The sequence below is a fragment of the Plecotus auritus genome (assembly GCF_963455305.1).
Source record: "Plecotus auritus genome assembly, chromosome: 4".
Lineage (NCBI taxonomy): Eukaryota > Metazoa > Chordata > Mammalia > Chiroptera > Vespertilionidae > Plecotus > Plecotus auritus.
Window position 1 is genome coordinate 171,139,496 of NC_137775.1, and position 72,089 is coordinate 171,211,584.

A 72,089-nucleotide genomic window follows, 5' to 3' on the forward strand; every position below is an offset into this window, starting at 1 on the left:
AATTCCAGATTTTTTAAAGTGGCAGATGAAATAGAGATAAACATTATTATACATCTTGCACTTTTTTTTTTACTGTGGTCACATAATATCTATTAAAAACTACTAAGGAAATAAGTGAATTATACATTGTTAGTGACTTTCAGAGACTTGCAATTTGGGAAATAATGACAGGAAATGTACATGCATAAAAATCATCTTACTCTTTACATGGTGAGCGATTTGCTTTTTTAATAACAGTAAGTAAACTCTTTTGCCATTTCAGCTTCAGTTAAATGATTGCAAAATACATAGTAAACTTCCATCTATATTTTACAGTGCTTTGCCTGTACTGGAGAAGCAAAAACGGTAGGGGAAAAAAGAGAACATTTTTGAAGCCAGATAACAGATAACTGGCAAGTCAGGCCAAGCACAATGTCACAGCCACACACAGCTCGCCTGAGAGCACCCCAGGAGCACAGTACCTCTTATTTTCAGCAACTGTCTTGACCAAAGGAGGCAGAGAGCTTAACCGCAGCTCCTGAACGCCACCCCCCCCCCCCGGGGGATTACAGAGCTCTGTCCCTCGGGTGTCAAGACGCCCAGCCTTCCAGGCTTTCATCCTGCCCAATCCTGGCATGCTGGTTTTCAAGGCATATTCCAACTGGAAAGATCAGGACAGAGCAACTTAAGCCATCAAGAATGGAGCCAGTGACCAAGGAAACCAGGGCGTCGATTAGAATGATTGTTACCTGGACAGCCACTTTTTTCAAAACGATGTGCCATCTAGTTTTTATTGTTAATCTCCTCCATCTGTTGCCTGGCTCAGAGGAGGCATTTCTATAACTTCCCTTTGGATTTCAAAATTTCTGAGACTCCCCTTTCCCTCCTGCCCCGGGAAGGGCCTTGGAGTTCTGGTGAAGGCCCTGCGCTCCTTCTGGGAAGAGATCCTCTCCTTTGGAGCAACTGCCGCCTGGACACTTAGCCCCTCCCGTTTCGGGCCCCGCCTCTCCGCAGGGCGAACCCTATAAAGTCGTGGTGAACTGGGTCCCTCCAGCCGCTCTCGGTTCAGTCCAACTTCAAGGTCAACAGGTGCCCCGGGGTGGGCCCTGTCCGGAGAGTATCACGCCAGTCATGGCCCAGGAGCTGTACCACCCGGAGTTCGCCCGAGCAGGCAAGAAGGCGGGGCTGCAGGTCTGGAGGATCGAGAAGCTGGAGCTGGTGCCGGTGCCCCGGAGCGCTTACGGAGACTTCTACGTCGGGGATGCGTACCTGGTGCTGCACACGAGCAAGGCGTGCCGCGGCTTCACCTACCGCCTGCACTTCTGGCTGGGTAAGGGTCGCGGGCGCCGACCCGGACGCCCCAGGTTCGGGAGGGGCGAGGTCGCCGGGAGCTGAGATTCCCCTGCTGCCTGGAAGGAGGGTGCAAATGGCACGACCTGGGGACCTGGCTTCAGTTGCGCCCCCACGGGGCCGCGTCTTTGGGGCTGGCCACCTCCCAGCTGCAGACCCTGGGTCCAGCGAAGTCGGGAGCACCCTTATCCCACTGACTGACCTTTGCCGGGTCCATCTCCCGGGTTTGAGGCTGGTTCCTCTGGTTCCGCCCTCTTTCACCTTCCAGCTCCTAACGCCACTCCCTGGCAGAGCCGCTGCTAGGCACACCCACCTGGGCGCTAGCCAAGTCCCGCTCACCTGCGGACAAGTTCAGTCCTGGTTTCCCTCTTGGGGAGGAGATGAAGTCAAACAACTCTGTGGGCATCCCCCGCAGCTGGCGAGAGGTTTTAGTTTGTTTGTTAATTAATTATCCCCCCTCCCCCCGCCCCTTGCGTATTTCTCTACTAATTGCGGTGATTCATGTCTGGCTGCTTTAAGTCAGGATCCTCACCACCACGCGGCTAGCAAGTGAGGCTAACATTCCTGTTTATGATGCTGGCCAACTTGGATAGAAGCAGGAAACAAATAACGACACAAGTAAAGCAGATATTGTCCTATACATAAATCGCTTCATATGGCCTATTTATGTATTTACATGAGCTTCTTTATTATAATTATTTTAAAAGTTATTATTTATCTATGTGAACAAGGACACTCTGGAACAAATCGGCTCCTTCGGCCGTAATTATTTTGGGCTGCACTCACGCCAGACGCTCAGGACACTGGACCTTGTGTGTTCTACTTTTTCCACCTTCTACTTTTACTCGTAAACATCCTGAATGTCCTGCCTCTCCCCGTGAGCTGCTGCGCCAGTGGGCACACCCCATCTACTAGTAACAACGTGCCGATTATCTGAGCCTCACTGGCTTCTTTTAAAACCAGCTTGCCTCCCGGGGACTTGTGTTTCTTATTTTTAGTTTTATTCCTGAGCTGGAAAACCATACACTCATACACATTTTGAAACTCTGAAAGCCATTATTTTTACTTCTAACATTTGAAAGTTTTAAGAAAGAAAATGGTAGAAAACATTGAGAAGTGATGTTCTCAATGTTAGTCAACACGTGGAGCGGATACACAAATGTCTATGGGAGAAAAGACTTTTCATTATAGCATTTGATATTAAAATGTGGTGCTTGCTTGAAGATGCTGAAGCTGGGTCCCAAACTCATTTTGATTTCCCATTGTAATGTTATTATTCCTCCTAGACAGTGGTCTATTTTATGTTTTGTACAAAAAAAAAAAACAAAAAAAACAAACAGCAGCACTGAAACCCTAATATGTAACCATGTTCATAAGTGAATAATGCTGATAGAATAATAATGTCCTCACCTTGGTCTTTGTATCCAGAACTTGTATTTGGAATGAATAAAAGTGTCTGAAATGCTACATTTGCCACATTGGTGAACTGAAATGTGAAAGAACTTCATTTCTTGCTATAAATAAGTTTAACTTTGTTAGAGGGTTGCAAGAGCTCTTTGCATATAGGTGTTTTTTTTTAATTCTATAGGTTCCTTCTTATCCATATAAAGTTTTCAAGTACTATATCTTCTAAGGTTTGCACAGAATCACTATTAATTATTAACCATTAATTATTCACTTAGTGTTCACCAAGTTTAAAAAATGTAATAGAAAATGCTTTGGGCAGAAACATTTTATGATCTTAAAGATCTGCTGAAACTGAAGTTAATAGTGTGTTAATTAATAAGTTAATTTCTTCAGTAATTATTTATTTATGGTGCCCAGCATTACATAAGACATTTTTGCATATGAATTATTTTTTAAACTTCCCTGAAAATTTATAATCTCAAAGATGCAATAAGACAAAACATGATATAAGACAGGTAACGTGTGATAAGCACTGTGAAAGACACACTCAGTGTCTGTGGTGAGGGGGAACCATAAAGCCTTTGCAAAAAATGAGGGTAACTGGGAGGGATCTTGTGTCAAGAGAAGATCATGGGGAACATGGAAAAGTTAGAGTAAAAGAGCTGATAGGCCTTTAAATGGATTTGTTCCTACTTCAGTTCTCTAAAGCAGGCTGGATTTCATCTGGAATATTTCCCTCTAAGACCTAAATTTGGATTAATTCATGAGGATTAATAAAACAGATTGAGAGTTCTGAAAGGAAGCACTGAAAGCTCAAGGAAAAAGGAAGTTTGACTAAAGGAAATCAGTTGGAAGTCAGGTGAAAGAGAGTGAGATTAAAATCAGACTGCGGTGGAAAAAGGTGCACAGGGTAGAAATGAAGAAACAGGCCGAGTAAGAGGGGAAAAAGGCGGAAAGGAAGAAGTGGAACATCAAATAAGAGAATGGAGTCATCTTGCCTGGTCTCTCCCTCGGTGTCTTTCTGTAACACCCTTGCATGTCTCAGATTATTTCATTTTATTATTTTTGTTTACAAAGTGTAAGAATCTGTTGTGTATGACTGAAAGTGTTGCATTTCAGCTTTGTACCTAGTGGTTTAAATGCACCACCTTCTGCTTCTGGTTACTTACAGCATCATGTCTATGAACAGGGCTGGATGATAAAGCTGCTGTCTGTCACATCCAGATCTATGCTACCAACACCCACTCTCACCATTTCTCCTTGCCAGTTTTAAACTTTACATAAATATAGTTGGGAGCAATAAACATTTATGGTATACTTAGTCTGTGCTATGCTCTATGCCAAGCATGTCAATCTCAAAGGCTAACCCGGGCCAACTAAACAAGGTTTAAGTTGATATGGCCACAAAAAAACAAAAGCTTCAATTTTCATAGAAATGTAGGTTTATTTTGATAGAGACATGCTGAATGCAAAGGGTTGAAATAAATGAGTAATCGTTAACATAAAATAATAGAACATTTTAATAGAAATTAATATTTTTTCTTGAACATTAACTTACCGGACACTGAATAACTGCACAAATTAATAAGCGTAATGCAAATAAACCTATTTTTCTTGTTTTCCAAAAGCGAAATATTTCCTGTTGCGCACACCAAACAAGTCAGTACGAGACTAATGATGTGGCAATCGGCTGCTAAAATATTCGCTGCCAGTATTAGTGGAGAGAAATGGTGCACCTGCGTGTAAGGGAAATGAATGCAACACGATTATAGTAATCAGTCATTAGTGAACGTTGTAGTTCATTATTAATAATTATGTATAACAGAATATTGTAAAAATTAAGTTACAAAATTTTTATTAAAATGTTTCTTGCATACTGTTATATTGGCTGGGCCACAAAAATATTTGTTGTGGGCTGCGAGTTTGACATGCTTGCTCTATGCAAAATACTGAGGATCCAAAGAAGTGGATTACAATATACAACTACAATACATGTAACTTACTTATATGAGAGCCAGCAAGGATGTGAGAAACTGGATTTTTGTCTATTGCTTGGCGGAGGGTGATAAGTGAGGGATACGATGCAACTACCATATAACCCAGTAATTGCTTTCATGGACATTTATTCCAGAGAAATTAAATTTATATTCATGTAGAAACCTATATATGAATGTCCATAGCAACTTTATTTAAATAGACAAAAAACTTGAATCAGTTCTGATATACTTCAACAGGTGCCTGGATAAAAAAAATTGTGGCATATCAATAATTAGAAGTACTCCTGCCGAAACCAGTTTGGCTCAGTGGATAGAGCGTCGGCCTGCGGACTGAAGGGTCCCGGGTTCGATTCCGGTCAAGGGCATGTACCTTGGTTGCGGGCACATCCCTATTGGGAGGTGTGCAGGAGGCAGCTGATCGATGTTTCTCTCTCATCGATGTTTCTAGCTCTCTATCCCTCTCCCTTCCTCTCTGTAAAATATCAATAAAATATATTTAAAAAAAAAAAAAGAAGTACTCCTTAGCAATAAAAAGGAACAAACTTTTGATACACACAGCAACTCCAATAAAGCTCAGGCAATTATGCTGAGTAAGAGAAAAAAAGCCAAAATGTTACATACTAGTACTGTATAATTTTATTTATATACCATTTTTGAAATGAAAATATTTTGGGTTTGTTGTTACAAGAGGTTAGGGTTGGGGTGAGGTCAGGGTGATGCAGAAGGAAGGTGGCTATAGTTGTAAAAGGACAACATAAGAGATTTTTTGGTGATGTAATTATTGGATACTTCGACTATAATGGTGGATATATATATGTGCTAAAATTATATAGAATTAAAGGTACAAACACAAGGTGAGTACAAGAAAAATTGGGAAGATATGAAAAAGGTAAGTGCCTTATATTACTGTCAAATTCTGGTTGTGGTATTCTGTGCTGTACTATACTTATATACTTATACTTTAGTATATACTAAACTGTACTATAGTTTTACAAAATTTTAGCATTGAGGGGAATGTGGCCTGTTGATCTGTGTGTCTGTTTTTCCACCAATATCACACTGTCTTGATTACTGTAGCTGTATAGTGGACACTATTATCAGATAGAGTTATTTTCCCTAACTTAGTTTTCTCTGTCAAGATTCTTTTAGCTATTCCAGGGCCTATGCCTTTTCATATAAATGTTATAATCAACTCGTTAACCTATTCATAAACCTTGTGGGATTTTGCTAGGAATAGCATTATGCCTACAGATCAATTTGGGGAAAACTGACATCTTTATTATATTGAGTCTTATAATGCATGACACTATGTCTTTATATTTATTAAGGTCTTTCATTCTTTTCATTATCATTTTGTAATTTTAGCATATAGATTATGTACCTATTTAATATACACCTTAGTTTTTTTTGGATTGATCGTAAATGGCATGATGCTTTTAATTTCAGTTTTTCATGTTTGTGGTTTCTATATAAAAATGATACTGCCTTTTGTTATCAATTAATTTTATCTTGCTGAATGCACTTATTCTGGGAGGTTTTCCAAATTTATTTTGTAGATATCTAAAAATTTTCTGTGTAGATGATCCTCTTAGTTATAAATAGAAACATTTATTTCTTCTTTTTCAGTCTGTTTGCTTTTCTCTTTCTACCTTATTGCAGTGGTTAGAACTTCTTGTATAATGTTGAGTAAGAGTAATGAGAGTAGGCAACCTTGCCTTGCTCCCAATCTCATGGGAAAGTATTCAGTCTTTCACCATTAAGAATTATGTTAGCTGTACACTTTTAATTGATGCTATTTGTCAAATTGAGGATGTTCCCTGGTATTCCTAACTTGGCAAGAGATTTTGTTAATCATGAATGGTTATTTGATTAACTTAGTTATTAAGCCTCCTTTTAAATCTATGTTTTACATATGAAGTCACATCCCCCCTTAAAGACGCTTACAGCACACATACAATATGTAACATAATATAAAATAACAACACAAGACAACATAAATCAGTAAAATTAGCATAGGGAAAATAAATGAAGTTCATAAGTTTCTGAGTACTTGCTAGGATTTCATCATGATACAACTGAATTTGATTTTGGTTTTCACATTCAAAGACTGCTATTGGCTTTCTTAAAGATCCTCCAACTTCTTTAGAGCAAGGACTCTGGCTCACTTATACTGCTGTTCCCTGGCCTATCACAATACATAACATCAACAAGTGATAGTATAATTTAATTAACTTACTTCTACTCTATTTAATTAACTGCATGCCTGTCCATTTACATCTTCCTAAAGAGACTTGGGTTTCAACTTGTACTCAAGTAAGGATGTTTAAGTCAAACACGTCATCTTTAATGGCTTGGTATTAACCTTGATTTAAGTTTTCCTTTTAAAGTATCACTGTACAAATCTACATCTATGCCTCTATTAGTATTCTCATGTATGGATGAGAAAGTGGGCTTAAGAATGACACTGCAGTCCTTTTGAACTGCAAACTTGCATGGATGTTTTTTTCATGTGTTACTTAATTTCCCTTGACCACAACACATTCACAAAATTTATGTCAAATACTCTTCTAGCCACTGATTTTTTACTGAGAAGATACTTGCTACACAGCTCCCCTGTGAGAGTAAGAGGAATTGTAAAGAAACCCAATCCAGTTCTTTCTTCAATATGGCTGGTTGATTTTCTTTCTTCAGCTTTGGTGAATATTCTCTACTGGGGTTTCAGGTGAACTATTGTTACAGCTTCTAAACTTTAATGTATCAATTAGAGTCTTGGTGCATGAATTCGTGCACAGGTGGGGTCCCTCCGCCTGGCCGGCAATTGGCGCCAGTCAGGGCCATCTCGCCCAGTCACGATCAGGGTAGATTGGCGGGAGGTTGGCTGGCCATAGGAGGTTGGCTGTGGGAGTGCACTGACCACCAGGGGGCAGCTCCTGCATCGAGCTCCCTGGTGATCAGTGCACATCATAGCGACTGGTCAACTGATCTGTCAACTGGTTGTAACAGTCACTTGGGCTTTTATATATATAGATTATTCATGAAGGAAAATGACATATCCCTATTACCATAAAAGTGTACTGCTAATGAGAGTCTACGTATTAAAAAAATCTAGTAGTGTAGTTTCTAAGAGCCTGTGCTTCAGAATCACAGAAAATGGGCTCTGGGTGCTGTTCTACCAAAGGTCAACTTTATGACCTCAGGGAAGGCTCTTGGTGTTTCTAGGCCTCCCATTCCACTGTTATAACTTGGCAAGACATAGTTTCTGCTGCATGGGGTTGCTCAGAGATTAAATGAGATCATCCATGTAAAACACTCACATGGTGTCTGGCCCATAGCCACCGTATTATAAAGGTATAAATGTTAGTTATTACTATTTCTACAGTCATTTATGACTTGCACACAGCTCAGATCTAGCTAAGTCTTTTAGGAAACTTGCGTTCCCCTCAGGACAGCCCTGGCTCTGATTTGCATGCACATGAGGACACTGGTTTAAGAATTGGTGTTTCCACCTCAGTGAAGTTGCCTGGATGGGATCTGTATTACAGTTGTAAAAATTAAATGTGTGGCCCTAACCGGTTTGGCTCAGTGGATAGAGCGTCGGCCTGCGGACTGAAGGGTCCCAGGTTCAATTCTGGTCAAGGGCATGTACCTTGGTTGTGGGCACATCCCCAGTTGCAGGCAGCTGATCGATGTTTCTAACTCTCTATCCCTCTCCCTTCCTCTCTGTAAAAAATCAATAAAATATATTTTTAAAAAATTAAATGTGTTGTGTGTTATATTCCTGGGATGGTAATATAGACATTGGCATTCAATAGGTGTTAGCATGCTAGTTCCTTTACTCTCCCTTCTTCAGAGAATATTATACATTAAGATAGTGAAGTGGGGACAATGGGACTAAAAAACAAGGGTAAAGCCAAGCTATGCTCTTTTCCCATTCTAACCATTTTCTTTTCTGACGCTGTTTAGCTCTGGCCTATGATGTGCATATTCCTTACAAATACTAACATATTGACATGTTAGATGCCTAAAGATGGATGCTAATAAAGGCTAAAATAATTGCAAAATATTTCGGAGCCTGATTTTATTGATCAAATGAATCTGAATCCTACTAGAATATATGGATATGTCTTCCTGAGCATATTCAGACAGTGGTGTTTTGTTTTTTAATTTTAAAAAGAATTGGAAAGCAGAAACAAAACATTCTTTTAGTTATTAACAACGTAATATTTTTAAAATATTGTTCTGTTGAAGATGATTTGTTGTATTGATATTTAATTCAAATAAAATTTCTGAGGGTTTTTTTTGTTTTTTTTTTTAATATCAGAAATTCTGCCATAATCCTTTCCCTTGCTCGGTAAGTGAGGCGCTATCATTTGCCATTTCAGGAAGGGAGTGTTCTCAGGATGAAAGCACAGCAGCTGCCATCTTTACTGTGCAGATGGATGACTATTTGGGTGGCAAACCAGTGCAGAATAGAGAACTTCAAGGCTATGAGTCTACTGATTTTGTTGGCTATTTCAAAGGCGGTCTGAAATATAAGGTAAGCTGCTCTCTCAAACAGTTTCTGTAAATGACCTCCTTTCTCTTCCTATTCATGCACACCTCTTGTCTTCATAGAATGAAAGTACATTGAGGGTAGACTTTTATGTTTTGTTTTTGTTTTAATCTATTTTGTTCACTGATAGATCACCTGTACCTGATGGACACATAGTAAGTGCTCAATAAATGTTTGTGAAATGTATAGGGCAGTATGTTAACTACTCTGATTTTATTTTATTTAGTAGGTTGATTTTTCATAAAGTTAAGAGCTTTCAGTTATGTTGTCACAAGGAATTATTGAAATGAAAATTACTTCAATAAATAAATATTGGTAAATTGGGTATTAACAGTTTTTGTTTTTGATATTCTGAAGCATCTCTGAATTTGCTGCAAATAACCCATGATCTGGGAATTTCAGTTGTTCTAGAATATCTTAATATAGTATAACAATTATAACAATACAAAAAGTATACACACATTTCCTACATAGTGTGGTTTGACCTTGGAAATGAAATAAATGAAACCATTGAGTTGAACATGTCCACATTGAGTTGAACAAGTCCACAAATTCAAATGCATACACTGATACATACACACATGTACACACAGTTTATGTGTGTTGGCCTGAAAATCATCAAATGGCTTTATTTTTAAAAACAAACAAACAATAAAACCTGTTAAGTATGTCTGTCTCTATAAGGCCATTTTCAGTAAAAGAGAGCTTTTTGGGGGAAATCTCCCAGTGACCTTTTTTTGCAGACTGGCCATCCTTCACCATCCCCCCAACCCTAGGAGTGTTCAGACAAAGTGTAAGGTATACCCTCCCTAGATACACATTTTAGAAACAGTCCTTTTCAAAATCAAACATGCTCTAATAGGTGTTCTGGAGACCCCTTACCTCCTCTCAAGCATATTAGCCTCATGAAGACCTAGACCTCAGAGATAAACTAGAATCCTGAATATATACTAAACTTGCCTACTACGATGCCAGGGTTTCTTTTTGCTCTTACCTAATCAGAGACTTAGTTAAATATTTTGTGATGTCAGTTAGATCAGGACAAAACACAAGTTCCCATATCTCTCTTGAAATCATTTTTCTACCCTAGGATATCAGCCACCCTAAATATGGAACTATTACCTCTTATTTTATTTAATTCACATGAATTCCTAGCTTATGTCAAATGATCCTGAAACATTTCCTTATGTGAGTGAACCCAACATTTTGAAAAAGCTGTTTCTTATAGTTCCTAAAAGCATGCTGTGCCATTGAACTGGTCATGAATGCATTTCTGCCACATATTACTGGTTTGCCTCAGGGCAAGTATGTAAGTTTTCTGGGCTCAGTTTTCTCAAATGTGCCATGGGTATAACAACAGCTTTCACTATAAGTGTTGTGAGGATTAAGGATTGAATTCATAACACAATACCTATACAGCACATACACAATCAGTAGGAACTTACCTTATTAGTAATTTTTCTGGCTATTTCAGGACTTCTGAAATCAAACTTCTGGATACATATTTAAAAGTGGACATGATAAAAGTAACTTTACAGTTATTGGATAATTATATTCTAGTTGTCAGCATTAAAACCACTATGAATCAGCATTTTCTTAGAAAGAGGGAATTTGCAAATGGAGGACAAATTTATCAGCAAAAAAAATCAGTTCACTGTCTTATCAGAAGTGACATTGAGCAGATGATGTGTTGTAGTTGTAACAATACTTGATAGGAAATGTAGAAGCAGAGATAATTTACTACCCAGAATAGCAAAGACTATTATGCTATACTTAATTTTCATGAATATTATCTCGTTTAATTTAAATAACAGCCCTGTGGTGCAGGTTTATCATTATCACACTACTAGAGGCCCAGTGCATGGATTCATGCACTGGTGGGGTCCCTCATCACCCCCTAACCAATCCCCTGCCAGCCTGATTGATGCCTAACTGCTCCCCTGCCAGCCTGTTTGCCCCTAACTGCCCTCCCCTGCAGGCCTGGTCACCCCTAACTGCCTTCCCCTGCTGGCCATCTTGTGGTAGCCATCTTGTGTCCACATGGGGGCAGCCACCTTGTGTTTTGGAGTGATGGTCAGTTTGTATATTACTCTTTTATTAGATAGGATAGAGGCTTGGTGCATGGGTGGGGGCCAGCTGGTTTGCCCTGAAGGGTGTCCCGGATCAGGGTGGGAGTTCCCTTGGGGGCGTGGGGCGGCCTGGGCAAGGGGCCTGTGGTGGTTTGCAGGCCGGCCACGCCCCCCGGTGACCCAAGCGGAGGCCCTGGTATCTGGGATTTATTTATCTTCTATAATTGGAACTTTGTAGCCTGGAGCGGAGCCAAGCCTCCTGCTTGCTCCGTGGCCGCAGCCATTTTTGTTGGGATTTATTTATCTTCTATAATTGAAACTTTGTAGCCTTGAGTGAAGGCCTGGGCCTGCCAGGGTGTGCGGAAAGCTGGCTTCCTCCATCGCTGGGGGCAACTCAAGCCTCCTGCTCTCTCCAGCTCTGTGACTGCCGCCATTTTTGTTGGGATTTATCTATCTTCTATAATTGAAACTTTGTATCCTTGAGTGGAGGCCTGGGCCTGCCAGGGTGTGTGGAAAGCTTGGCTTCCTCCATTGCCGGGGAAACCCAAGCCTCCTGCTCTCTGTGGCTGCAGCCATCTTGGTTGGGTTAATTTGCATACTCGCTCCTGATTGGCTGGTGGGCGTGGCTTGTGGGTGTAGCAGAGTGATGGTTAATTTGCATATTGGTCTTTTATTATATAGAATAGTATTCCATTGTGTAAATGTACCACAGCTTTTTTATCCACTCATCTACTAAAGGACACTTAGGCTGTTTCCAGATCTTAGCTATTGTAAATAGCGGTGCTAGGAACATCAGGGTGCATATATTCTTTCTGATTGGTGTTTGTGGTGTCTTAGGATACATTCCTAGAAATGGGATCACTGGATCAAGTGGAAGTTTGAGAAAACTCCATACTGTTTTCCATTTTATAACTTTTTTCAGATCAGTGTTTTTTAATACTATTTTTTAGTGGATCATAATGTACTTAATGAAAAAAATAGGAGCAGCCCACACCTGGCCAGCACTTAACTTCCCTTCTCTCTCCTAACGCTGTGACAGTCAGCACTTTGGGGGTGCCACACTCTCTGAGTGCTCCTCATCTGTACTTGTGACCTCTGACTCTCCTCCAACCTCCTGTTGCTTTTTTCTTTGAAATCCTTATCTACCTTCTCACTCCATGACTTGGGAATAATTAGTTTCCAAAGGACAAGAGCTACAGCTTCTTCTTCTTTTTTTTTTTTTTTTTCCTGTAGCAGGTTTTATACTCTGAAGTTTCTCAGAAAATATTTGCAATGTTGATATAGGAAGGACAGAGCCTAACTTAAAAAAAAAAATTTGTTGATTTGCTAAGGAATTCTCTTCTTCCTATTTAATTTTTCACATGCTCCGAGGTGGCTATTTTCTCTTGGCGTGGTAGGCTGTTTTGGCAAAAGCACCTGTGGTTTCATACATGACTGTGTCTAGTTCGAAGCCTCATCTTTTTTTTTTGTTTGTTTTCTGCCCGCTCCCACTGATCAGGCTGGAGGTGTGGCATCTGGACTAAATCACGTTCTCACCAACGACCTGACTGCCCAGAGGCTCCTGCACGTGAAGGGTCGGAGAGTGGTCAGGGCCACGGAAGTTCCCCTGAGCTGGCACAGTTTCAACCAGGGTGACTGCTTCATCATTGACCTTGGCACTGTAAGTTTTATATGAACCTGTTGACATCAAAAGTAAAGTAAATTGCCTTCAGATCAAAGGTGATGTACGTGTCACGAAACATAATCACTTTTTGTACACCCTGAAAAGAGGTTATGTTTATTTGAGATGCAATGGTATCATATGAGTAACTGGCTAGTATTTAAATGACACAAAGTGGGACTTCAAAGTTTTTATTTTCTTTGATAGGTTTAGAATGGCATAGTGATTTAGTTCTTCCTACCATAGAACAGAAATTGAATAATTTTTTAATACATTTTCCCTTCTCTCTGAACAGAACTTCCTCTAATTATTTTTGTCCTTAAGTGTTTATAGGAAAACATTGCTTGAGGGGAAAAGTGATTCCCCCAGAGAGCAAAGGTTCTAGAGTTTTAAATAGACACAGTATGAGTCTAAGCAGTGTGCCTGAATAGTTTTGGGCAATGTCCCTTAAACACACACACATGCACATATGCACCATACTACTTCACACTTTAAAAAATATATATTTTAAGTGATTTCAGAGAGGAAGGGAGAGGGATGAAAGAGAATCATTGATTGATTGCCTCCTGCATGCCCCACACTGGGGAGTTTAGCCCAGGGCTTGTGCTCTGACTGGGAATCCAACCATGACATCCTGGTTCATAGGTCGACCCTCAACCACTGAACCACACTGGCTGGGCTACTTCACACTTTTTAATTATCTTAGGATTATTAGAAGAACAGACACAGGTACAAATATCAAGTGTCATCTTATTTACTCTTTGACCTTGAGCAAGTCATTAACCTCTCTGAGCCTTAACTTCCTTATTTTTATTTTCATCTTGACTCTGGTTTCCAATGTCATTTTTAACCTTAGTTGGCCATGATTCAGTCTCATCTGACACACAGTCAATCTGGAAATAGCAGTTATTATCCCAGTTTCACAAGAAGAAAATCAGTCTTGGAGGGTGTGACAAAGTCACTTGGATTGATACAGGATTGAGTGGTGACCTGGAACAGTATCTGGTTTTTTCATTTATTCCTAGTGCACATCCTTTCCACTACGCTAAGTGAACTTGGTAGTATATAAAATGGTATGGCTCTATAAAGCAGTATCTTGTGCCTTGGCCGGTTTGAATCAGTGAATAGAGCATTGGTCCATGGACCGAAGGGTCCCAAGTTTGATTCTGGACAAGGGCCTATACCTCAGTTGCAGGCTTGATTCCCAGGGTGCATGCGGGAGGCAACCAATTGATGTGTCTCTCCCACATCAATGTTTCTCTCTCCCTCAGTCTCCCCCTCCCTTCCACTCTCTTAAAAAAGAAAAATCTTGTAACAGTTTCAGAATCTGCTGATTTCAGAATTGAATATGTCTAATCTGGCTTAGAATTCACTGAAAGTAGTACTATTGGTGAAATCATTCATTTTGTTGAACGAGTATGAATTGAGTTTCCACAATGGGCTAATAGTTGGGTGTGGTGGTGAATTGGCATTCTAGTAACATGCTCTCTTCCCCTAGGTCAGCCCCCCTAAGTCAGGCCTGCCCTTGGAGTCTGACCCACAAATCCAGGCTCATAAAAAAGGGACAAAGTCTCTAGTATAAAGTTCAAGGCACTTCATCTGTTTAATAGTAAACCATCTCTATTTTATATAGTTAATTATCCTTAATAACTTTGGAGTTGTCACCTACCCTCATTCCTGGTTAGAGGCATTTGGAATTAATTTGTTGCAGAGATACTTGAGTTTGATTATCCCTTCTGTGTGGAAGTTTCCTATACCCCAGTAGGAATCGAGGCCTGGATCCCTAAGTACATTGGAACAAATACCCACATGATCTCTTTTTATGTTAACTAACCTTTAATCAGTTGGTAAGTCGCTAAATGGTGATAAGATGTTGGAGTTGCCTTAATGACTTTATTTTTGGGTGTGTCAGGATAAACAAAGAAGGTATGGAGTCACATCTTTCTCTACCATAACGTTATAATTTGAGTTAATTATTTTGTGACCACTTTCTGCATTGACAACACAAAAGGAAGCGAGTGTAGTTTCTTCATATTTGTTCGTTTACCCAGGTGTGAAGAAAAGGTAGGCTAGACATCTAAAGCTGTCTCCCAACGAAAGCCAGCTGGCCAACACTAAGGTTATGATATAACCTAAATCCTGTATCTTGACTGAGTTTGAGGGAATTCTTTTTTTTTAATAAATAATCACTATTATTAATATGATATGCCATATACCTTAAAGACATTTACTATGTTAGAATTTTATTTTTTTTAAATAAATCTTTATTGTTCAGATTATTACAGGTGTTCCTCTTTTTTTATTTTCCCATAGCTCCCCTCCACCTGATTCCCCACCCCACCCCATGCCCTTACCCCCCGCCACTGTCTTCATCCATAGGTGTAAGATTTTTGTCCAATCTCTTCCCGCACCCCTCTTAGACTATAGTAAATACCCTCTAGACAGGACAATGTAACCTCCTCAGCCTAAAGCATGAGATTTAAAAATTATCCACTTAATCACTTTGAAAATTAATGCCGTGACTGGTTTGGTTCAGTGGATAGAATGTCAGCCTGCAGACTGAAGGGTACCGGGTTTGATTCCGGTCAAGGGCACATATCTGGGTTGCGGGCTTGATCCCCAGTAGGAGGCATGCAGGAGGCAGCCAATTAATTCTCTCCATCATTGATGTTTCTATTTCTCTCTCCCTCTCCCTTTCTCTCTGAAATCAATAAAAATATACTAAAATAAAATGCATTATTTTAAAAAAAAGGAAATTGTCAACATTTTAGAGGATGATTTTGATAAGTTGTCTTATATTTAGTGTGTTTTCAGAAAATAATATGGGACATAGTTAGATCTCAGCAATTTGAAATTTACTGAATCTTTGGAAAATGCTTTTGAACCATATATTTTTATGTTGGTGAATGTATATATCATTATTTTCCCACTATTTTTAAAGATATGGGGTATTTGTAGACATTAAATAATAAAATCACATGTAAGTATATTGCAACAAAATACCCATAACTATAGAATGTGAATGAATAATAATGAAAAAGCCCATATTCTCAAAGTTTGGCATCTGGAGTTAACTCGTAGCCGTTAATGGAGAATTAGATTTCACAGAGCGGTGTGTTCTGTTTCCTTGTTAACTTGTTTGGTCAGGTGTGCAGCTTTGCCCCACTCCCCATGCTATTTATAATCTATCACCCCCTCATTGCTCAGTCATGCTGCTTTGGAAAAGCAGTCTACACTTCCTCATTCACCAGCCGATCTTCAACCCACGTTTCCTGACTTTCCCTCCCACTCTTTCTTTGAAACTGTTCTTCCTGCAGGGATAATGCCTTCTGATAAATCCCGTGGACATTTTGATCATTATCCACTTGCTGCAACTAACACACCTGATTACTCCCTTCTGCATCAGCCTCACTCTTCCCACCTTCCCCTCCCTTTCAAGCCACTCTCTCATTCTTCTGAATGTGGTCTGCCTACCCCCTCAAGTTGTTTTGCTTGTTTACGTTGGTTTTTTAAGGCCTCCACTTTAAACCATTGCCTGTTTATACATGCTTCCTGAGCAAACTTATCTTCACCCAAAGCTTCAGCTACTCACCCACAGGTAAATCTCAAATGTATAGCCTGTGAAGACCTCTGGCCTGAGCTCTATGTCAGTATTTCTAACTGCCTCCCAGATGTGTTAGCTTGTGTGCATCATGAGAACCTCAAACATGACTCATCTAAACATGGAACTCATCAACTTCACTCTCTCATTCCAAAACCACTTCTCCTTATTGTCCTTGTCTTGTGAATAGTGCCACCACTCCTTCACACCCTCAACCCCCAAATCCAGGAGTTATCCTGACAACGCCTCCCAAATGCTACGCATGCAGTCAATCACTGTGCCTAGTCTGTGCCACCTCCAACCTTTTCCTCAGTCCTTCCTGTCCACTTCCTCACCATGATACCCTGTGCATGGCACTTTCCCTCACATTGTCATGCTTTTGCTTTTGTGCACATTGTTCCTTTGCCTAGAATACTCTCCTTGTCAGCATCACCTTTCTCCAGCAAGCATCAAATGTCACCTCATCCTTAACTTTCAATTCAGATATTGCCTTCTTTATAGTGTGTTCCCTGACCTCTGCTCTTCTCCTTCCACTGTCCCATGTAGAGTTCTTCGTCACACCTTATCTTAACTTTCCTATCACTCAGGGACTTGCCTTTGGTACTTTCCACATTGCCTGTCCATTCACTTATTAACCTCACTTACTCACTTTGTTTCTAGTATATGGCCCAGAACTTAAAACCACTCAACAAGTGTTTCAACAGATGGATAGCTGTTCAATATAAAGCATACAGTCTCATGCAGTCCTGTGTACAAGGGTGTAATTTTTTTCATCTATAACTCAACCTATCTATATTGTCAAGCTTCAAATTCCAAGGATTAGAGTAAAACAATCTTGCCTTATTTTTTTTTTAATATATTTTATTGATATTTTACAGAGAGGAAGGGGGAGGGATAGAGAGCTAGAAATATCGATGAGAGAGAAACATCGATCAGCTGCCTCCTGCACACCACCCACTGGGGATGTGCCTGCAACCAAGGTACATGCCCTTGACCAGAATCGAACCCGGGACCCTTCTGTCCACAGGCCGACACTCTATCCACTGAGCCAAACCGGTTTCGGCCAAGCTTGCCTTATTAAGGTGAAGTTTGTTTACTATTAAAGCAATGCAAACTTATCCCACCCATCTCCTTTCTATCCCTAAGGGTGGAATGCATGTGCAATATTATGATTTGGGCATGGGGGTTGGGTTGAGAATGGAAGTGTGAGTCTGGTTTGCAGTTTTCAGGCCTCACTCCTCTCCAACTTTCATTATGGCCTAGCCATTTCATTCATTCCCGAGCTTTGTGCTTTGGCCTCTGTCCCAAAACATTTGTTGGAAAATATCCATGGCCTCACTTTGGTCTTCTGATCTGCCCACATATCCACCACAAGATCCCTTCTGATTCTGTTAGCAACCTCCCTGCTGCCTCCCACTCCCAGCTTAGAAACTCTACCTTGCTTTTCCCATGCCACACTGGACTTGTGGGGACACTGAATCACATAACTTTTCCCGTGCCACACTGGACTTGTGGGGACACTGAATCACATTACTTTTCCCATGCCACACTGGACTTGTGGGGACACTGAATCACATTACTTTTCCCATTCCACACTGGACTTGTGGCGACACTGAATCACATTACTTTTCCCATGCCACACTGGACTTGTGGCGACACTGAATCACATTACTTTTCCCATTCCACACTGGACTTGTGGCGACACTGAATCACATTACTTTTCCCATTCCACACTGGACTTGTGGGGACACTGAATCACATTACTTTTCCCATGCCACACTGGACTTGTGGGGACACTGAATCACATTACTTTTCCCATTCCACACTGGACTTGTGGCGACACTGAATCACATTACTTTTCCCATGCCACACTGGACTTGTGGCGACACTGAATCACATAACTTTTCCTGTGCCACACTGGACTTGTGGGGACACTGAATCACATTACTTTTCCCATGCCACACTGGACTTGTGGCGACACTGTAGCCACATCGCTTTTCCCATGGCTCACTGGGTTTTTGTGTGGACACTTGTAGCCACATTGCTCCAACTGCCTAGACACTGCCCACAGTCATTTCTGTTTTTATGCTCAGGATCATGGATGAATATATGACAAATATGTTGAAGGGAAAGTGTACCAAGCTCTTTTCAAAGATTCACTGCACCTGATCAAATTCTCTAATTATCTTGTAATCTCCTACTGTTCTATTCTTGGGCCTGACAAACTAGTTTTACACCATTTCACAGTCACCTACTCCATGGTTTCTACAATACACTCTAGGCCCTAAAGCTAAGACTAGTTCTTGATATGCAAAACTAGCTATCTAGACTGAAAACTCACTCTTCCCCCAAAATCTTTAACAAAATCAGGGTTCTTTTCAATTAAAACAATGTTGGCTTTCAGGCTTTAATATCTGCTATGACTTAAAAATGCTAATTTTAAAACTAAAAAATTGAGCAAAATCTTCTTTGTTCTGGATAAATTCATAACCTCAAAGTAATGCATTCCACTAGATTTGTGAGGGGAGATCCTTGAGGCAACAAGAAAAGATAATGGGAAAGATAAACCTAATATTAAATCTGTAAAATTTATGGTCAATGAGAGTAGGGACCAATGGCATTTGCTATGTGCTTAGTATATGCTGGGTATGAGTATAAGGTTGAACCCCAGGTAGCCTTTGACAGCCGTAGGTGCTGTCAAATGGTGAGAGGCCACAGACACATACACAAGTCAGAGTATTTCACATTAGCATCATTTGGAAGAGGTTTTAAAAAAATCTATACCTGTGATTTGATCTTTAGGGTTCTGATTTTAAAGTTTTGGGGTGGAACTTTGGTATAAGTACTTATTAAGCCCCACTTCAATATGGGAAATGTCTGAAGTTGCTGGAACATTAAGGGAGTATATGTTTGGCGAACCAATGAGTCAATTAAATATAGTTATGTCAACTTATGTGGCTGGCAGAATTGGTTTTTGATAAGCTGATGATAAAACTTCTTTGGTGTGTCAAATACTTTGATTTGTAGACAGAACATGATTTCATCTACTCTTACTGTCACTATAAAAAGAACCCTCCAAAGTTGTCCCTGGTCCCAGTAGGTGCCATCACTACCAGCAACTAAACTGGAATTGTCCAAATAATTTCTCCCTTTCCCTGTCCTCCAGTACATGTCCAAAGGGCATGGTTGACCAGTTCTGCAAGGTTTAGCCTACTAAATATCTCTGGATTCTTCTCTTCTCTCCATCACCACTGCTCTGACCTAGTTCACATACAGTTGGTTCCCGTCTGGTCGTCAAGCCATCTGTGGCCCTGCATACGCACTCCATTCATCTTCCATCCTTCAGTCAGAGGCATTTAAAAAACACATATATGCCATTGATGGGGATTGAGTTGGCTTGGCTTTGAATAACAATAGAATAGGATGCATATTGTTTATCCAAAAACAAAAACCATGTTTTAAAGTTTTTAAATTAAAAAAAAGGTAGATTGGAGGCATAGCATAAGCCATCACTATATTTTAAGCTATGTTTAGAGAACTTCCAGCCTAGTAGGATATCTGAATGCATTTCTGTATTTGTTTAACTAGGTCTAAGGGAAAACTAAACAAAGTGAAAAATAAAGCTAATAGAAACAAGGAAGAGGACAAGGTATGGTCCCCTTTTCTAAAATTTTAGATGTATTTAGATTAAGTAACTTAGAAAGGATGAAAGGGTAGCTAGTCTATGCTGAATTCTTTGCACATGTTATGAGTCAACATCACATTGGCTGTCTGGGGTGTTCCTTAGAGTCAGCTTCTGAAATCTTGCTTCCCTTCAAGGGCATCGCTGAGCATTGTTTTATTTCTGCTCTTATTTCCTGTCCCCCAAATGAGGTTTGGCTGCACTTTGGTGTTTTACTAGTTAACCCTGACTATATAGTTTACAGGAAATTTTAGAAATATCTAATTTACCCCCAATATGGTTGTTCCTATAAATACCACTCACTTGATTTTTTTTTTTCCTGGTTACTAGTGGGCCAAATTAATTGCTAGTAAAAGATCTTGTCTTTACTCTCTATTTCTTCCTTTTCTAATAATCCAGACCAATTTTGTTTCTGTTAAGAGTTTATATATTAAGAGTTAACTATATAGTTCAATAAACTTCTACTAGATAGTGTTCATGGGCTAGATGTACATCAACAAATTTGGGCCAGAATTTCAGTGAACTTCATTCTGAATTGAGTGGATATTTCATGTTTACAGGAAGTTATATGTCACTTACCCAAAGAAATATAACATTTAATGTTGAGTTGTTAAAGTCTTTAGGATCTTCGAAGGTAAATAGTTGCCTCTGAAACCATGTTTGCATTACAGTTTTTCAGGTCTAGTATGCTTAAATCAGGTTTATGAAAAAGGCATTTCTTCTAAATCCCAGCCAAATACTATAAATAAAACAATTTAAGTTATAATGAAAACATTTTTGTAATAATACAGATCCACCTATCTCATCAATTTAGACAGTTCTTAGCTCTATGCAGAATTTTTTTTTTTTTTTGCAGCCCACTCCTGGAATTATAAAAAGAAAATTCTTCAAGCATGGTGCCAGTTGAATACAAAGCTTCCTTGTGCACAGTGGTGAAGTAGTCTTAACCAACTACCTCTAAATAGAGTAGTGTTGAGCGGTACGGTTTATTAATAGTACTACACATGTATTTCAGCACAGTAGAGCTCTGTTAAAATGAAATGTACTAAACACATTATCCACACATAGTGGAATATAAATTACTGAGTTGCTAAAATTCTGTTTAAGATTTAAAGCACATTTATAGGTGCTGCTGCCATGATCAAATGAACTATATTTGTATAAAAATTAATTAGCATTGAATGAAAAGGGTGTTTTAATTAATATGACTATTTAACCAGTTCTGGCTTTTAGCAGTATATAATTAGAATCCATATTTTATTGCATTTCTTGTCAGAATTAACCATTGAAAATTAAGTCTAGTAAATAAGATGTCACATTTATAAAAATAGAAGCACAGAGTAAGGTGTAAGCCTAATAGAAAACATTCATTTTTGTGCTCAATAGGAAAAGTTCTATAACACTTTTTTTAATGATTCAGTCATCTTTGAGCTAAAGAGAAAACTTCACTCTTAAAGTTTTATTATTTTTATGGGTATTTCATAGGTCTGTTTTTACTTTTTTAAAGGTCAAAACTGTAGCCTCGCCCTAACTGATTTGGCTCAGTGGATAGAGTGTCGGCCTGCGGACTGAAGGGTCCCAGGTTCGGTTCCAGTCAAAGGCATGTACCTTGGTTGCCGGCACATCCCCAGTAGCGGGTGTGCAGGAGGCGGCTGATCGATGGTTCTCTCTCATCGATGTTTCTAACTCTCTATTTCTCTCCCTTCCTCTCTGTAAAAAATCAATAAAACATATTTAAAAACAACAACAACAACAACAAAAACTGTAGTCTCTAAGAAATGATGAGGAATATTTATTACAACTAAATTTATCTGTGAATCAATACTGCACATAAAAACTCTCAACCCAAAGTAATACAATACAAAATATTTTGGGATCCATAGGATATTGTAAAATTCAACATTAAATGATAATTATGTTTGTAAAATTATCATTATGTACAATTCACTTTTAAACACATTTACCAAGCTTCCATAATGCTTTGCAGTTGCTCATAAAATTTTGTATGATTTTATATAATCTCTTTGAAGTAGGGGAGAGGTCAACTAAGGTAGGGAGCACAAACATCTGTTAAATGATTGTATAAACACAAAGCAACTCAGTAATGAAAGTTGCTAGTAAGTCTGAGAAATTAAAAAGCTAACTTCTGACCTACCTGCTGAATTTCACTGTAGTGTGAATATTGGAAGTTTGCTTTCTCAGGCCTACTGAGAAGAGAATCATTTGCAAAATCACATGGAATGAGGTAGCAAAGGAATCAGAGCTAAAAGCCTGTACTCAGAAGAGGAGCTGGAATGGCTGCATTAGATAATTAGATGTTACAGGTTTCCTGTAATTTGTGCTCAGTGCAAGGTGCTTAGGGTGACTAGCAGGAGTTCTCAGCCCTGGGTGAATGCTAGAATCACTTGGGGAGGGTTCAATAAGCACACTTGAGATTACCTAAGGGTAGGGCTCGGGTATCTGTATTTTCAAAAATCATCTTTCTTCCTAGCCACAGCAATCAGAACAATAAATAAATAAAAGGCACAAATAGAAAAGGAAGACGCAAAACTGGCATTATTTGCAAATGAAATGATACTATTTAGAGACAATTCCAAAGATTCCATCAAAAAAACCTATTAGAACTGATAAATAAATTCAGTAAAGTAGCAGGATACAAAATAAATATTCAGAAATTGGACCCACTTTTATATACTAATAAAAAACTAACAGAGGCTGTCGCAGCCGGGTGGCTTGGTTGGAGCATCATCCTATACATCAAAAGGTTGAGGGTTTAATTCCTAGTCAGGGCACATACCCGGGTTGAGGGTTCAATCCTCGTTGGGGGCACATAGTTTCTCTCTCTCTCTCTCATTTCAGGCAAGCAGTAAACTATTTTTGAATAAAGAAATTACTCTGGACTAGAAATGTCTTGTAGCCAGAGAAAAGAGCCAATGCCTTTGAATCTTGGGAACTATGTTATTTTGCTGTTAGTAATTTACCAGAGGCTCAGTGCGCACGATTTCATGTGTGAGTAGCTCACCGTGTGAGCCCCACCTTGCCATGCAAGCTGCGAGCCACGCCCTGCCTCCGCTAGCGGCTTGCGGGCTGAGGGGTGGGACCTAGAGGTGCTCCATGCACCTCCTGATGACCAGTCATTTGGTCGTTATGGTGTTACGGCCACTGGCCTTTTATATATAGAGATTTGCTCTTTTAAAATTGCAAACATAAAATCACATAGCCAATAAGTGGCCACCAAGGTCTGTCTCCTTCACACTTATTGCTATGCTAACCCCCTCTCCAAGACTAACTAGATGAAATATGTGTGAAAACTTTTGAAAACCAAATGTAGTACAAATATATTATTAGCACTAATTGTCTACATGTCAATTTCTCCTGCTCATTTTCCCACATTCATCTCTCTATCCCCAATGTCTAGCTTATATTAGGCACCTAATAAATATTTATATTTTAATATAAATGTCAGCTAATATAATATACTTAATTTATAATATATCAAGCTGTTTCTAAATAGATATTAAGTATTTTTTCTGTGTCATAATTTATATAACTATTATTCTATTATTGAACATGCAATGTCTTTCTAATGCCTCACTTATACAATCACATAGCAATGAAAACCTTTGTATATGTGGGTTTTTTAAATCTCTTTATGAATAATTTATTAACATAAATTTTAGATAGTGATATTACTGGGCCAAAAGTTTTAACACTTTCATGGCTCTTGATAAGAATTGTTCAATTGCTTTACAAAAGTGTTATATTAGTTTTTATAACCATCAAGAGCATATTACTATAACAGATGTTTGACAACCATTCTGAAATATAGTACATTTGTTATTTTAAATTTATGAAATCTAATCAAGTTTACTTTTATAGATTGTACTTATGCCAAGAATGGTGAAAAATATGCTTATATTTTCCATGTTTGAAAAAATGCTTAATTTGCCCTGGCCGGTTCGCTCGGTGGATAGAGCATCAGCCTGCAGACTGAAAGGTCCCAGGTTCAATTCCGGTCAAGGGCACATCCCTGGGTTGTGGGCTCCATCCCCAGTGGGAGGTGTGCAGGAGGCAGCCAATAAGTGATTCCCTCTCATAATTTATGTTTCTCTCTTCCTCTCTGAAATCAATAAAAAATATATTAAAAAATAAAATAAATAAAAATGCTTAATTTATAATTCTGAGAGCAACAGAATACAGAATAAGGTGTAAATTAAATATATGAAATGATGTATACCTCAACAACAGATCATTTAAAAATATTTTTATTATTAAATTACTGGAATAACATTGGTTAATAACATTACATAAATTTCAGGTGCACAACTTTATAATAAAACACCTGTATGTGCTCACTACCTGAGGTCTAGTCTCCTTCTGTGACTTAATATTTTTTAATTTTATTTTTTATACCTTTTTGTAGTTAATCACTATGTGTATTACAATAGGTTTGAATGTTCTCCACATGTTACTGAGGTGAAAAGATCTCTTTCTTTTAGGAAATTTACCAGTGGTGTGGTTCCTCATGCAACAAATATGAGCGCCTGAAGGCCAGCCAGGTGGCCATTGGCATTCGGGACAATGAAAGGAACGGAAGATCTCAACTAATTGTGGTGGAAGAAGGGAATGAGCCACCAGAGCTTCTGAAGGTATTGTGACTTAGGTTGTGTTTGCAAGGTTCCTACTTTTAAGTCAAGCATGTGGGGCAAGGTGTGTGTGTATGTGTATTAGTTTTAACAAATTCTCTACTACTTAGGCTCAGATTAGGTAAGAGGAGATAGAGTTAGCCAAGTCATGGCACTAGGAAAGCAGAACATCAAGACTTTGCTCTCACCATTGATATGACTATCAAAGGAAGCCTTGACCCTATCTCAGTGGTTCTCAACCTTTCTAATGCCACGACCCTTTAATACAGTTCCTCATGTTGTGGTGACCCCCAACCATAAAATTATTTTCGTTGCTACTTCATAACTGTAATTTTGCTACTGTTATGAATTGTAATGTAAATATCTGTGTTTTCCGATGGTCGCAACCCACAGGTTGAGAACCGCTAGCAGGGTCGCCTAAGACCACCGGAAAACACAGATATTTACATTACGATTCATAACAGTAGCAAAATTACAGTTATGAAGTAGCAACGAAAATAATTTTATGGTTGGGGGTCACCACAACATGAGGAACTGTATTAAAGGGTCACGGCATTAGAAAGGTTGAGAACCACTGCTCTAGCTGTTTCTGTCTACCATTTATTGATAGCTTACTATGTGCCAGGCATGGTTCAAGGCAGCATTCATTTGTTGTTTATTTTAATGAATCTTTTGTTTGGATTTCTAGTATTTAATTCAGATACCCATTTTATTCCTCATCAATTCATCCAGTGGGGGAAGTTGAAATATTATGAAGAACCCTAAGAAATATACTAACTGTGTAGTTAACCATATGCTGTAATAAAATAATAATATTTGAAATAGTCTTTCACTTTGTCACACCAAAGTTCAACATGAAGACTGTGACCTTACTGATAAGATGTCACCTTTATATGATCAGTCCAAATTAACACCACTTGGCAGTCATTTCTGAATGAGGTACATTTTCCCTTGGTTTGCAGTTGGAGTGAGATAATAGTGATAGGACTTATAAATAGAATAATCCATTTATAAGACAGATGGACTGTATGGAAGGGTGGATCTTTGCCCCCACACAGTCTATATCTGACTTGATAAACTAACATAAATATTAAACCAGAATGCAGGTTTCTAACCTTTCCACTTATATTGCCCCTCATGCTTGTTATAATATTAGTGATAATATATAATTTTTAAAAATCTAACATTAAGACTATATTTCTTTCAGCAATTGAGATCACTTTTTCATCCCTTGTGCTAAGAATTAGCCAAACTCAGATATCAAAGGGCCAAATCTCTACAATTCAGCGATTAACAATTCTTTGACATTCACTATGTAAGTTGGTTTTTACAACACGTAGTAATAGTTAACAGTGATATTAATTTTATATCACTTTACATGTACATCTTGTGCTAAGAAGGAGCCCAGCCCTGATATTAAAAGTTGACTCTTCAAGAGTCAACAACTCACAATTCCTTAGTATTGGTTTTGTAATTAATATTTGTTTACTATCAGGAGGAAATGTGTTCACATGTTGTAAAGAACTCTCTAAATCAAGGTCATCTGGATGGTGCTTCTAAGTCCTGTTTTGTGGTGTGTGTGTGTGTGTGTGTTTTGTTTTTTTTCAGAGCAAAGAATCACACTGTTGTGGAACTGGGTTATATTGATAGTACTTGGGTAAATGAAAAAGTGGTATTATGTTTCTAAGGTATTGGGTACATCACAATTTTACAATTACATTGTTTTGGAGATATAGATATAGATATAGATAGGTATATAGATAATTTTGAGTGAAATTCATTGTTATACCGTTTTAAATGTGGGAACAAGGTCAGAGAGTCTCTTAGTGGTGGGTCCACCCAGCTCAGATTGCCTGAGCCTACCAAATGAAGGGATTGTCAGAAAGAGGAGGGGGGATGCTCATTGTAAAGTACAGAAATTAGGAATCCCAAAGGAAAATGGCGGAAGTGTCCATTCCAACACTGTCCAGGTAGAAATGTTCAAATGGGTATGAGGTCTTACAGAAAAAGGTCTAATGAGCCCCAGAAAAGGCAAATGGCCTAAAATCGTTACCTGAGATTTGCTGCGGGGCAACTTCCAGACCACCAGAGACCATGGAAATCATCCAGGTGAGACGTTCCCTGAGAAGCTACCTGGACATCAGAAATGCTTGGCATACCTGTCCTGTTGGTTAAGATGAACCAGGTTAAAACAAAGCTGATACCACCAAACACTTGAATTTATCACTGAACCAGGGCCATAGGGATTTTTAAAAACACAATGCTGAGTTTCTATCTGAATCTCAGGCTCAGGTCCAGACTTTTGTAGTCTTTACTCCCCAGATGGCTCCAATGGGCAGCCAGTGAGAACAACTGTTCTGGCTAAATTCATTGGCATTCTGGCTTATGTATTTTAATAACTGTGAGCTAGCTATTGATGTTATAATAACTTGTAAGTTATCTTTCCATGTGAGAGTAACTTCTGAATTAGCTTCCCATCCTATCTAATAAAAGAGTAATATGCAAATTAACCATCACTCCACTATACCCACAAGCCACACCCACCAGCCAATCAGGAGTGAATATGCAAATTAACCCAACCAAGATGGCTGCAGCCACAGAGGCTTGGGTTTCCCTGGCAATGGAGGAAGCCAAGCTTTCCACACACCCTGGCAGGCCCAGGCCTCCACTCAAGGCTACAAAGAGTCAATTATAGAAGATAAATAAATCCCAACAAAAATGGCGGCAGCCACGGAGCTGGAGAGAGCAGGAGGCTTGAGTTGCCCCGGCGATGGAGGAAGCCAAGCTTCTGCAGCCCTGGCTTGCCTTGACCTCCACTCAAGGCTACGAAGTTTCAATTATAGAAGATAAATAAATCTCAACAGAAATGGCTGCAGCCACGGAGCAAGCAGGAGGCGTGGCTCCGCTCCAGGCTACAAAGTTCCAAATATAGAAGATAAATAAACCCCAGATACCAGGGCCTCTGCTTGGGTCGCTGGGGGGCGTGGCCGGCCTGCAAACCACCACAGATCCCTCGCCCAGGCCGCCCCATGCCCCAAGGGAACCCCCACCCTGATCCAGGACACACTTCAGGGCAAACCAGCTGGCCCCCACCCATGCACCAAGCCTCTATCCTATCTAATAAAAGAGTAATATGCAGATTGACCATCACTCCAACACACAAGATGGCTGCCCCCATGTGGACACAAGATGGCCGCCACAAGATGGCCAGCAGGGGGGCGCAGTTGGGAGGGACCAGGCCTGCAAGGGAGGGCAGTTATGGGTGACCAGGCCTGCAGGGTGGGCAGTTAGGGGCAAACAGGCTGGCAGGGGAGCAGTTAGGCATCAATCAGGCTGGCAGGGCAGTGGTTAGGGGGTGATCAGGCTGGCAGGCAGAAGCGGTTAGGGGCAATCAGGAAGGCAGGCAGGCGAGCAGTTGGGAGCCAGCAGTCCTGGATTGTGAGAGGGATGTCCGACTGCCCATTTAGGCCCAATCTTACCGGGCAGTCAGACATCCCTTGAGGGGTCCCAGATTAGAGAGGGTGCAGGCTGGGTTGAGGGACACCCCCCCATGCATGAATTTGTGCACTGGGCCTCTAGTATAATAATAGTTTGTGAATTAACTTTCTTGTGAGTTGTACCCTCTAAATCTAATCTCAAATATGTTGATGTTACTCTAACACTGAACTGGCTAATGCAGTCACAGCTCTCCTAAGAATCACCTGTGCTTTTATTTCCCTGTTAGGTTAGCAAACATTTTATCTTCCCTATTAGCAAATATTTACTTGTCTTAAAGCAAGTAAAAACACCAAATACAAGACTATTCTTCCCTTTTACAATTTATTTCTATCTACCATATGCTTGCAAACTACTGATTTTTTTTTTTCATTTAGGGAAAGGAAATAAGATATAAGAAATACTGAGTAATTAAAATGTTGGTTCACAGAACCTGAGAACTTACTTTGTTTTTAGTGAAAAACAGAAGCAGAAGGCACACTGAAATGATGAAGATAAGGAGAAGGTGATGTCTCATTTTCCATAGAGAGCAGTGGAGGCTGGGGGCTCTTACAGGGATGAAATGACATGTGACTGAAGCTCTTGCTACAATGTGTGACTCAGTAGACATTCAGTAAGTGGTAACTATGACTGTGCAGCTTGTAATTAGCTGAACCAACCAAAGAATTTATTGCTCAGTCATGCTTCGGCCACACCCAGGGAGCCCAGGCAGAAGTTACACACGGTGTTAGGTAAGGCCCCGGGAAGGAAAGTTCAAGGTCCCTAAGGAACACCGAGAACATCAGCCTGGTTGGAGACATGCTTGGTAGAGACACTGAGAAGCAATGCAGGGTGGGTAACATCCAGCTCTGGGAGGACTTAGGAAGCCAGACGTAGGAGTTAGGCTCTGTCAGGAAGCCTTCGATTCAGAATGATCCAGAGTGCAGATTCCTCGGCTTCAGCCCTGCCTGTTACTTACTTAGTTGCTGGCTGTTGGCAATCTGTATTTTATCAAGTTACCCAGATATTGCTTGGACACTGAACTTGAAGACCACTGTTCCAGATATAAATCTTTATTTAGAAGTCGTAGTCTTGCAATATAGGAGTAAAGTGAAATAAAGGGCCAGGGTCCAGAATAGATGAAAAGAGGAGGGGAGACCCAGGCAGTAGTTATAACCCATGACATGGGTGATGAGGGACTTCACTAGGGTGGGAATTAAGGAATCACTGACTCTAAACATTATCATAAAAAAAGTGGAATTTAATGACAAGTGGGTAGGAGATTCATAGTGGAGACAGCAAGTAGTCATAACTGACCACGTGATTTTCAGTTCGAGTGGATGGGAGACTGGAGAGTCACTGGCACGAAGGGTGAGCTGAGAATGGTGTCTTGTGGAAGGATAGTTCAGTTTATGTTAGAAGGTGGTGATACTTTTAAGTGGAAACTTACAGAATATCATTAACGGAAAGGAGGGCTCCGCACTTGAGTGACAGGTCTTGGCTAGAACAATAGATGAAATTTTTATGGAACATCCTCAGATAAGGCTTCTCTGTTTCCTTTCCTCTTTAAATTGTCAAAATATGTTATTTCCCTCACAAAGGATTGCATGAGTCAAATACTGGTCGCTTGAGAAACTTTAAATGAGTGTTTTAAATTTAGGCTTTACCCAATCTGGGTAAAGAAAAAAAGGAAAGCTGTATTTGCAGCTTGTTTCAAAGATCACAATGTATGGGATAGTTGATGAAATGGGCACATTCAAGTTTCCTCTTTCTAGGCAGGACCTTTAAAGGGTGGGCAATGTGGTGGAAACTCATTTGTGTTCCCCATTGAGGTGTTTGGTTGAACAGGATCTTCCTTAGGGATACCTAACAATATCCCCCTACCCATGGAGTTAAACCTGTTTCTGGTAAATCCATTGGGTTCAATTCCCAACTAAGCTAGAGTCCTTTGAGAGGCTAATTAAGATCCCTGGCTAATATGGGAATTGCTGCCTGAAAATTAAAAGCCAGAGAATGCCCCAAGTCTCAGACTCACTTGGCCCCCTGAGAGACTTGCTGGTATTAGCTATGTCCTTAACACAGGCTATTGATTCCAAATTCTCCTGTCTTGTTTAGAGCAGTTACCAAAGGGTACATGAGGAGACCTGTCACTGCTCTTCAAAGATGTACATACTTCTACCAAAGTAAAACTTTTAATTGCAAGCGCTTTAATTTTTGTCTTAATCTTACTTTTAGCAAAAAAAAAACCAAAAAAAACTATATTATAAAATTTAGTATGTATAATAATTAAAGTATTTTATTTATTTATAAATATGTATATTTTTATTGATTTCAGAGAGGAAGGGAGAGGGAGAGAGAGAATCATTGATTGGCTGTCTCCTGCACACCCCATACTAGGGATCAAGCATGCAACCCAGGCATGTACCCTGACCAGGAATTGAACTGTGACCTCCTGGTTCCTGGGTTGATGCTCAACTACTGAGCTGCGCCAGTTGGGCTAAAGTATTTTATTGATCAACTATACTAATAAGAGCATAATATGCTAATTAGACCTTCAGGACGAAGCCAGGGCTGCGAGGGAAGCCCGGGTCCTGGGTGCCAGAGGGAAGCCGGTGCCTGCAGCCAGGGGAAGGAAGGCCTACTCTGGCACGAATTTTGTGCATCAGGCCTCTAGTTGCTAAATAAAAAGATGGGCTTGTTCCCAGAGGAAATAAGTTCTTTAATGCATTTCTAAGCTTGAGGCTGTGCCTGTACTCTACAAGGATTAGGATTTGTATACGTTTGTATTGTCGTCTGCCATTCAGCAGTTTGAATTTCACACAATATATTATAAGAAATATTGAATATAAAATACAATGGATTTCATTGTATATTAAGTATTTGTTAAATCTAAATGAATACCTTTTGTGCATGTTCAAAACTTAAATGTTTTTATATCAAATTTATATAAAAATCACAGTTTAGAATAAATTTACATTTTATTCTTGTCCTTAACATTCTATATTTGTATAAATTAATTAGGATTTCTTATAGAGATTTTTTTGTGTGTGATTTGAGTGTACAGAAATTCAAAGCAGATTCAAGTATACTTTCTATGAAATGGGTTGCTTGAACTTTTGAATTGAATCATATATGCAACAATAAATAAATATATTCATTTGACAACTAAATTATTGAGCATCTACTATGCCCCAGGCACTATTTTAAGTGCCAAGGATAGATTAGAAAACAAAGCATGATATGGTCATCAAGAACTTGCACTTTATGTAGCCAATAATATGTCAATAATGGTAATAGTACCTTACCCTCAGATAGTAATTTTGAACTAAATCTTTGTAATAATAAATTAATTAAACCTGTAGATTGCTTTTTCAAGAAGCAAAAGTCACAGAAGTAATTCTGTTGCAGAACTGAACTTAGAACTCATGTTTTAATTAATTTTTTTAAAATCTTTATTGTTGAAAGTATTACAGATGTTTTTTTTCCCATTGACGCCCTCCAGCCTACACTTACCTCCCACCCCAGGCCTTCACATATTACTGTCTGTGTCCATGGGTTATGCACATATGCATACATGTTCTTTGGTTAATCTCTTCCCACCTGTCCACTCACCCCTGCCTTCACTCTGAGATTCAACAGTCTGTTCCATGCTTCTATTCCTACTAATTTTTAATAATATGGACACCTGCCAAAACCGGTTTGGCTCAGTGGATAGAGCGTCAGCCTGCGGACTGAAAGGTCCCGGGTTTGATTCTGGTCAAGGGCATGTAACTTGGTTGCGGGCACATCCCCAGTAGGAGGTGTGCAGGAGGCAGCTGATCGATGTTTCTCTCTCATCGATGTTTCTAACTCTCTATCCCTCTCCTTTCCTCTCTGTAAAAAATCAATAAAATATATTTAAAAAATAAATAAATAAGTAATATGGACACCTCAGCTTATAAACTTGGGATTTTATTTTCTTGGAAGTTCCCATCACTAGCAAACTCAGTGTTTGTTTACTTAATGCAATTGATTGGTTTGACCCATGGGAAAAGGCCAGTGTAGTATGATTGCTGAGAAATGTTTGAGTCTGGTCATTTTAATTGCACATATTTTATAATCTATGTCTTTTAGAAATGCTACGTGATTTTCTTTTTTCAATTCTGCATTCTTTAATGAGAGGTCTTTATCTTTTATCTGTTTGCTTTTTTCCAGGTATTAGGAAAAAAGCCGGCGCTTAGCCATGGAGATGATGACGATGACACCATAGCAGACATAACTAACAGGAAAATGGCTAAACTCTATATGGTGGGTTCACTGTTAGAGTTCTGGGTTTTTTTGTTTTTTGTTAATCTTCATCCAAGGATATTGATTTTCTAGAGAGAGTGGAAGGGAAGGGAAAGACAAAGAGAGAATCATCAACATGAGAAGGGCGGGGATTGAGCCTACAACTAAGGTTCCTGCCCTTGACTGGAATTGAACCCAAGACCCTTCAGTTCTCAGGCCGATGCTCTAACCACTGAGCAATCGGCCAGGGTGAGTTCTGTTGTTTTTACTGGACTGGATGTAGGGGGGAGGGACACTTTGCTAAATTGATATTCAAAGAGAAATGTGTAGATGAAATCCATTGTTTGCGCTAGTTAGTGTATTCATTAAAATTTCTCTTTTCATTACTTATTTTATTAAAAACAAATAAGGGAACTCATTGCTCTAAAAATAAAAAGTTACAGTTACTGTTCTAGTTTGCAGCAATGTGTTTTGATATATTACATTTAATAAAATGTATCCTTCATGGAATAAAAATACTTTGTAAGCTTTTTCTTATAAACTCTTGATAAGCTATAAAATCTTCACTTTATTTCAAATATCCTGTTTAGCCATAGTGAAGGCTTTCCTTGTTACAGGAGAGCAAAGCTATCAAATCAAGCAGCTGGAAGAAAGCAGGGCAAAAACCAGCCCTGTCCTGGGGACTAGCAGACCCAGTTCCATGTCACGTTGGTGGTGAATGATGGGCTGAGTGACCTTGGGCAAGACATGACCATTCTGGGTCTTCGTTTTCTTATCTGGAAAAAGGAGAGAGAGATTAGATTAGAAGATTACTCAGTTCCTTCGAACTCTATAATTTTATGATTTTATTGCTGATGAAGTAACAAAAGCCACGTGATATACCAGTTGAGGAGACTGCTCAAATGGGATCGCTCACGTGTTCCCTCCCCTTATAGCTCCCTAAGCACACGATTGGGAGCAGACTGCCATCTCCTTGCAGAATTGAATAGTTTTCTCATCTGTTATAGGAAGGAGTTACATTTGTTGCTTTTAAGTGACTTTCCAGCCCAGAACTACTGATTTTAAGTGAAGATCAAATTACTAACTTGTGCAGCACAACTTCCTTTTTGTAAAGGGGAAGTGGGTGGCTTTCTCTCTTGATGGCAGAGAAAAATGTGGTTCCCTCTTCTAAGTACACTGATAATTTTAATATAAGTCATACTGAAATATCTAAAGACTTCGTGGCTGCTTTTTTTCCATTACTATTTCTAAAACTTATTCTCAGCAGCTGAACAAATATCTTTTATGTCGCTTCATCAAATAAAATGATTCTCCCTCTTGGACAGCATTACGGACTAAAGAAATATTTTGCAATGTGAACATGTTCATCCTGCATCATGGCTCCCTCTAGTGGGCATATCATGTATTGCATACACCTAAACTATAAAGTCCTCTTGAAAATGCAGTACTTTAATTTGGGATTGCAGAGTAAAGCGGGGAAGTAGAGTCAGCCAAGGGCGGTTTTTAAACATGCAGAATTTAAGTCCCATCATGGTACTGCAAAACTCTGCCTCTGAGCTTAGGGAGTCCCTGGAATCTGCATGTTTATCAAGTACCCAGGTGATTACATTGTAGCCTACAAGCTGACCTTTGAAAACCAGGGACTTCTAACCTGAGCATGAATATCACTTTCAATTTTGTAAGTCCACCTTCAACTTAAAAAATGATCTGTAGTCATTTCCAAACTTCAGAAATCTAGATTAATAATTAATTTGTGGCAGAGGAAATTTACTTTGATAATTTATACAAAGTATACTTAAATTATAGTGCCAATATTGGGGAAAAAATCTATAAGGATAAACGGTAATGTAGCAATGTCTTACTTAAAACAATGCCTGGCATTTAGTAGGCACTCAGAAAATGTTAGCTGATTAAATATTTAAGCTTCAGCTTTTTGTGTGTGCACAGTGACTGTAAGATTATTATCTATCTGAAAAGATTGCTGTAAAAATTAAGAAATAATCATGTAAAGTTCATAGCATGGTGCCTAGTATATGAAAATCTCAACAAGCCGTAGTCATTATTATTATCACCATTATTTTTTGATGTTTTAGATACAGTGTCAAAACTTCACTTTTTATGAATAGTTCTTTTATCCCAAAGAACTTTTAAAAAGCCTTTGAGGGTATAATTGGCCTCACAGATCTTATTTGTTTGTTTTCTTTAAAACAATTTCTTTCATCAAAGTCTTGTAGTTTTCATTGCATAATTTTCTCATTTCCTTGGTTAAATCTATTCCTAGCTATTTTATTGTTTTTAATAGTATAGTTAACAAAATGATTTTCTTTAGATAAAAAAACAAAAAACAAAAAACCCTAGCTTGGTTGAGGTATAATTTACATACTGTAAAGCTCACGCATTTAAAGTGTACCATTCGATGATTTTGTTACATTTGCAGAGTCGTGCAATTATCGCCATAATCTAATGTTAGAACATTTTTATCATCCCCAAATGAGATCATAGGTTTTCTATTAGGTTTCAGATGCCAGTGGGTCCATGAGGGTGACCCTGGTGGCCGAGGAAAACCCCTTCTCCATGGCCATGCTGCTTTCTGAGGAGTGCTTTATTTTGGACCACGGCGCTGCAAAACAGATTTTTGTATGGAAAGGTGAGAGAGGCCATTGACTTTGTTGCTGCACTTCCGATGTATAGATATTTCTTCAGTAGTGTAAAGAAAACGTCTTTTCTGATTTAAAAAAAACAACAACAACCTACCTTTCTGATCTATAAATAGTTCATGTAAATTGCAGACATCAGAGCCACATTTTCTTCTATTATCATCATTTGTCCGGGATGATGGTAGTAAAAAGGCACTTGGACAATATAAACAGAATCTTTTTTTATGTGCAGTGTTCATTATTACATTGTTAAATATATTTAATGTACTAAAAATTCTTGCCGTTTTCTCAGTGTCATATTTAAATTAAATAATTATGTTTACTTTTGTACACAAGCATTACTTGATCATATAATATCTTCCCTCACTAAAATTCTGTATTTTTTTCATTTATCTTGTACTTTAGGTAAAGATGCTAATCCCCGGGAGAGAAAGGCTGCAATGAAGACAGCTGAACTATTCCTAGATCAAATGCACTATTCCACCAAAACCCAAGTATGTATGGAAATGAACTGGCTAGAAGAAAATTAAAACATGGGAGCTCATGACTTCTCCACAAAACTCATGAAAGAATTAGATTTACAGTAATATGTAGGTGTGAAGTCATTCTTCCCTTGAGTGTGTGCAGTGGTGTGTCATATGTCCCTAGAACCCTATCTGTGTGGAGGATGGGATTTTGCAGAAACTGAAGAAAACACTCCCATGGGGCTGTGTAGTGAAAATAATAGTTCATCTATTTCCTCCACAGTCTTCAAGTCAAAACGGTCAACCACAACTGGAATTAACTAAGAGTGCTTATCAGTTTTCCCTAGAGCAAGCTGTGCAGATGTACTAATATGTGGTTTCATCAAGATCAGTTTAGATACTGGCTACTTATTCTTCCTTTCTGAATCTCTCAGACTCGTCTTTTCTCTTCTTCTTCTTTTTAAATCCTTGTCTGAGGGCATGGTTATTGATTTTTTTAGAGAGAGAGAAAGGAACATCCATGTGAGAGAGAAACATCGATTGGTTGCCACCTATACACACTCCGACTGGGGATCGAACCCACAACCTAGGCATGTGCCCTGACCAGGAATCAAACCCACAACCTTTTGGTGTATGGGACAATGCTCTAACTAACTGAGTCCTCATACTAGTATCATCATGAGACATTTCTTCTGGGTCACAGACCACTTATGAACCTAATGTAGGAAAAAACAAACAAACTTATTTGACTGCCATGATAATATAGGAAAGAACTTTATTCTTACTGTAGACATCCAGAGTCAGTGGCAATAACTTCAATTATGAGAAAAAAAGGTTAGATTGTTTTAGCTTTATATTTAACTAGAGGCCCAGTACACGGATTTGTGCACTGGTGGGGTCCCTTGGCCTGGCCTGTGGACATCTCCCAAGGGGTCCCAGATTGTGAGAGGGCATAGGCCAGGCCGAGGGACCCCACCAGTGCACTATTTGGGCCAGGGAGGGACCGTGGGAGGGCTCCAGGGCGTGTCCAGCCCGTCTCACCCAGTACCAATCAGCTGGACCCCTGCAGCAAGCAACCTAACCCTGGTGGTCAGTGCGCATCATAGTGACTGGTCAAATGGTTGAATGAACGGTCAGACACTTAGCATATTAGGCTTTTTTATATAGGACTAGAGGCCCAATGCACGAAGATTCGTGCAAGAATGGGCCTTCCTTCCCCTGATGCCGGCACCACCTTCGCTCCGGTCCAGAGCTGCCTTTCCGTCTTCCCATGCTGCCCAGAGGCCCGGAGCGGGTGGGGTGGTGTGGAACGCCTGCATCCCACCCTGCCCCAGGCCGCTTGGTGTCTGCATATGCAGATTAAACTTCCATCTTTGTTGGGTTTATTTGCATACTCACTCCTGATTGGCTGGTGGGCATTGTGAAGGTACTGTCAATTTGCATATTGCTCTTTTATTAGTGTAGATTATATAGGATAACCTCCCCTTTTGCAGTCATTTAAGGATCCCAGCTCCTACATTTGCTTCTGTCATCACCGAAACTAGGACAATCTTTTCATTTCCTTACTTTCTTGTTCACTGCTAGATTACTGTTTTCTTTCAGTCTCTTATTTTTTGTTATTATTATTATTATTATTTTAAATTTCAGATTCAGGTTCTTCCAGAAGGAGGTGAAACACCAATCTTCAAACAGTTCTTTAAGGACTGGAGAGATAAAGATCAGAGTGACGGCTTCGGGAAAGTGTATGTCACAGAAAAAGTGGCCCAAGTAAAACAAATTCCATTTGATGCCTCAAAGTTACACAGTTCTCCACAAATGGCAGCCCAGCACAATATGGTGGATGATGGCTCTGGCCAAGTGCAGGTACTTACTTCTGTTTGTGGGCTTGTTTATATCATCAAGCCCATTTATGCCAGTATATGTGGAAATATAACTTCAGGGAAATACAAACTTGGTAAAATGTGAATTTTACTATGAATAAAGATGGTCCAAGACTGGAAATTAAACTGGGAACTGGAAATTAAACTGGGAACTGGAAATTAAACTGGAAATTAATCTGACCTTCAGTTCCATTTTATAAAGCAGATGTTGGGATTCCAAGAAGTCAAAGTGATTTGTGCAAGATCACATAATTGTCATCTTAGATCTGACATGGAACCCCATCTTGTTTCTTGAATCAGAACTGCTCCAGCTCTCAGAACTGGGGTTGTCTGCAGAGGGGGTATTGCCCCGAATATACCAATGACTATCAGTTTGTCCTTCCCTCGCACGTTAGAGGCATTCACAAAAACAAATTGGACATGTGTTTATGTGATGAAATCAGATCTTTTTAGAGCATTCGAATTAGTTCATTAATTATTCCTTGATTATTTTTACAAAAATGCTAAAAAAAAATCTAATAATTTTCCTGACTGAAATCTCTTCACCCTCAGTTTACTATTGAGTCATCTAACTTCATGACAACTGGGTGATGTCTCACCTCCTTGAGGGCATGAATTGAATATTTTCTCTCTATATCCCCAGGACTTACCGCAGTGCTTGAAACAAAGTAGATAGTAAAGAGATTTAGGAAGTTGTTTTTCTTCCTTTCAAAGACGTGAAGTCAGAATCTAAGCCGCCGTACAGCATTGAGGGAACTGCGAATGGACCAGTGCCCCTTGTGGCTGTTGTCAGAGGGCTCACAGCTCCCGGGTCTGGCTCTATCTCCTGCTCAGATGCCCTTTTCTGGAGCTGAGCACAGCCATGTAACCCTGTGGCAGATGTGTCCTGGCTACCGTCCCATGTCAGGACACAGCATCTCTGAGATGTCCTGCCCTGCCACCCAGGGCTACTGAAACCCAGCTCTTGGGTTAAGCCAGGCCCTTGGGTTAAGCCAGGCCATGCTGCCATTTCTCAGCTCACCGGATGGCGTGGGAAGGCTTCTATTTGAAAACACATCTCTCCACCTGCTCGTGTCCAAATTCCTATCCTGCCCCTTTATAATACAATAACTTTTAAAATAAAAAATACTTTTTATTATTAAAAGTTGTTTAGTAATAGATCTAGACCAACCTTTTTAAAAAAAGAAAAACTTCTGAGAAGTATTATTAGATCAAGAAAATGCTAATTTGGGCACGCATATTCCATCCTTTCAGATTTGGCGTGTGGAAAGCAATGGTAGGATTGAAATTAACCAAAATTCATATGGTGAATTCTATGGTGGTGACTGCTACATTATACTCTACACATATCCCAGAGGACAGATTATCTACACATGGTAAGTTTCCCTCTGGTATAAAATCTCAAGTTTCATAGAGGCCAGATATTGCTCCCAAGTTAAATGTCATGAAATTCTATGCAAAATAGGATAGAATTGTCCTATAGTTATCCTAGTGAGATTTGTATAGCTTGTAGTATTTCCTTTCAATATGATTTTGACTATATTTTGTAGCTTCTGCCCATAAGCAGGAGGGATTAGATAAAACTCATTCTCTCTAGTCTAGGAAAAAGGTTTGATATGCAAATGGGAGTGTTCTCCTAGTGGATATGTAGCTGAATATCTCATCTCCTGTGCTCAGCCATTTGGTGCTATGCTCACGGAATATTCATGGAACAGTGAAGTGATTCTGATATCCAGCTTAGTAGGATTGGCTCATGTTCTCCTACTCAGATGGAGAATTTTCATTATGGATATGGTTTCCCAAAATAGGCAGCTCCAACTTAAAGCCAGACAGACAACTTAAAGCTCACCTAACTTATAAGGAGCTAAGCCCCCATTTCTTTACCTACACAATGGAGATAAGGATACCTACCACATGCAGTTCTAGACAGTACACAGGACAAGTCGTGGCTCCACGTTAGTACTTGCAGAAAAACGGTGGCTTCTACAGCCATATCATGTGAAACCACAATAACTTGTCTCGACTCGAAACGCCTGTGTTAGAAGGTTTTAAAACTTAAATACAAGCTAATTTGTTTTGCTTGGGTCCCCTCCAGGCAAGGAGCCAATGCCACGAGAGATGAGCTGACGACCTCTGCCTTCCTGACTGTTCAGTTGGACAGATCCCTGGGAGGACGTGCTGTGCAGGTTGGGATATTTTTATGATGTTCAAGTTCTACTAGCCCAATGTCTAGTTTAAGCCCCCAACCCAACTTGGGATGGGGACTTGACCTTTTCTATATATTACTTTTTTTTCATTTTGGAATTCAAATACCTCTACTCTTGTGCCATAGCAATTCTCTCAGACTCGAGAAGAGAGAAAGGAAACAAAATAAAAAACAACAAAACCCAAACATACTATTAATAGACTAAAGAGCCTGAAAGGATCTTTCCTTTAGAATCTCATCATATGTCAATGTCAGTCACTTGACATTAAAACTGTGCTGAGTTACCACGTCCAGCTGTTGTTAAACAGATGTGATAAGGTAGATTATTCCCCCACCCCCATCCCTGCAAAGATGTCAACATCTTAATCTTCTGGACCTGTGAACATGCAGTTATAAGGCAAAGGGGAATTAAGAATGGAGATAGAATTAAGGTGGCAAAGCAGCATTTCTTAAAATAGGAAGATTATCCAAGATGACAGGGTAGATCCAGTATAATCACAGGACCCTTACAAGTGAAACAAGAAGGCAGGCGGAGTTAGAAGGAGGCCACACGAGAGAGACTCAACCAGCAATTGCTAACTTTAAAGATGCAAGGGGCCCCCACCCGAGGAATACAGGCAGCCTCTAAAAGCTGAAAAAGACAAAGAAATGGATTCACTCCTAGAGCCTCCAAAGGCATGTAGCCCGGGGACACCTGGATGTCAGGCCAGGGAGATTCGTTTAGGACTTCCAACCTCCAGAACTCTAAGGTAAATTTGTGCTGATTTAAATCACTAGCATTATAATAATCCTATCTAATAAAGAGGGAATATGCTAATTGACCTTCACACCATCGCAAAGATGGCGGTGCCCGCAGCCAATAAGGAGGGAATATGCTAATTGACTGCCCACCCTCAAAGATGGCAGCACCCACAGCCAATAAGGAGGGAATATGCTAATTGACTGTCACGCCCTCAAAGATGGCAGCGCCCACAGCCACAAGATGGCGGCGCCCAGTCCCCTCTGCCCCGCCGGGACTGCAGGCATGCGTCAAGGCTGCACCTACCTTCAGAGTCCCCCAGACCCCTCAGCCCCCCAGCTGCCCAGGGCCGGCTGAGGCTTGCGCTGCTGGCAGTGACAGCAGTAGAGGTGTGATGGGGCGTTGCCTTCCCCTGATCGCCAGGTCGCCTCCCGGGAGCCCCTGAGGGCTCCTGGACTGTGAGAGGGGGCAGTCTGGGCTAAGGGACCTCCCCCCTCCTCCAGTGCATGAATATTCATGCACCGGGCCTCTAGTTTGTTATAAAAGCAATAGGAATTAAATACAGCAGTATAAAACAAGCACAGATGAAGATTTTAATTAATATAACAATGTTTTACACTCTCCCAAATCACAAAAGTATGTAAGGAATGTCTGATGAGAGCATAGACCCTTACTTTTCCCTCTGGGTTCCAGAATTTTGACTGTCACAAAGTCTAGCAAATTGAGGGGGGTGGGGAGTGGAGGAGAGGGAGAAAGAGAAATAGGAAAGAAAGAGGAGAGAAGGGAGGAGGGAATAGGAAAAGAAAGGGGAGGAGAGAGGGAAAAGAAGGGAGAGAAGGGAAAGGAAAGGGATAGGAGGGAAGAAAAGAAAGGAAATCACGGAGGAGGAAAGAGGAGAGAAGAAAAAGGAGAAAGGAGAGAATCGTGTGTGGGAAGAAAGATGGATTCTTTATTTGGATGTTTCTAAAAATAAATTTTTGGTTAAGAATGACTGAACCCAAATTCTAAATGATGTCTATATGAATGAGTCAACCGATATATCTGTATTTCTATGTGTCTCTATATAGTGCATGTATATACCTGTATCTAGATATCTAGATATATCTATCTACCTATTTATCTAGAGAGAAGTAGACTGAGACAGAGAAAGAGGGAGAGAGAGAAATATTGAACTGACTAATCATAAAAGTTTGAACGTCATGTAATGGGACCCCGGTATCAGTGTCTAGTTCTACCTGTCCTCATTGTGTCAAAGGGACCATTTCCATCCTGGTTTGGCCTTCTTTCCTTTTCTCTCAAGTTCCTCTTCTCATGTTTATGGTGGAATATTTGCTACTTGTTTCAGGACCCTTAGTAGTAATCACAGGAAATTCTTGGTCTCGGCTGATCTAATTCCTCAACGAGTAACTCAAATACAGACTTCAAGGAGGCTTTGTTACTCTTCAATGTGGTCCAATCTGTCTGTCCACTCTTCTTACCCCCAGGAGTGGCACTGGCTTGTTCCTTGCCTGTCCAGCTCTCTTCAGTGTGTTTGTTTCTCTCTCCCTCTCCCTTCCTTCCTCTCTCCCTCCCTCCTCACTTTCTAGCTGAATCAGCTCACACTGCCTGGGTATTTTCTCTGGCTGACTTTGGGAAAGGAGTCTGCTCCCATCAGTGGGGAAAAGCATCTTCCAGATTGGGGTTTAGACTGAGAGCAGGCACTGGTTTGGCCAGCATAGTAACATTCCTGATACAGTAGCACTAGGCATTCCCTTCCCAGGAATGTGTCTTACTGACTTCCTCATGCCTAATGTCAAGTGAGCAAGATTCTATGTGGTATATGGGTTTTTTATTTTGTTTGCAAAGCTTTATAAATATGTAACTGCTTCTTAGTAATTAAATAGGTAAGTCAGATCCTTTAGTACATACAATCTAAGATGTGGAGGCACAATTTGATCTTCCAGCTCGTTTCCCTTTTGCCTTGGTAGTTGTTGATAGATAAACTATAAAACAAGTGAGTCTATATGTAAAGGTGCATATTAACTTTTTAAACAATGAAATTTGTTCATTTTTAACTAAATTAATAAGGTGATTGAATTTTTAAATATACTGGACTCTATTTCACCATGAAGTATATTCATTCCTTGAATTAAATATTTCTAGCTAAAAACTGGCATCATCTATGCCATTTATCTTTAACATATTCCTTACCAAATTATGTAAAAACTTTGAAGATGTTTATTATGCATTATAAATTCCACATTTCATGGTAAAATATTTGAGATACCCAATACATTTATTTCCCTTGTTTGCCAGTTGAATCCTAAATTGACAAAGTGGTAATGTGTAGTTTAGTCACTAGATGGCAGTAGTTTACAAAAATGCATAAACTCAAGTTCTTAATTGCTGTTTTAAACATTCTGTAGAGTACATTAACAGTATTGAAAATTCTTACTTTTTCTTTCTCATTTCACAGGTAGAATGAGTCTTAATCAGTGGTCTTCTTCTTTTAGGTTGGCAATTAAGGTTTTCTCAATGTTGTGGGCAGTGCCAAGCCAACAACAGTGTTAGGTACTCCTAGCTAAGCTCACCCCAAGCTTTGGGGTTGTGACTCAACAGACATTTTCATAATTTACTACTCACTTATTTGAATATCTACTCATTGAAGGATATCCATGAAATTAATTATTGTCAATGCTCCCTAGGCCTCCCTACAATGGTATATGCATCAGCATTCCTACTACCTTGGCTTCTAGAAAAGGAACAGAGGAGGTGAGAGAGCATTTAATTTTAGCACAGGGCAGAATAATTGACAAAAATGGGGGACCAGCACAAAATTTGAACAGTTTGTATAAAAAATGCATCCATAGTTTATGCAAGAAATAGTGCATTTCTAATGCAATATCTAGTATTAAGCTAATAGGTGAAATTAAATAATTTTCCATTTATTTTCTTATCCTGAAAAGTCTTTATAATGTATTTTTAAAGTGCTTATGTTAAACAAATTATTACCATTTCTGAAGTTAAGTTTAAAAATAGGAAGCATATTCTGTTTATTTTGATCTGTTTTTGATGTTTGGATAGAAATCAGTTGTCTTACTTGAGGAGGCATTTGAATGCACATCTCTTAACCTGAACAAGATCCAAAACATGTGAGAAACAACAAGTATATCCCTAAACATCTGCAAAGTGTTGGTACTCTTGAAAAAAGAGTCATTTTCATGAAAGATGGCATAATGCGTCAGCACTTGGTTTTTTCTCTTCTGAACATAGATGGACTTCTTACATCTTTATGCTTTCTGGAAGCAGAAACCGGGTGCCATATGGCGGTGTTTCCCCTGAGGGGTGCTGGCCAGGAGGGTGGGGTCTGGAGTAATAAATGTTTCTTAAGTCAGTGAGGAAACTGGGCTTCATGATCATGAATCCACATCTTCTGTCAATCACTGTTCCTTCTGTTCTTGACTTCTGGTTTATTTCTGTTTGTTTGTTTATTTTATTTTAAAAAGACTAGTAGGAGCACACTTGGAAATACAACCTTCTCTCATGGCACCCTTTATTTTATTTTTTATTTCCCCTCCCCCAGATTCGAGTCTCCCAGGGCAAAGAACCTGCTCACCTGCTGAGTTTGTTCAAAGACAAACCACTCATTATTTACAAGAATGGAACATCAAAGAACGGAGGGCAGGCACCTGCTGCCCCCACGCGTCTCTTTCAAGTCCGGAGAAACCTGGCATCTATCACCAGGATTGTGGAGGTAATGTCACGCGTTCAGTAAAACCACCTGAGCCCCCAGCAACTATTAGCCTTTAAAAGTTGGCAAGAACACTCCCTTCACTTTTATAACGAAGCTGGTGTTCACAGTAAAAATACTAAAGGCAGGAGAATTGAATAAGTAGTCAACTCCAGACACTAGGCTGCTCACATTTGTTAACTGCGTTATACCAAAGCAAATGGATTTTAAGAATAACGTAACAAATCAAGCTGTCAAAGGCATGAGGCAGCTTACGCTCTACCTTGGAAGGCCTGGGGGAAGACGGATGGCGCGTGGTGATCAGATGACCACACTGGGGAATTTGGGAGGGAAGCCCCTCGTCAGTACGCCTGTAACGAATGTGGGAAACAGGCTTTGCCACATTGGGCCAGACCATTACTCAATCTGACAGCAGCTGTGAAAGAAATCAAACCCCATATCACAGTGTCATAAGACAAGAAGGCCTCCAGTATGGGCAGGGCCAGCAGGTGCAGGCTTTTAGATGGCTGAGTGCTTTGACCTCTAGGATGATCCATCACTCATAGCCCGCTCTCAGTCACTCTTGAAATCCAAGTCTCCCACATCAACCAAACTGCCCTTCACACCCTCCTCCTCTAACATGGACCCTCTGCCAACCCTTCCTCTCTGCACAAGCCGTTCAGCTGAGCCCTTAAAACCAGGTAGGTCATAGCATCTCCCCACCTGCAACCTCTTCTCTGAGCCACCCTCTCCCTTCGTGCTCTAATGTCCTCTGAGGATACAGATTCCCATGCAGCCCACTCAAGTAGAAATTGCGTTTTTCTCCCGTGCCAGGTGCAGGGATGGCGTGGAGGAGGTACCCCCCACCCCCGCTTATCCTATGACTTCTCTTTGTATCAGACTCTCCCTCCCCCAGCCCCTTATGCTGCCATCGACTGAGCAGCCAGTCCTTCCTCCCTTAGTCGTGGATGGCTTCCGCCTGGCCTCACTGTCCCCATCACTCTGGCTTCTCTCATCCACGCTTGTCCTTGAGCCCATTTCATCTCACACTCACCTTGCCGTTGGTGATCAGTGTAGCACCTCGGGTACTGTTTCAGACTAATCTCTGGCAAGCATGCCCTGTCCTTCAGCTCCTTTACTCCAGAATGCATTTTCAGCAATTCTTCAGTCTCATGCCTGAATCCTCAAACCTTTTCTGTCCACCACACCCTTCAGGTCCTCCTCTCTCTCCAAATCTCCAACATCCTGCTCTCTACAGATAACAGAACCAGAGTTCACAGAGAATGTAAATGTGATCACACAAAAATCACCTCTACACCCTCCAATTTCACCAACTTGTCTGCATCTGGATATTCTTCCCAGCTGTTTTATGAAATAAATTTGAATGGTTAATTTATTTACATTTAATAATAAATATTTTATAATAGTTATTTACATATAAATACAAAATCATTTTATAAGTTAATACCACTCTATTCTTACCCATAAATTAAAAATAAATAGTAATGTTTGTGTAAAGAATATATTGGCAAATAATTTAATGCATATTTATTACATAAAGTAATAAAACATGTCCTAGCTGGTTTGGCTCAGTGGATAGAGCACTGGCCTGTGGACTGAAGGGTTCCAGGTTCGATTCCAGTCAAGGGCACATGCCTCTGTTGCAGGCTAGATCCCCGGTAGGGGTGTGCAGGAGGCAGCCAATCAATGATTCTCTCTCATCATTGATATTTCTATCTCTCCCACTCTTTTCCTCTCTGAAATCAATAAAAACATTTTTTTTAAAAAAAGAAATAAAACATGACTCCTATTAAAATGTGACATCTGGGCTTCCTAGGAACTTCTCTGGATTTTTCTCTGTCCCGTGTTATTGTCCCTCCTCCAGTTCATTGTTATGGCAGTCAACAAACTTCTCTCTCTTCTGTATTATCAATTTACTAGAGGCCCTGTGCATGAAAATTCATGCACTGGATGGGGGGATCCCTCACCCCAGCCTGCCCCCTCTCACAGTCCGGGAGCCCTCATGGGTGGGAGGCGACCCAGTGATCAGGGAAAGGCGACGCCCCCATCACACCTCTGCTGCTGCCACTGCCAGTAGTGTAAGCCTCGGCCGGCCCTGGTTACCTGAGCTTTGGGTGACCCTGGGCGGCCGGGCGACTGACATCCAAAGCTTGCCTGCACCTCGGGCCGGTCCTAGGTGGCTAGGCAGCTGACATCCGAGGCTTGTCTGCACCTAGGGCCAGCCCTGGGCAGCTGGGCAGCTGACATCCAAGGCTTGTCTGCGCCTTGGGCCAGCCCTGGGCAGCTGGGCAGCTGACATCCGAGGCTTGTCTGCGCCTCGGGTGCCCTTATTTGATTTCTGATGGAAGCTCCCATCTATGGGCACCCTGGATGGTTGGGCAGCCACCATCCAAGGTTTGCCTGCACCTCGGGCTGGTCCTAGGCGGCTGGGCAGCCGACATCCAAGGCTTGTCTGCGCCTTGGGCCAGTCCTAGGTGGCTGGGAAGCCAACATCTGAGGCTTGTCTGCGCCTTGGGCCAGTCCTAGGTGGCTGGGAAGCCGACATCCGAGGCTTGTCTGCGCCTCGGGCTGGCCCTGGGGGGCTGGGGGACTGGGGAGACTGGGGGACTCCGGAGGCAGGCACGTGGAGCGGCCGGACCCACCTGGGGCAGGCCCGGCTGTGCTGTGCACCTGCCGCCCCAGAGGGGCTGAGGGGACTGGGCGCCACCATCTTGTGGCTGTGGGCACCACCATCTTTGAGGGCGTGGCATTCAATTAGCATATTCCCTCCTTATTGGCTGCTGGTGCTGCCATCTTTGTGAGGGTGTAATGGTCAATTAGTATATTCCCTCTTTATTAGATAGGTTTCTTCTGTCCTGGATCAGTTATTTCAGAATACAAACATGCCTCTAAGAGACTCTCATCCTCCCTTTAAAGACTATCTCTTGACCTGGACCATCTCAGTGACATCCTTTCTCTGCCCTCCTTAAAACCACAAATCCTCAAAACCCATGTCTTCACTTATTCACTTTCTCTACTCTTTTATGCCTATTATTCTCTCTAAGCCACTCCACTCAGACATCCATTCCCACCGTCCCACCTGCCTTCTGCCTTCTCTGATTTCACTTGTCTTAACCTCCCACGAGCATTTCCAGTCTCTCTTTCCTGTATTCCTGAAACACTGTTTTGTTTTGGTTCCCACCTCCCCCCCCACCCCCACGAGGCTTCTGAAACACCACACTCACCAGGATTTCTTCCAAACCTCAGGGCTGCTCTTCGCAGGGCAGTCCTGCTGGATTCTCGTCCTCCGCTTGACCCATGAGCACTTGCGTGCTCCGAGGCCCAGCCTTGGCTCTCTTCAGAGTGGTCTCATTCAGTTATGCAGTTAAAGGCCATCATATGTATTGATCTCTTCCAAAATAGTCTGTGCATGCCTTCTCCTATTCAATTATGACTAACTTTTAAAAAATCTATCAAACTAAAAGATGGGTAGGCTCTCATCTATGGGTACCCTCAGTTGATTCTGATGGAAGCTCTCATCTATGGGTACCCTCAGTTGATTTCTGATGGCAGCTCTCATCTGTGGGCACCCTCAGTTGATTTCTGATGGAAGCTCTCATCTATGGGCACCCTCAGTTGATTTCTGATGGAAGAGTCGGTGAGAATTGTTGCCATCCTGGTTTCTTCCCAGTGGACACTTCTTCTGAGACATGTTGGACTGCTTGGGATACAGCTCGTGCTTTCCCTGGATCTCCCAAACTGGCCAGCACATTCCTAGCCTCTCTGAAATGCGCTAATCGAAATCATTGTTTCATCTCCTGAGAGACTAACACTTTGTAACATTCTCTTTTGGAATGGCTTCCCTGACCCCTCGCCGTTCTGGGCCTGGGTCTCTTGCCACCTGTCTCTCCCATCAGCCAAGTTCTTCCTTCTGTACCGATGAGGAGACATTTAGAAATCAGAAGTCATGATTTCTATAATTCTGTCATCATATTGGATAGATTCCTTTGAGCTTGGTCCATGAGGTCTCGTTCCTACAAAGAGGATGGTAACTGCATCCCGGAATGTTCCCCACCCCTGGACACGTCTTTAATATTCCCAACAGCCATTCCTTCCTCCTTAACTGCTCTCTGGGGACAGGGTCCTGACAAACCCTGTGAAATCCTACTCTGCACATAGTCCATGCCTTGGTCTGGCACCTCAACGTGGTTGGCCAAACAGCACCATTTGGCATAGCTGATAACCAGCTCCCTCTTGAAATGCTTCCTTCACTCGGCCTCAAGAACAACACACTCCTATGTTCTTCCTCCCTCATCACTGCATCTCAGTCTTGCTCACTCATTCTTCATCTCCCTGTTACCACATGTCACAGAGAGTTCCACAGTCATGCAGAAAATGATACACACACTCGCAGTCACACCATCACAGCCAGACGTCCTCACAGTCACTCACACCGAGTCCCAACATCACCAGGTCCTGGACACAGAGACACAAGCCCACCTAGGCCAGTGGTCGGCCAACTCATTAGTCAACAGAGCCAAATATCAACAGTACAACGACTGAAATTTCTTTTGAGAGCCAAATTTTTTAAACTTAAACTTCTTCTAACGCCACTTCTTCAAAATAGACTCGCACAGGCCATGGTATTTTGTGGAAGAGCCACACTCAAGGGGCCAAAGAGCCGCATGTGGCTCACGAGCCACAGTTTGCTGACCATGGACCTAGGCACTCAGGCTCACTACCTGAGACTGCACATGCCAGTTCCTGCCCAGAGGCTCCTCCGTTAGCCTCAGTCTCCAGCCAGAGTCTGGGCCCACCAGGGTCCCTTCACTCCCCTGTGGCCACATGGAGCAGACTGTGTTCACGGGGCTGATCCAACACAGTGGCCACAGTGTCTTGGTTGAAAGGAAGGGGCATGTCAGTGCTGTGTTTTTAATCCACTATAAATAGTCGTTTATAATTTGAGCAATAATTTATCTGAGCCTGGAGCACTTTTTAGTGAACCTATAGTATTATCTCTTTGCCTAATTTGGACTCCAGTCCCAGTTTTGTGATTTTAAGGTGTCCCTTTGGTTATGTGATAAACCTCCTGTTTAGCAGGGGAGAGAAAACTGAATGGCTTTGCTTTATCTATTTCATTTGTAAAGATTATGCCCTCTTTCCCCTCCCCCATTATAGCCTATCCTTGTTCTTATGGTCCCTTTGAATATTATCTTTGTTATGTATCCCTGAAGGTTGGCTACTTTTGTTCGTAGAGCCTTGTGCTCCTGTCTGTGGGCAGTTGAGTTAAGCTGACACAGACCACCGTGCTCCTGCTCTAATGTGTGTAAGCCCTAGTGGTGTCCGCGTGCGGCCTGAACAAGCTCTCGGGAGTCAGGACAGAAGGCTGGATGGTTTGTCTCTGTCACAATTTCTCTGACATGTTTACCGAGGGGGCAGCAATGGGTTTGACCCACTGTATTATTTTTCTTAACGCTGTAGGTAGATGTGGATGCAGATTCGTTGAATTCCAATGATGTTTTTGTCCTGAAACTGCGACACAATAATGGCTACATCTGGATAGGAAAAGGTGCCAGCCAGGCGGAGGAGAGGGGAGCGGAGCACGTGGCGAGTGTGCTCAGATGCAAAACCACAAGGATTCGGGAGGGAAAGGAGCCAGGTGTGTGCTGTGGGGCCTGGGCCACTATTTGGTATGATTGCTAATCATGTAATTTATTTTTTCCATAACTAGTTACTTGGTAAAGGTTATTGGTGGAGGAGGGGGCGTAAGAATCCATTAGTTGCCAAAGTGGGTGATGATACCTGCTGTATTTAAATAATTTCTTAACATTAAAGTCGAGGTAAGATAATACTTGTTAATGTAACGCCGTAGCAACCAGATGCTCTTGGAAATGCGTCGGGTAACTCCGTGTGTCTTCCACAGAGGAGTTTTGGAATTCCCTCGGAGGGAAGAAGCACTACCAGACCTCTCCACTGCTGGAGACCCAGGCTGAAGAGCACCCGCCACGGCTGTACGCCTGCTCCAACAAAACCGGAAGGTTCATCGTAAGTGTTTTGGGAGAGACTTTCCGGTGTTGGCTATGACACTCTCCGATGCTCTGATTCTCAGTTTTCACTTACCTGCAAACCACAGGTGACACTCTTCACTCGACACAAGGTAGCTTTCAGAGTCAATGACGTAATGGATGTGAAAGCACAGGAATATTGTAATGTACTCTATAAATCAAGCTGCTCTGAAAAATACCAGCTACCATGCACCGGTGTCGGCATGCGTGTGGATGGATTTGCTAATTGAATAATTTGACACTTCTTGTAGGCAGAAAGAGTCGTTTCTGATCCAACTATGTAAATGTTACCTTTCAATTTCCTAGGGAAATATAAAGTTTCACCAGGTTGACCAAGTAATATATATTACGGAAATATAATCATTGGGCAAAATCACAGAACGGTATATACCCACTTGCAAAGTAACGGAAATCAGGAGGAATGTTTTATTTCAGTCACTCACAGGCTTTGAATTCCAGGAATTCGGAAGTAAAAGTATTGATGTACTAGTACAAGAGTGGTTTTGTACTGGGCTCTGGAATATCCTGGTAGCCCATTATCTCAGTTTAACTGTAGAAATCCTGTAGTTAAAAAAGTTGCATCCACACAACTTTTCAGCATATGCTTCTATAATTTCTTATTAGTAATATTTGCTAATATTGCTAATAACTTTGTTTGCCATTTTAGGCTCTTATATAAATATTTTGCTTAAAGAACAAATTCCTTTACTATACAAAATTTGATCTAAAGATTCAGTTGCCACACCCTGGTGAATACAAGCTTCATTTTTCAGCATACACACTTGAAAATTTCCCAAGTATTTTCCCAGCTACATGCTTGCTAGAAATAAAATGCTTTGAAGAAGAAACTGCTCAGGTACAAACAACACTTAATGTTTATAGGTGATTTGACCTAAAAATTAAAGACTTAAATAGTGGATTGTGATAAATATTTGTTTATTGGGCACTGCAATCGGTCACCTACTTTTTAGAAATCTCTGTATTTTATAAACTTGTCATCAGAAAAATCTGTTGTTTCACTCTTTTGATTGTAAACTTGATGTTGCATCCAAACAACTTTTCAGCACGTGCTTCTATAATTTCTTATTAGTATTATTTGCTAATATTGCTAATAACATGTTTGTTTTAAATGAAGATATACTTAACAAAAATAATATCTAGGCTTTGTTCTTAGATGTAAAAAATCTAATAGTCTTTTATTTTATTTTATTTTTCCTTCATGCACATATTTAAAAGAAAAAAAAAACCTTTTCTTCTACACCTACTCATTTTCTTGTTTGATGTTTGGAGCTCCTACTTCTTCACAATTTAAAGGAAAGGAGTGTTACTAAGAAGTGTTTCATCTTATCAGCATCAGAAAGCAGGCTTTGGACATGTAGATTCATGTCCAAAGGCAGCAGAGCCCATTGGTTAAAATCACAGCTTCTAGCGCCAATCTGCCTGTGTGATATTACTTACTTGGTGATATTATTTACTGGCTGTGTGACCTTAGGCTGCTTACTTACCCTCTCTGTGCTGTAGTTTTCACATCTGTTAAATGGGGCTAATCCTAGTATCTTCTTCATAGGGTTGTTGTGAATATTAACTTAGTTGTTGCATAAAAAGGATTAGAACAGTGCATAGCACAAAGTAATATTTAAGGTTTTTGTGTTTTTTTTAGCCTTTATGTGATTAGCAAATATTCTGTTAAAAGATAATGTAAACAAATTCCTTGCCTTTTGTAAATGGTTAGCTTTTCGTTTGCTTATTTATTTTGTTTTTTTTTTTTGTATAATAACCTCAGTATCTCATCAGTTACAGCCGTGGTCAGCAAAACTGCAGCTCGCGAGCCACATGCGGCTCTTTGGCCCCTTGAGTGTGGCTCTTCCACAAAAATACCATGGCCTGGGCGAGTCTATTTTGCAGAAGAGGCGTTAGAAGAAGTTTAAGTTTAAAAATTTGTCTCTCAAAAGAAATTTCAATCATTGTACTATTGATATTTGGCTCTGTTGACTAATGAGTTTGCTGACCACTGAGTTACAGCATACAGTATATGTATTGTCTTGCTCAGAGGGCTACAGATACAGTAGCTGGCAAACTCATTGGTCAGCTGAGCAGCAAACTGCGGCTTGCATGTGGCTTGCGAGCCGCAGACTGCCGACCGCTGCCCTAGGATCAGGTTGATGTGGGCTGGGCACAGCTGGAGGTTCTCCATTGGCTGCAGGTTAGGTTCATGCCTGTTTCCCAGGACAGACGCCAGGGGCACAAGAGGGCCCTGCTGAGGCACGTCGGCTAATAGGACAGCCAAGGCCACAGTCCTCTCTGCCTGCTCGACTGGACTGCAAAGCCACGTGGCAGACGGAAGGAGTGAAGCGTTGGGAACCATAATCCAATCTACCACACTTTCCTAAGTATCAGGGGGGGTTTTTCCAGAATTCTTTAAACATATTGAACTTTTCAGTAACAAGTGTGGCTCAGTTTGTTGGAGCATCATCCCGTATACCAAGAGGTCATGGGTCTGATTCCCAGTCAGGGCACATACCCAGGTTGCAGGTTCCATGCCAGTCAGGTGCAGTCCCCATGCATAAAGAGGCAACTGATCAATGTTTCTCTCTCATATCAATGTTTCTCTCTACCTCTCCCTCCTCTCTCTAAAAACAGTAAAAACATATTTGCTGGTACTGGATATGTTAAACTAGCCTTGTCAAACGCTTTAATGTTAACTATAGAATACAATTTAGCCCAAAACTTTGCATATGGAATATTATGTTATAATTTCATCTTATTGAGAATTGTTGATTTATAAAAATGACCAAACCTATTGATTTTATTAAAACAACGTTGACCTACAAAGGGAAAGAAGTTTAATACCCAGACCATAAACTCAAATGTGTCGACATAAGAAATGTCCAAACCTGTAGAGAATTTTTATAAGAGTTTGAGCCAAAACTGACAACATGTGCCAGGAGCAGATCTCAAATGCTCCTGAGAATAGCAGTTGTGCAGCAGCTTTTATGCATTTGAAGTTAAGGAGGGAGCGCCAGGAAGGTTACATGGCGGTGAGAAAAAGCAAGGTGGCGACTACATTACAGGATAGGTGACAAGGTTATGTTACCTATAGTCAAGACCTCCTTTGAGGAGTATTGCTTCTGGCATTTCCAAGCTGTGTTAACCCAGATGCACAAGAATAACAGACAGCGCTGGCTTAGACTTTTCACTAAAGAAGGTACAGGTCTGGAGTGTAGCTGTCCACCGTGATCTGCCCAGTTAGAAATTTATGATCTGATCTCTCTGTGTGGTTACTACCCACGGAACCTTTTTCTTTTGTCCACAAATGCAAAAAATGTCTTTAGAGACTTTAGGAAAGCAGCATGAATCTGTGAAGCAATTTGTCTATATATTAGAAAAATTACTTCTTGATGGTTTGGTCATAAAGTGATTTTATACATTTCAGATTGAAGAGGTCCCAGGAGAGTTCACCCAGGATGATTTAGCAGAAGATGATGTCATGTTGTTAGATGCCTGGGAACAGGTAAGACTATATTTTGTGCACAACAAGAGAGTGTACATGTAGCTGGGAGCTGCCAAAACCTGCTTTGAGAAGTGGCAAGTCTAATAATACATCGGCCTATGGATTTAGGCTGTATTGAAAGGAGACAACACATTTTGGCAAGTTGATACCTTAATGTAGAAATAATTCCATGGTTGTCAACTTTGGCTGTATAATTTTAGGCAAAAAAGTTTATTTTTCATTTATTTGTAAAATTCACTCACTCCTTATTTGTTCATATATTTATTTAGCCAACTAATAAATGCATTAGTTGGTATAAGTGGGTATAACAGGAGTACAATGCTGTGGGGAGACTGAAATATTCAGAATTTCTCTTGAAATTTGACAACTCACAGGAGACTCTTTCCCTGGGAAAGAAACAGACACAGAATAGTTTTGAATTTACAGAGTAGAGACTGCCACTGTTATGTTTATTTTGGAGAAAATTAATGGTGATTTAACATGGCACACAGATAGTTTTTTTTTAACCTCCATTTACTATTGTAAGTTAACAATAATAATAAAATAAATATATTAGGAACTAAATGACATGAACAGTTATGAAATAGTTGTCTGAATTTGGCCTACTCTTAGAGTCAACCAAACAATATTATAGGTCTGCTCTTAATTGCTAAGTCATTCAGTTATGTTACCCCTTAGATTCTTGTTAACTAGACTTACTGTTGTGGTGATCATTTTCACAATAGATAATTCTGTTATACACCTGAAACTAATATAATGTTATATGCCAGTTATACCTCATACTTTCCAAGTACATTACCAGGCTGTCGTGGCTTGTTCTCCACCCTGCAAACAAATATTCCAGCCCTTTCAGTATGAATTAGAACACAATCAAAACTAATAAGACCAAAATTTTCCTGCCAACAAGTGGCTTTAAAATGATTTCCATATAAGGTAATTCAGGGGAATTTTTCAGCATTGAAGTATGCAACCTACATATTTAAGAAGGAGAAGGACACATACAGAATATATTATTATATCAGTTTAAATAAAACATCAGTATTTAATTATTCAAGCACTTTTACCAAATTGTTAAAGAATACAATACTATAGGAGAACACGAAGCTTCCATCAGAAGTTCCTCAAGGGAGTCTGGAGTGCCCATAGACAAGCTGAGTGTGGTCCCCCCAGGATAACATGGGGATAATGATTGTCTTACACACCCCAGGGGAGAGGGCAAAAGAAAATTAAACAATCCGTAAGTTGTTTTTGAGAGCGTTCATTTTACTAACTGGAAAACACTATATAAACACAAAATATCAGAATGTGAAATCTGGACTGAAACTTGTCTGGATAGAAGTTGTAGGCGTCTCCTAATAAGTGTAGACACTGGGAAAGTGGTTGAACGCCTGCGCAGTTGTGTCCACATTTCTCACTTGTGAGGCTGTAAAGATTTAAAGAGCAATGTGTGAGGAGCACTTTGCATGGGGTCCAGCACTGAGTCAACACTCCTCCAATAGTATATATTGTTTCATTTTTCAGATTTTTATTTGGATTGGCAGAGATGCCAATGAAGTTGAGAAGACCGAATCTCTGAAGTCTGGTAAGCTAGATATCAATTATCCTGAAATTTTTAATTCACTTACATTTTTTTAATTATAGGTATAGTAAAATCTATATAATTGTTATAACCTAGGTTTTTTTAAAAATTCCTTTTGAACGATCCTGTTTTTTCTTCTGGCACAATTTTTGTTATTGAAAACATACGACTATGCCATAAGTATAATTCCATAAAGTTTGGATTTTTTTTTCAGGCAATAATGAAACTCTCATGGTACATTCTATAGTAGATGAGAGAAATCTATAAGTAATTGTTCATATGGAACAATATTTGACTACTTGGGGGCAAGGAAGATTTAATTTGTTACGTTTATTGAAAAACTTTTCATTCTATAGCTACTTTAATCAAGACTAATTAAATTTTATTTGTCTTTGTACTTCTTTTTAGCCAAAATGTACCTTGAGACAGACCCTTCTGGAAGAGACAGGAGGACGCCAATTATCATAATAAAACAGGGCTATGAGCCACCCACATTCACAGGCTGGTTTCTGGGCTGGGATTCCAGCAGGTGTTAAACTGGTTTTTGGAGGAATAAACAAACATTATGGCTGTCCCATTCCTGTTTGGTCAGCTGGTGGGGGTGCGTTATTTGACTTTAGAAAATTAACCTCAGCTATATGGCTATTTTTTAATGCCTAGGATTGGTTTGAAATTCTTTTTAAACTGGAATTTTCTGATGTCAATAGATAAGCAAAACTAAACTTTTGTTATGGACCGTTATTGGCTGTGCTTGAAACTGATTTATGTCGTTTTATATGATCCATAAAAGTGAAAAGCTAGGCACAAGCTAGGGGAGTTTGTCGGAAAATTTTAGTATTCAGGAGCCATTAGCCAAACTTGTTCTTTAACGTGCCAGAGAAGACAGCCATAATGTTCCATAGGTTCTTGTCCGTTCTATGTGTTCAAACAAGGAGTATATTTGCATTAAAGTTTGTTATTATGGCTTTAAAAGTTTGTTTTTCTTTTTTAGCCATTGTGATTTTGATGGCATTAACTCCTAAGTGTCATTTTCTGGGAGAAACTTCACCTTTTTTGCCTTTTTAAAAGCCTTTGAAAGCACAGCTCTTTAATGACAAAACAATTTGTATTCTGTTCCACATATATATATATTTGAAAGTACATGTTTATCATCCCCAAAAAATATGTACAGAAGCACTTCACTGATACAGTCTTCCATCATTAAAATACATCTTTTTGAAAAAGTATATTTGTTGTGACATTTTATTCAAATGTGATATGTGAGTTAATTACATTATTAATTTTAATGTTAAATCCTTTTATGCATAAATAAATATGAATTTAGCATTTCTTTTTTTTTAATTTTTATTGATTTCAGAGAGGAAGGGACAGGGAAAGAGAGATAGAAACATCAATGATGAGAGAGAATCATTGATTGGCTGCCTCCTCCATGCCCCAGTGTAGGTGGGGATCGAACCCGCAATCCGGGCATGTGCCCTGACCGGGAATTGAACCATGACCTCCTGGTTCATAGGTTGACGCTCAACCACTGAGCCACTCTAGCTGGGCAATTTAGCATTTCTTAATCCATCCTCATTCAGTAAATAGTCAAAATTAGACAACCTTTCCATGCTTACATAATTATGAAAGATTTTATTTTTTAAATCGAGCCATTTTATTATTGTTATTGTTAAAAAATAAAACATATATATTGCATCCTCAGCTATGAGTGCTTTATAGACCTTGCCTTGCTTCAAATAATATAGTTCACTCATTTTTGAGTGAAATTTTGCGAGACCATTAAAAAATTTACATTTAAGCAATGAAACTAATTCTAGACAAACTCTACCTGATAATACAAGATGATGATAGACAATAAGAGAACCTTTCCCGAATCATGTGTGAGGCCAGTATTACCCTGACCAAAGTGAAACAAAAAGATTGTAAGAACAGAAAATTACATACCAGTACTCCTCAAAACATTGATGTAAAAATCTTCAAATTTTATCAAATTGAATCCAACAATACAAAAATTAAAGGGGTTCTATCCCAGGCCCTGGCCAGGTAACTCAGTTGGTTAGACTCTAACCGTCAGAGCATCATCCCAATATGCCAAGGTTTTAGATTTGATCTGAGGTCAGGGCACGGACAAGAAGCAATCAATGAATGCATAAATAAGTGGAACAACAAATCTCTCCTCTCTCTCTCTTTTTCTCTCCCCCTCTAAAATCAATAAATTAAAAAAATTTAAAAAGGTGTTTTATCCCAGGAATTCATTTTAACATTTAAAAATTTATAAAGAATTCTCCATATTAACAGCCTAAAAGAGAAAACCAGGTGACCATCTGTATAGATGCAGAAAAGTGATAAAATTCAGCAACATCCATAAAAAAACAGAGAAAACTAGGAATAGAATGGAAATTTCTTGATCTTAAAAGGGTATCTACAAAAAAATGTATAGCTGACATCATATTTAAGAGCGGAAGAACAAATTTTTTCCACCAACATCTGGAACAAGATAAGATGTTTGTTCTCATCTCTTCCATATTCTCTTGGAGGTCCTAGCCAGTCTGTCGAGGCAGGGTGTCTCAGCCTTGACACCATTGGCCTCTGGACAGGTCTTTGCCCTGTGCAATACGGGATGCTTAGTAGCATTTCCGGCCTCTGCTCACAGATACCGGTACCATCCTCCTCTCCCTACCCCCACCAGTAGCATCCTTCTCTCCCTACCCCTACATCCAGTTGTAACAATCAAACATTCAGACATTTCCAAATGTCCCTGAGGCAGAGGGAAGCAAAATTGCGCCCTATGGAGAACCACTTCATAAAGTAAGAGAAAGCACTGGAAGCCCTGGAAGTTGGAAAGGAAGAAATAAGTACTTTTGGTGAAAGTGATTTATCGGGTCACTAACAGTCTTTAAATGCTCGCGGGTGATTATAATATGCAGCAAGGCTGGAGGCCTACTCCAGCCTGTTGAGAAACAAACACAGCTCACTCCGGCTCTAGATCCTCCCCGCTCCCCTACCCCCATCCTGTTGTTTGTGATTGACCAAATGATTTATTGATATTACATTACAGTGAGTGACAAAATAGTGTTATCTGTATTTTCAGACTTTAGGGCCACCCTATAGAACAGGGGTGGGCAAACTTTTTGACTCGAGGGCCACAATGGGTTCTTAGACTGGACCGGAGGGCCGGAACAAAAGCATGGATGGAGTGTTTGTGTGAACTAATATATAAATTCAAAGTAAAGGAGCGGAGGGGAGAGCAAGAGAACCCTCCGCTCTTTCGGCTCCAAGGGCTGGATAGAACAGCCGAACGGGCCGGATCCGGCCCGCGGGCCGTAGTTTCCCCACGGCTGCTATAGAATCTTTGGACTAGAAGAAAAATTAAGATTTTGTTTCCTCATCATCATAAAGCTGTCATCCTTAGTCTAGGCACAGCTAGTCCAACATGTTTGTGCAACCCCACAGGCTCCATCCCCTTTACCAACTATTTACTCCCAGAAGAAAGACAGCATCAACATTCAGCAGCATTTTCAAACACATTTTTTTTAAAAAAAATCTTGAATAAAAAGTAAACAATTCTTTTAGTCCAATAACTCCCTATGGTCTTATTACATCTAATACATAAGATAGGCTCTTTGAACATTTATGTAGGTGAATATTTCTTATTTTGAGGATTTACAAAAGACCACGAGGATTTTATTTTTCTACAAAAAAAGGAGCAGCAACTACCCATGGGAGTCAGACCAGCAGTTTAAGTAGCTTAGTTCCTGGTGCATGAAGTGATCTGACATCCCCTCGCTCTCAGCTCTTAGGAAGGAAGTTCAGAGGGAGAAAGGCAGGAGGGAGCAGGGGAGAGGAGGAAGCAGATGTGGTAAAAACACCATCTAGTAAAAACAGCAGAAGCCAAATCCTTTCCATTCCAGGATGTCTGAAGAGGAGAGCTTCTATGGAGCACGGATGCAGAAAAGGAGATGTCTCTCTTAACAAATAAATCTTGGATACAGTCACTCAAAGTCAGAGAAGTGACCACTACACGCAATTGGCTTCAACCTCATTGTCTCCAGGGGAGGCCATACCAGAGAACGTGGGACAAAGCCCGGCTTCTGCCTGGGCCTTCGCAGGCCTCCTGGTGCTAGGGTTCAACAGCCTTCAGGGGTGGGGAGAACCAGTGAGCACCACCGTCATGGGTACAAAGGCTGCCACTATGGCAACAACATGACGGTCAAACATCAGCTAGCGCTTGGGTTATGCACCACTTGAAATCCAGCCTGTCCTCGCTTTCGTGTGAAGGGCTCGAGGCCTGTGCAGAGCATCTTCAACACGTGCAGGTGCCCTTCTTTCGAAGGGCAGAGAACAGCCTCTTCATGGACTCCCTTTGTTCATTAGTTTCCATAACAGTTCACCCTTTAAACTAGAAGAGACGCTGCAAGCTGTCTCAGCTGGCTTCTGGTTGGCACCGCGCTGCACACACAACCCAAAGAAGGACCGCACCGTCTTGGTTCCTCCACGGGGCGCGCTCTCCCTGCTTCTCCGGACTGGACAGGTGTGATCTTGTTTGAGAAAACCGTGTAAACGCAGGGGCCGATTTGGTCAGTCTCCGTTCCAGAAAACGCCGTACTCCTTGGGGCTTGCATAGCTTTAACGACCGGGTGGGCCACCTCCTCGCGCTGGCTTAGCCTGACATTGACCGCTTCCTTCCGGTGCAGCATCCTCCTGCGGGACCCACTGCTCGCCCGGTGACGTCATCACCCCGGTACGAGAGGTGGCGTGAAGTCCAGGTTACACACCCTTCGGCTAGGAGGGCCTCCGGCCTCGGCCGGACCATCTCTGGGTGTTTCCGGTGCCGTGTTCAGAGTGATCATGGAGCCAGGGCACAGACCCCGTCCGCGGCCTCAGCGGACACCGAGGTCCCGGGAAACCCACTGGGGGCCGGAGCTCATCCCGCCGGTTCTCCAGCTCCCGCCGCGCCAGGCGTGTGATCACGGTCTGGGACCCCGCGGCCACACTCTGCGTATCGCTCTGCGGTGTCACCAACTTCGGTGTTGGCTTTCTGATGTTTTCCCGCAAGAAGAGGCCGCTGGAGAGGTGCTGGAGGCCCAAGCCCTGGGCGCCCGCCCCTCTGGCCCAGGGCGCCCTTGCCCGAGCCGGGCCGAGGAGACCGCGCAGGAGTTGGGAAGCCCAGGCCTGCGCGAGGAGGAGGGGCAGCCACGCGGGCTGGCCGGCCTACGGCCTCCAGAGGCACCTGCAACTTGGACTCCTCTGCTCCTGACGCCCTCCGTGCAGGTGGGGACGTGACGGCCGCCCCTGCTCAGCTGGGACTGGGCGCTCTGACAGCTGGTGGGGGGGGGGGGGTCTTCTCCAGAGGGCCCTTGTTTATTGCATTTCACTTTATTGAACTTCACAGGTGTTTCCTTTCTGCAAATAAAAGCAAGACCTTCACCAGCAAAATGATTACAGCTGGACTTCCTCGCTTTACTGCGCTGCGCTGGAACCCAAGCTGCGACGGCTCCGAGGTATGTCTGCGTTAGAGGTGACCCTTGAGTAAAGCGAGGGTTAGGGGTGCCGAAGCCACCACTACGCACATCCTTTACTACCCCCCCCCCCCGCATCCTCCCCCCCCCCTCCCCACACACACGTATTTTTGATACGAGGTTGGGGATCCGCTGTTGGGAATGTGAAAATACTGTTTTCGGTTTGCAGTTGGTTGAATCTGCAGATGCGAAACCCATGGATATTAAGGCCTGAATGTATTTATGGGGAAAAAAACATGCATAGTAAATCCACGCTGTTCGAGCCTATGTGGTTCAAGGGTCAAGTGTAATTTTACGTACAGGAGTAGCAAAAACTCTCTTCCAGACACAGTAGTTGATAACTGGCAAAACATCCCTTTGACTTAAAAGCCCTGATATGTCTTACCCTGGCCTCAACATTGGAGGCAGTGAATACTCTGTTAAAAAAATAAAAATCTACACGTCAACAGCATAAGATTTACTTTCTGTTTATTCTAGAAATAGATTTTTATTTTAAAGCATTAAGGATGGAAGTTATCTGTTGTATATCTCTTTAAGTTCTTTAAAACAGTATTCTGCCCGATTAAAATAAAAATTGAAACAAGCAAAATAGAGACAGGCTCAGAGCTAACCACTGTCCGGGGGCCGGGAAGAGTGGGAGATGGAGGAATTGAGCAAAAAGGAAAAAACTCACGGACAGGGATAACAGTGTGGTGATTGCATGGCTGGGGGAGGTGGAGGAGGGTATGGGGGATAAATGGTGATGGGTGGACACGTGAGTTGAGGGTGTGTGTGAACACACAATTCAGTGTACAGAATTGTGCACCTGAAACCTGTATAATTTTGTTAACCAGTGTCACCCCAATCAATTCAACAAAAGGAAAAAAAAGTAGTTTATGATATTCTATGCTGGTCAAATAAACCACAAAATGCTTTTGGATTTGGGGAGATGTATCCATGTATTTAGCCGTTAAAAAAAAAGAGAGAGAGAAAATACCTTCAGAGATGCGCACATCCAAACAGCACAGTAGAGGGCACTCTGTGTCCATGTTAATGAAGCACAGCTTTGCTAGTTCCTGAAAACACTGAGAAAGAGCCATGTTTACGTTTATTTTAGATTGGAAAAGTGTTGTGTTTCTAGGGAGGTTAATGTGGCTGTGATCCTAGCCTACCAGCATTTTATACTGTGTTCCATTCTATGAGTATTTTACACTGTTTTCCAATTCTGAGGTTCAATAGCAGGCATTCGTCTTCACTTTATAATGTACTTGCTACATGACAGGCTATCCTGACATCCTGGTATCCTGATACATATGTTTGTATATTTATATCCTGGTGTATATCCTAATGCTGGTGAAACAGCAGAGAGCAGATAGTTAAGGGGACCCTGCCTTCATGGAGCTATAGTCTAGTGAGTGGAGACAGAAAGGAATCAAATATTCATATACAAATTCTGCCATATGAAGAAAAATAAAGCCAGAGAGGGATAGGAATTATGAGGTGAGGGATTATATTTTAGATAGAGAAGCCCCCTCCAAAGTGACATTTGGACAGAGACCTGAAAAAAAAATGAGGGAATGAGTCTGTGATGGTTAACTTTGTGTGTAACCTTGACTAGGCCAAAGGATGCCCAGATATCTGGTTAAACATTATTTCTCCATAATCATGTGGGCCAACTTCTTGTAAGAAATGTCATTTTATGTATACCACTAGAGGCCCGGTGCACGAAATTCATGCATGGGGGCGGGGGGTGTCCCTCAGCCCAGCCTGCACCCTCTACAATCTGGGACCCCTTGAGGGATGTCCGACTGCCCGTTTAGGCCCGATCCGGATCGGGCCTAAATGGGCATTCGGACATCCCTCTCACAATCCAGGACTGCTGGCTCCCAACTGCTCGCCTGCCTGCCTTCCTGATTGCCTGTAACCGCTTCTGCCTGCCAGCCTGATCACCCCCTAACCACTCCCCTGCCAGCCTGATTGATGTCTAACTGCTCCTCTGCCAACCTGTTTGCCCCTAACTGCCCTCCCCTGCAGGCCTGGTCACCCCTAACTGCCCTCCCCTGCAGGCCTGGTCACCCATAACTGCCCTCCCCTGCAGGCCTGGTACCCCCCAACTGCTCTCCCCTGCAGGCCTGGGTCCCCCCCCAACTGCCTTTCCCTGCAGACCCAGTCACCCCCAACTTCCCTCCTCTGCGAGCCAGGTCACCCCTAACTGCCCTCCACTGCAGGCTTGATCACCCCCAACTGCCCTCCCTTGCAGGCCTGGTCCCTCCCAACTGCCCTCCCCTGCTGGCCTGATCACCCACAACTGCCCTCCCTTGCAGGCCTGGTTCCTCCCAACTGCCCTCCCCTGTTGGCCATCTTGTGGTGGCCATCTTGTGTCCACATGGGGGCAGCCATCTTGTGTGTTGGAGTGATGGTCAATCTGCATATTACTCTTTTATTAGATAGGATAGAGGCTTGGTGCATGGGTGGGGGCCAGCTGGTTTGCCCTGAAGGGTGTCCTGGATCAGGGTGGGGGTTCCTTTGGGGTGTGGGGCAGCCTGGGCGAGGGGCCTGTGGTGGTTTGCAGACCAGCCACACGCCCCCGGCAACCCAAGCAGAGGCCCTGGTATCTGGGATTTATTTACCTTCTACAATTGAAACTTTGTAGCCTGGAGTGGAGCCAAGCCTTCTGCTTGCTCCGTGGCAGCAGCCATTTCTGTTGGGATTTATTTATCTTCTATAATTGAAACTTTGTAGCACTGAGTGGAGGCCTGAGCTGGCAAGGGCAGGCAGAAAGCTTGGCTTCCTCTATTTCCAGGGAAACCCAAGCCTCCCTCCTGCTTTCTGTGGCTGCAGCCATTTGGGTTGGGTTTGTTTGCATATTCCCTCCTGATTGGCTGGTGGGCGTGGCTGGTGGGCATGGCTGGCAGGTATAGCGGAGGTACAGTCAATTTGCATATTACTCTTTTATTAGATAGGATAGCCTATTAGTGTCTTTCTCTGGAGAATCATGACTAATGACTAATACAGAGCTCTAGGCATATCTCTGGGTGGGGACCTGCAGAGCCTTTCATGCAGAGGGGTAAGAAGCTGCTTGGCTTGTTCAAGGAATTGTGATGAAGGGGTGTGGCTAGAGTGACTGAGAGAGATGGAGAAGGGTGAGAGATGAGGTGAGAAAGGTAGTAGAAGCATAGATCAGTGGGATTTCCATTTTCCCTCTGGGTGAGATAAGATGGAGTGACATGACTTGTCTCACATTTTGAAAGGCTCTGTCTCACTGCAGAGTGGAGGAGAGCCTGCATAATGGCCAGCCTGGAAGGAGAGGCCAATTAAGAGGCTGTGACTATAATCCAGGCAGAGCTGGTGGTGATGGTGGTGAAGAGGGGCTGCATTTGAAGCCAATAGGAGGAGGATGGATCTGATATAGGATGTGAAAAAATGAGATAAATTGAGTATCACAGGAGTTGCCATTTACTGATCTTGGAAACACTGTGTGAGGAAAAGGTATAACTGGGGAAACAGGAATTGATGATGTCCATTTTTGGACATGCTTATCCTATTGGACAGTCAGTTGAAGTTATTGAATAGGCTGTTCAAGTTCAATAGAGAATTCATGGCCAGGAACATACATTTGCTGTGAATCAGTGTATACGGTAGATACATTTAAAGACATAGAATGGATGTGATGACCTAGAGTGTGAGTATAGATAAAGAAGACATCTGAGAGGACAACTGAGTCCTGGGATGTTCCGTCATCGAGAGGTGCGAGAGGAGAGGAGGAGCTGGAAAAGATCCCAGTGAGGCAAGAAGGAAATGGAGGGGGTCCATGGGCGAATGCTTTGCTGGGGTGAATTATAAGGAAGCAACTACCCATGCCTTTCTGATAATTTCCTAACAATGTAACTAAATCGTCTTGTGAATGTTCTAATGGACGCTTATGAGATTTTGACCACCACATTGTGCATTGCCTAAAGTACTGATTTCAACCAGGGCTGATTTTGCTCCCCAGGGACATTTGGCAACAATGTCTGGTTACATGTTTGGCTGTCAGAACTGGGGGACATCTAGTGTTACTAGTGTCTCTTGGGTAGAACCCAGGGATGATGCTAAGTATCCTACAGTGCACAGGAGAGCCCCTCACAGCAGGGATCATCTTATCCAAAGTGTCAATAGGGCCAAGGCTGAGAATCACTAACTTAGAATAGCTATCTTTCAACATGGAAATAAAGCAGTGTATTACTACAGAGACATTTAAAAAAAAAAATAAGAAAATACCACATGATAGGGCAACTACTTCATTTTTCATATAATGTTTTACAAAAAGAACCAAATAAAATACCTGAATTAATAAACTAAATTTGCCATATTCTTATCATCATGAAATAGGAACTCTATACATAAGACCTAATTATTTAACAGTACTAAAATATATAGACACAGGTATGTGTGTAAGGTAATAATTCTTTTAAAATTTTAAACACTATAATTTGGATATTCTATATTTAAAACTGATGTTGTTGAATCTTAGTGTATTCATTTCCTATTGCTACTATAACAAATTATCCTAAATGTAGTAGCTTAAAACAAGACAAATAGATGGCCTTTTAGTTCTGGAGCTCAGAATTCTAAAGCGGGCCAACAGGGTTGCTTGAATTTCTTCAGGAGGCTCTAGGGCAGCCTTGGGCAAACTACGGCCCACAGGCCAGATCCGGCTGTTCTATCCGGTTCTCTTGCTCTCCCCTCCGCTCCTTTACTTTGAATTTATATTAGTTCACACAAACACTCCATCCATGCTTTTGTTCCGGCCCTCCGGTCCAGTTTAAGAACCCATTGTGGCCCTCGAGTCAAAAAGTTTGCCCACCCCTGCTCTAGGGGCAGAATCTCTTGCCTTGCATTTTCCAGCTTCTAGTGGCCTCCAGCATTCCTTCGCTTGTGGCCACTTCTCCCATCTTCAAAGCTAGCAGCATAGCAGCTTCAAAGATCTCTTTTTCTATCTAAACTGCAGTGTGACCATCAGTAATATCTCCTTCTCTGACTCTGACTTCCTTCCTCCCTCCCTCCCTCCTTCCCTCCCTCCCTCCCTCCTTTCCTCCCTCCCTCCCTCCTTCCCTCCCTCTTTCCCTTCCTTCCTTCCTTCTTTCCCTCCCTTATAAGGACTCTTGTTATTATATTGGGCCCAGCTGGGTTATCTCCGCTTCTCAATATCCTTAATTTAATCACATCTGCAAAGTCCGGTTGCCCTGTAAGGTAATATATTCCCAGGGTCCAGACAGGATATGGTCAAGGAGGCTATTATCCTATCTACCACTCTGTGTGAAAAGGTATACAATAAAACCAGTATTCTAGTGGGTTGGCATATGGGGTAAAAGCTGATAACCTGAGAAACAAGTAGATACTCCCACTCCCTTTCATTAATTCCACCTTCAGCCTACACCCTCATTTCTAAAATAAAAAATAAATGTAATTGTAGCGGGGGAAAGTCCAGTCAGCATTTCATCTCTTTCCTAATCTTTGCAAAGTTGCTGGTCTTGTTCCAACCTGACACTTACATACAGAGGCAGAAAGAACGTCCTCATACTGAGCTCACATAAGGCAATCGCCTCTGCACAATTGCAGTGACACTACTTGGAAGACAAAAGTACAGGTGGGACAGTTAAGGAGACAAGGAAGCGGGTAGGCTATCTCATTTGAGTTTAATCAAAACCAAAATATTGTGAGCTAGAGTTCTAATTTAATAAAATAATTTGGAGCTTTGGTGCTTGAGAGTGGCATTTTTCTGTTCTCAGTCACAAAATATCTGTAAATATATGTACCTGAAGATCCAGTAGGGACATTGCTAGAATGATAATATTCTCAGTGGGTCCTCGGTGAGGTTAAGCAATAGGCCTCTAATGGTGCATAATATTCAACCCAGGTTTGAATGAAAAGAAGCATTGAGATTTTGACTTCTGAATATTAAAGTGCTTCTAAAAAAGGTCTTATTTTTATAAGATCAAGTATTATTTGACATGAACTTCCATTGAGGGCACCAGAGATAATGTCTTTTTTGGAATCCTTGAATCTTCTGCTCATTTAAGTCTGCATTTTATTCTTTTTTATAATGTTTCTGGCCCCAAGAGGTCATCAGAGCCTGAAAGCAGAGAGTTTTTATACTGCCTAACTGTCTCCGTGGAATCCACACAACCCCTTCATTATGATTCCATGATGATATTCCTTAAGAGAAGAGGTCACTGCCAAACATGGTATATTTCTCAAGAAATTTTATAGATGACCCATAGGAGCAAATTATTTCATATCCCAGCACCCAAACTGCCACAAAGCTCAGAAGAATATGTAGGCAAAAATAGTCACAGAATAATGAATACCCAATTTTTAATTTTAAAAAAGAGCTAGCAAAAAGTATGGAAATTATGTTCTATTTTCTTATAAGGATTGCAGGTACCCTGTAGTGCATGAAAATATTCTATGATTCTAAAATTTCCGGCTCTATGGGTTTTTAAAAGTGTACTTTGTGCTGGCTGTCTTTTAAGATGATTATTAAGTGAGAACAAAAAGAAAAGGGTGTAATTTTCTTCAATTTTCTAGGCATGTGTTTCCCCCGCTAGAAAGTAATCTACTCAGTCTTGGCAGAATCAGATCCCCTCCTGGGCATCTCCCCGATGAAACCTAATGACCAAATATAAGGGACACATTTCTGATGCTGTTGGCCTTCCTTTGCTTTGTCTGAAAGCAGTGTGGTTGATTACAATAACAGTACAATACAAAAGAACACTGTGTGGTGTCTAGGGAGGTCCTTAAATTAAAAGACCTTCTGAAGAATCCTGGCTCCACCATTACTAGTTGGGCCAGGTATGTTAGTTACATCACTTAATTACTTTTCAACTTCAGTTTCTCTGTTGGTTAAGAATGCATTTGCCTACCTACTCACCTTACAGTCCAGAATCAGGGGTGGGCAAACTTTTTGACTCGAGGGCCACAATGGGTTCTTAAACTGGACCGGAGGGCCGGAACAAAAGCATGGATGGAGTGTTTGTGTGAACTAATATAAATTCAAAGTAAAGGAGCGGAGGGGAGAGCAAGAGAACCCTCCGCTCTTTCGGCTCCGCGGGCCGGATAGAACAGCCGACCCGGCCGTAGTTTGCCCACGGCTGGTCCAGATACTAGATGGTCTTTACTGGTTAGTGTGGGTGCTGGTAAAAAACCAACATCACTGCGGGCATCGGGAGGAGATCACTGAGCTTCTACCCCAGGTTAAGCCAAACGAGAAGAGAAGGAGACTGAGGAGAGCATGGCACATCTCTGGATGTATAGAATATGAAGACAGAAGACAAAAACAAAATAAACAGATGTATCAGAAGTAGATCTGCCGAGGAGGGAAGTGATAAGCCTTTGAAACCTGGGTTGGGGTGGGGGGAGATGGAAACAAGTTCAAGAATTGAGTAGGATAAATAAAATAATAACGGTGGTGAGGGTGGGGTGATGGTGAAGAAAACTGAATGCCAGAAACTCTCACTAGCTTGAAGTACTTTGTGCTCGATGGGATTTGTCATATATGCAGAGGTGAGATGTAAAAAGTGAAATGAACTCCTATGCAGAATATAGGGACAAGTCCTCCTTTTTGGAAGGAAAAGTAAAACCCACCTCTTATAAGAATATTAATCATTTTATGTATTCACTCACCTTTTCCATTTACCACATACAGTCTCTCACCATCAAACACATCAGTAAGAAATTTTGATTTTATTGAACATTTCAGAAAGTAGAAGGTAGACGTTTAGAGAGGTATTCTCATTTGCTCTGATAAAAACTGAGTGTAACTTAGACTAAGAACAATAACAAAATTAGAATGTATTACGAATAAATATATTTTTATTGGTTAGTGACTTGGTGTTGATAAATAGCCTGAATATTCCAAAGATAGGAAATCTGGCTTGAAAATGTGTAATTTTTGTATGTAATTTGGGAGCTAAAAATATTGTTTCTAAATATTCATGCTATTTCTTCCAAAGTGCTGTCAAAAAAAAAAAAAAAAAAAAGCAAGGGAGGAACAAATTATATTAATGCAATATCTATATATGCTAATTGGTCTCCATTATCCAGTCTTTCCTTTATCCTTTTAGTACTGTAATAGAAACCCACTTCGTAGGTCACATTCTCTGTGTCCCTGGCAGCAAGGTATGGTCATCTGACTGTATTCTGGCCATTGACATGTGAGCAAAAGGTCTTTGCTTCATAAGGGCAGGGATCCAGGTATCTAGTCTCTTATAAAAGGAAACTCTTTGTCCTTCCCTTTCCCAGTCCCTTTTCTACTGGCTAGGAAATGACGAGAACTCGAGTAGGCACCTTGGACCCAGAGATGGGAGCCCCATGTAGCAGTTGGCAGAGCTTCCCTGCCATGACTGGATCTGTTTATCTAAAGACTGATAGATAAAGAGAAAGAACTCCTTTCTTTTTTGAACCTCTATTTTGGAGTCTGTTTTTAGAGCAGTTACGCCTGTACCTTAATTTATAGAAAAGCTGGTTGTCAGAAGTGGAGTTTTACACAAAAATGTTCTAACACTGGTGGTCCTGCCTTAATGGTAGATATGTGAAGAGGGAATAGATATGGCTGGCTGGGGAGCCAGGAATCCTTTTTATGGCAAAACATTCAAATAAAACTGTTACCAGTGGTAATTAGGAAGGCAGGATAGACCAAGCCTGTCCCTCCTAGTAAGGAGCTGGGAAAATTCGGAATATTAATGTGTACTGGCTGTCCCTGGCAGCTTTTAGCAGTGTACTTACTGTAAGAGAGATGAAGTCAGGCAAGAATTAATCAGTTTAAAGGAGAGATGAAAGGAGATATAATTCTGCTCTATTCTCAGCAGGTGGCCTTTAATCTAAGTTGACTCAGGGATTAGTAACTTGGAAAAGCCAACTGTTTTCTGTAAACAGAATAACAGTAGATAAAGTTGTCACTCAGGACATTGCCCAAGAGCCTTCCCTTAAGTGTCCTCAACCAGACGCGTGAGCCAATCTAAAATCAGATGAAGGGTGTTGTTTTCCCACCCAATGTGGCTGCTCTTAATTCAAGGGAGAGGGGCGTGATAGCTCTGTCAGATTTATATCCAGACAAAGCCTTTGGTTGTGGTTTCTTTCATATACAACTACCTGGAACCACATAGACAAAAATAATCAACATGTTTTTGAGCAAATTATATTGCTGAAGAACTTGGAAGTCTAGTCTACACAAGTTTGTGGTTGTTTAACCATGAAGCACCTCCTGAGAACCTGACCCAGCAGCAGCAGAGAGCTGAGAAATGCGTATTCAGCTTAAAATAGAGCTCCATGTCCATCACCCCATCTTAAGCAGAAGAGAAGGGATGCTCTCTAACGTGCACAGTACTGTGTCTCATGGGATCACAGACCGAGAAGAATTTTCCAAAGGACAAAGCCAGGAGACCAAAATGACAGTGGGACAAGGAAGTTCCCCAGAAAGCAGAGACAGGATTTCATCAGGAAATTTAGCCCATCAGCAGACGAGCGGATTAAAAAACTGTGACACATCTACACAATGGCATACTTCGCAGCTATAAAAAAGAAGGAACTTTTACCATTGGCAACAGCATGGATGGACCTGGAGAGTATGATGCTAAGCGAAATAAGCCAGTCACAGAGAGATATCACAGGACCTCACTCATATGTGGGATATAATGATCAACATAAACTGATGAACAAAAACAGACCCAGGGACAAATGGTAGGGGAGGGGGGGTTAGAGAGCAACCAAAGGACTTGTATGCATGCATATTAGCATAACCAATGGATGCCGGAAACCGATCATTGTCTCACTAATTAGAAAGGTGTGGACAAGGAACCTTGGAAGGCTAGTCAACCTTGAAGCTCTGAAAGGTCAGAGCCAACCACTCCCTATCTAATTGAGACAATGGTAATTGAGGCAACTTCCCCATCTTGTAATCATGTAAATCCTTACTGATATAATAATCCACTTATTACCTGCTTAAGGGCTATGGGTATTTCCCAAAGCTGCTTAAGGGTAATGGGTGTATCCCATAACCTCAATAAAAGGGATAGCAAGGCCAGAGCCTAGCGGTAGTCCTCCCACTAGAGGTGGGCTCCCGCCTGGCCCCCCAATATTTCCAAATTAAATCTTTTCTAGTCTCTCTCTTCATTTGTGTGCGGCCTTCTCCAGAAACCGGACCCTGAGTGGGCCCTGAACCACGCGGGACGTGAAAGGGGTTCCCACAAATGGACACAGACACCGGGGCAGTGGGGGCTTGCCTGGGATGCGAATGGCTGGCAGGGGGCGGGGGGCGGGGTTGGGGGGGGAGAGTCAATTGGGGGAAAAGGAGACATATGTAAAACTTTAGACAATAATAAAAAAAGAGTTGATACTGAAATATATGAGGAAATAATATCCTAAGAGAACAAGATGTATATGTATTATGGCAATTCATAGATCATACACCTTTAAACAAATCTCAAAAGAACCAAAAAAAAAAAGAAAAAAAACTTACTCCATTGCTACTGAGGACAATCTTTGTAATTTCTGCCCAGCAAGATTTCAGCATTCCTATCGACAAGTGGTTCTGTGTGTTTCCCATTCTTCTCTTCCTAAAGTATGATACTTTATTGCAGGTATCCTGGTTCTATTCCACCGCTGAATGTTAGTGTTTTGTGTGTTTGTGTGTGTGGAACTTGGGGGCTGGGGGAAGTGGCAGTGAAGTCATATACTAGTTTATTGGTCACAGAAACAGAAAAAGCCACATCAGGACTCATGGAAAGAACTTTGCATCATGTAGAGATTCTGGATTTTGAGCTAGACTGGATTAGACTCTACATTGTTCACCTTTGATAAGGAAATGTGTTCTTTATGGGAGAAACAAGAGATAATTGAGTTACCATACAAATAGGTTATGGTAGAAACTGCTTAATGTCTTCTAATAATCAATATCCCTTAATTCCTTCCAATCATAGAAACTACCACCATTTTAGCCAATTTGTGGTTGTCCAAGTAGAAATGAAATTTCCCAGCCTTACTTGGAGCTGATTATGACCACATGACTCGGTATTGATTATTACCCAATAGGATATTTCCCTAAAAAGGAATCTTTTTG

The 72,089-nt window shown here is 41.1% G+C and overlaps 1 protein-coding gene across 1 annotated transcript; it reads left to right on the forward strand.

Moving 5' to 3' along the window:
• The first annotated feature begins 995 nt into the window (after window positions 1–995).
• On the forward strand, window positions 996–56,711 carry SCIN (scinderin). The gene is made up of 16 exons (XM_080665464.1): window positions 996–1,309; window positions 9,116–9,270; window positions 12,853–13,014; window positions 24,797–24,946; window positions 32,612–32,704; window positions 35,198–35,330; window positions 35,746–35,834; window positions 37,452–37,667; window positions 38,939–39,060; window positions 39,780–39,870; window positions 44,192–44,362; window positions 49,820–49,997; window positions 50,262–50,383; window positions 53,837–53,914; window positions 55,436–55,496; window positions 55,902–56,711. The coding sequence occupies exons 1-16, from the start codon at window positions 1,111–1,113 to the stop codon at window positions 56,027–56,029; spliced, it is 2,148 nt and encodes a 715-aa protein (XP_080521590.1). The 5' UTR covers window positions 996–1,110; the 3' UTR covers window positions 56,030–56,711.
• The last annotated feature ends 15,378 nt before the right edge of the window (window positions 56,712–72,089 follow it).

Excerpts from the sequence above, each read along its gene's own strand:
- SCIN (XM_080665464.1), top strand. The coding sequence starts at position 1,111 with ATGGCCCAGGAGCTGTACCACCCGGAGTTCGCCCGAGCAGGCAAGAAG. Across the intron at positions 9,271-12,852 it reads AAGGCGGTCTGAAATATAAG|GCTGGAGGTGTGGCATCTGG; the intron begins GTAAGCTGCTCT and ends CCCACTGATCAG. Across the intron at positions 53,915-55,435 it reads TGTTAGATGCCTGGGAACAG|ATTTTTATTTGGATTGGCAG; the intron begins GTAAGACTATAT and ends TTCATTTTTCAG.